Here is a 70,194-nt window from a genome sequence, read left to right on the forward strand (position 1 = left end):
AGAGGAAGGGGGAGATGGGGCAGGGGGGAGAGGACCTGAAGCGGTGACTGCAGGGCAGGCCCCTCTTCCTGCCCCGGAAGCAGGCCCTCCTGGCCTAGTGGGGAGAGGGGGGAGAGCCTGTCACTCAAAGGGCCTGAGGTGGGGGCTGAGCAGCAAGTCTCTCCCCACCCCCAGGTCCTCACGCAGGAGGCAGCTGGGAACCACCCACACATGTCTGGCGTCTCTCACGCCTCCACCAGGGGGTCCCAACACCGGTGCCAAGGCACACAGAGGAGCCGGTGTTCCGAGGGCCCAGCTGCCCTCCCGGTCTTCCGAAGCCTGGCTCCCAGCTCAGGGAGAGGCTGGGACCACCTAAGCAGCGTGGCCTGGGAACCTGGAGCTTTGGTCCGAGCCCTGGGAGCCAGGACGGCCCAGGCAGCGCCACGGAATTGGGAGGAGTTGTCCAGTCAGATGCCGTGGGCCTGCCTTCTCAGTACCCCCGGGAACCAGCCCCTCTGTGCCACCCTGCTCATCTTTTACCCTGAGTTCGCCCCTTGCTGCCACCGTGGCTCCCAATCCTCAAAGTCTGTTCTTGACAGAAGACCTGCTTAGGCTTGACCTGGACGTCAGACCCTCTCACAGCTCAAAGCCCAGAGAGGTTCCCATCTCGTCCAGAATAAAACCTGAAGCCCTTGGCATGGTCCGGAGCACTGCCAGCTCCCAGCCTCTGCACACAGACCTCCCCTTGTCCCCAAACACGTCCCTAATGCACTGTAAGCTTGACTTGTACACTGTGTTCATTGTTTTCTTTACATATGTTTTTATTGATTTCAGAGAGGAAGGGAGAGGGAGAGATAGAAACATCAGCGATGAGAGAGAATCATTCATTGATCTGCTGCCTCCTACACACCCTGCACTGGGAATCGAGCCCGCAACCCAGGCATGTATGTGCCCTGACTAGGAATCGAACCGTGACCTCCTGGTTCTTAGGTTGATGTTCAACCACTGAGCCACACAGGCCGGGCTGTTGTGTCCATTGTTTACTGTCCAGTCCTGTAACCCCACTGCCTAGAACAGTGCTGGGCACAGACTTAGTGCTTGATAAGTATGTGCAGCGAGTGGCTGAGGGCACGTGGATCCAAGTCCAAACCTTCCATCACTAGTGTCAGACACTGGAAAAATCATGGAACCCCTTTGAACCTCAGTTTCCTCATCTGTGAAGTGGGGGACACGAAGGACCACCTCCTAGAGATGGAGAAAGGACAAAATTTGAGCTCAGGATACAGGGATTGTTGCTGAGCTGAGCCTATGCACCTCAGAACCCGGCAGGCTGGAGATGGATGGTCCCCAGCCCCCACGGCAGAGGCTGGGAGGGAGGCAGGCGGCTTCCTTGATGGGGGAGGTGAGGGGGAGGAGCACGTTAGATCAATGTTGGAAGGTGGGATTAATTCTGAGGAGATCTGGAGTGTCAGGCGGGATATGGGGGTGCACTCTGTTCTCTAAGGCGGAGGTGGGGTAAGGGCAGGACTGGAGGAGTGGGCGCTGCCCCTCCCGGAAGAACCCTCAGCTCAGTTCCGGAGTGGAGGCGCGGGGGCAGCAGGGCAATTAGCGCCCCACTAGGATCCGGATTCGACGTGCGGCTCCGCGCCCAGGTAGGGATGGGGGAGACTGGCAGGGAAGGGGTGGGGTGGTGGGGGTGCTTGGGGGGCTAGGAAAGAGGTGTCTGGGCCCTGACCTCTGGCCACCCAGTCAGATTGCTTGAATCGAGATGCTCAAGAGATGGGACCTCGGTCCTCCTCCCCGGGAGTGTGCTCCCGCGCGCGGGGGTCGGGGAAGTGAGGGGGTCCCCTTCCCTCTCGGGGCAGGGGAGGGGGTTGGGGCTCGTCCATCGCCCCCCTAATCCCCAGGGCTGGAGGGGAAAGGGAGAAGCCGGGACCCCCACCCCAGGGGAGGGCCCGGGCCAACGCTGCGGGGCGTCTCCCTAGCAGTCCCTCCTCCCGCCCCCCGCCCGCCCTCCGGCCGCCTCTGTCGCCGCGCGCCGCAGCAGCGCCGCCTTCCCTGCGCAGTCGGTGTCTCCGCGTCGCCGGTGAGTGGGGGCCGCTCCGGTCGGGGCTGGGGGATGCGGGGAGGGGGCCGGCCGGAGGGAGGGGGCCACGTCCAGGGCTCCCAACCCCGCCGCTGCCGCGCCCCCGGGAACCCTCCCTCCGGGCGCGCGGGGAGTGGGGGCCGCCGGGCACAGCGCGCGGAGCTCTCCAGGGTGCTGACCTCGGAGTGGCCCGCGCGGCGGGCTCGGCTTCGGCCGCCGCAGCGCGCCCCCTCCAGGAGGGGCCGCTCGGCCGGCGCTGCAGGATGGAGGCGGGGGCTCGGGGCGAGAGCTGCGGAGGGGTCCAGGCAGGGTCCCCAGGCAGGTTCCCCAGGTCGAGCTGTGAGTCCGCCCCATTGTGGGGACTGGGGTCTTTGCGAGACAACAGAATCTTCTACCACCGTCATTTCCACGTCTTCCACCCGGGAGGGGCAACTACGAGGGTGGCGGGGAAGAGGGGGCCCGGGAAGCTCTCTCCTGCCCAGCGCACCTCTCCGCCCCCACCCCATGACCCAGTTCCTTGGACCTTGAGGAGGGACTAGGAGACACACTCGGCCACCCGGGCCACAGGCCCGTCCTCAGTCCCTCCCACACACTTGTTCACCCTCGGCTTGGGCCAGGAGAGGCTGGTTTAGAAGGGAGGGCGGCCAACTTACAGAAACATGCATGTGAGACTCTGCTGGGGGCACACACGGGCACATCTCCCTCACTGTGAGGGGTGCATACCTGGTCACATGCATGCACAGATAGGGATTGAGGCACATGGGGAGACACATGCAGTGCAGAAGCCAGGGACACACGTGCACACATGAGCACATGCACTCACACACACGCTCACCCACATGTGCCCAGAGCTGCGTGCAAATTCACACACAAGGAACCCCCTCACCCTGTCGCACAGCCCTGAGCCGGGGAGATTCACCTGCACGTACTCCCGCATCTTTGCCCAGAACTGCCTGGCTGTCTCTCTCCGTTGCTGTCCCCTCAGCCCTCCACGCTCTAAGCTCCTGCACGCGGGGGACCTTTCTGGACTAGAGGCCAGGTGAGTGCTGGGGAGGGTTGGCTGGCTGGCTGCAGGTCTCCCTGGAGGAGGGACCCACCGAGGTCTGAGAAGGGCTGCAGCTCCCTGTCCTGGGACCCGGCAGCGCCCCTGGGGAGAGAAAGATGGCAAGGGAGCCTGAGGGTCCCATGTGCAGCTGGCCACATGCGAGGTGTCGCAGGCATGGGAGTTGGCTTGTGATGACATGTGGGATCGTGGGCTGGCATGTTGTGATGGGAAGGGTAGGAGAGTTGTGCATGCGTGATCCCCTGTGTCCTCCCATGTGAGTTGGAGAGCAGAGGGCATGTTGTCATGTGTGGAGGCATGGTGACCCATGGGTGGGTGTGGGATGGTCTGTGGCATGGGACCCAGCATATGGATTTGGTGAGCCGTGTGTCATGTGTCAGTATGCATTCATGTGTGTGTGGTGCATGCGTCTTGCGGCATCTAGTACATGGAAATCATTTTTACTTATTTAACACTTATCTAGCACTTACATGTGCAGACATTCTAAATGCTTCCCATGTGTTAACTAATTTGATTCCACAACCCTCATGAGGTAGGTACTGTTACCCCACTTTACAGACGGGCCAGAGAGAGTTTAAGGAAATTGCCCAAGGTCACATTGCTGGGAAGAGGCAGAGCTGGGACTTAAACCCAGGTGGTCTGGCTCTAGAGCCCACGCCAACACCTATCTTATGCCACCCCTGTGGGGCACAAGTTGTGGGAGAACAGGCCAGTGGGTGGGCTGCAGGTGTATTTCGTGGTCATCAGGCGTATGTGAGACAATGAGGGGGCCGTGGGGAGGAGGGAGGCGGACCAGAAGGCCGCTCTGCACCTCCCTGGGAAACGCTGGGAGTCAGTCTTGTGACTCCATGGCTGTGACACTTGAACCAGGTCATCTCACTCCCTTGATCCTGTCTTCTCATCTGTAGAATGGGACTAACCCCCAGGCTTCGCTATGGGAGGGTGAAGTGGTGTATATCTGTGAAGGCCCAGTGGCTGGCCCTGAGCAGGGCCTTAGTGAATGTAAGCCCCTTCCCTGCCTGTCTCCAGGCCTGTTCCCTGGGGAAGGGTGAGGTCTGGGGAAATGGTGTGGAGCCTGTCACGGAGGCAGGATGCCTGGGTGCAGGCTGTGTGACCTGGGCCAGCTCCTCTCTCTCGCTGAGTCAAAAGAGAGGCTGGGTGTCTGGTGTTTGGGGGCCCTCCTGGAGTGGTGTCAAGGGACCAGGAGGGCCTGACTTCCCCTCTCCATTCCTTGACTCTCTGGGGGACCTAGGTAGGACTCAGCTCAGTGGCCATGGGCAAGCAGAACAGCAAGCTTCGGCCCGAGATGCTGCAAGACCTGCGGGAGAACACGGAGTTCTCGGAGCTGGAGCTGCAGGAGTGGTACAAGGGCTTCCTCAAGGACTGCCCCACGGGCATCCTCAACGTGGATGAATTCAAGAAGATCTACGCCAACTTCTTCCCTTATGGTGACGCCTCCAAGTTCGCTGAGCACGTCTTCCGCACCTTCGACACCAACAGCGATGGCACCATTGACTTCCGGGAGTTCATCATCGCGCTGAGCGTGACCTCGCGTGGCCGCCTGGAGCAGAAGCTCATGTGGGCCTTCAGCATGTATGACCTGGACGGCAACGGCTACATCAGCCGAGAGGAGATGCTCGAGATTGTGCAGGTGGGCCCCTGGGCCCCTCAGAATGCCAGGTGCAGGGCCCAGCACCCCTTATCCTCTTGACAGCCCTGTGGGTGGGAGGCAGCAGGTGCTATTCTTACAGCCCATTTAAAAAACTCTTTAATTAGGAAATCTTTTCTCATTTACAGAAAAGTTGAGTAAACTCCCATAAACCCTTTAGCCAGAGTCACCAATTAATATTGACCACCACTGCTTTATCATTGTGTGTGCGCACATGTGTGTAATGTTTTGTTGTTCCGGACAGGACCCTTTACCCCCAAATACATCGGGATATAGTCCCTAAGAACAGGGACATCCTCTTACATAGCCCGCAATATGATCATCAAAGTCAGGGCATTTAACACAGAAACAATGCTGTCATCTAACCTACAGACCACATTCCAATTTTGCCAAATGTGTTCATAATACTCTCCTTTGCCCTGATCTAGGATCACACACTGCATTTTGTTTTCGTGTCTCTTTGGTCCCTGTTAGTCTGTAACAGTTCCTCAGCCTTTCTTTGTCTTTCAAGATTTGACATTCCTGCAGAGGACAGGCCAGTTACGTTGAATCGATCCTCATTTACTCAAGAGAAAACAGATGCTCAGAGAGGTAAAGACATTTGCTCGAGGCCACACAGCCTGTGAGTGGGCCACCTGGATCCACAGTCCACATTCCATCTGGACACCCAGCCACAATCCAACTAATTAATTCAGGGCTCTCTAATAGCCTCGTGCTCACAGCCACGAGCTCAGTGCATCTTTACAGCAGCCTCATGAGGCTCAGAGAGGTGAAGTGACTTGTCTAAGGTCACACAGCATATAGGAGGGGTCAAGCTCAAGCTGGCTACCACTCAGAGCTACCTCTTGAAAAGGGTCTGGCTTCCCATTCTGGAGTTGGACTCAACTCTTAGATAGCTCATCTGAAAAATTCCGATCTTACAGGGAGAATTTAGGACCTGTTAGGAATGCCATTTTAATACAAATTTAAGTGTGACATGTTAGCTTTATCTCAAAAAGCTTCGGTCCGGTCCATCCCCTCAGTGCAGCACTAAAGACCATCAAGGCTCTGGTTCTCTTTTTACCCGTCCAGTTCCTTGTACCCGAGCTTCTGTTTCTTCACCTGTAAAGTGAGGATGTTAGCCCTCAAGGCTACGATAGGTGTAAAGTGGGAAGGGACTCTGGTAGAGGCCCCGCAGACAGTTGGTTCTTGGTTAAACGTTCTAATTCTCTTCCTGCGCATTCTCTGCTCCAGCCGGAATGGCCTTGGAATGTGCCCTGAGTGATCCTGCTGCACAGCTTTGCTCAAGCCCTTGCTCCCTTTCCTTCCGCCTTTCTTTTCGTCCCTCAGCTCTGCCGACTGCTCCCCACTTCTAACTCACCTCGCCCTACTGGACTCGTCGGCTTCTCTGTCACTAGGGCCTGGGTCTGCTCTCTCCAGCTAGAGTAGAATGGGCTGCCTTGGGATGTGGTGCCTCCCTTTGCCTGTCAAGAGGGGAAAGCCTTTACGTTTGTCAGTGACTCCCGCGGGCCAGGCATTAAATCTCTAGTTGATGGGTAGTGGGGAGTTCTGGGGGTTCTGGTGGAAAGGGTGAGGTAGCCAGAGTGGTGGAGGATTACTGAGGGGTTGGGCAGCAGCTGGATACCAACCAATGTGGCGGGGTGTTCATGTTTTACCGCTTAGCGTGGTTGCACTGGTATGTACTCATAAATCTCAGCCCTGCTGGGGGCGCCAGCCAGTCCCATTCCCTGGGCATCCTCGGGACGGCCTGGCTGGCCTCTGCTGGCTGGGCCCTCGTTTCCCTCCCTACAGCCCATCAGTCAGCCCCAGAGGCCAGTGCAGAGTCAGGCAAGCCCCAGTGCCTGGTTAATTACAAGTCAGCTCCAGGGAAACAATGAGTGAGCAGCAATTCCAGACAATTAATTAGGAGGCCCGCAAGGGGGCGTTCACTAAGTCACTTGCTCAGTCCTTCTCAGACCCTGCCCTGTGGTCAGGTGAGTACACTAGAAGGGAAGAAACTGCATCTTGGCTGCTTGGGGCTCCCACCCTGGTGGGCAGGCCACACTGCCCAGCTTGGTGACAGGGTTGTAAATGTGGCATCTGGGAGCTCAGGGCACTGAAGGTCAGGGAAGAACTGAGGATGTGGTGGATGAGTAACAATTAGTATACAAGCTGCTGTTTACTGACTACTACTTACTCTAGCCAGTCACTGTTCTATGCACATGATCTCATTTAATCCGTTAGACAATCCCCACGAGGGAGATATGATTACCCCATTTTACAGATGAGGAAACTGAGGCTCACAGAGGTTAAGTACTTGTCTAGGGCTACATAGCAAGTGATTAATGGAAACAGGATGCCACTCCAGGTCCACCTTACCTCATAGCCCACCCTGATCATCACCACCCCACAAGCATCTCTCCAGCAACTAAGAGGAAGTGGGTTCTAATCTGGTCTCTGCCATGAATTCCCTTCCTGAGCCTTTATTTCTTATCTGGAAAATAGGGATAAAGTACCTGACACATAAATGGTAGCTGGTATGATCGTTCCAGGCAGAGGCTGTCAGTGCTGGGGAACTGGAAAGGTGCAGGAGTGTTTAGTTGTGGCAGAATCACCTACCAGTGGAGCCCTGATAGTGGAGGGGTCAGAGGGACCAGATTGTAAAAACTCTGAACGCCAAGGGCCAAATGGCTTGGACTTGGTACAGAGGGCAGCAGGAGGTGCCAGTGGCTTTCGAAAGGGAAGTTCCTGCCAGAAGCCGGGCACGGTGCTCAGCTCTGGGGATATGGGCACTAGCTAGATGTCCACCGTCCTTATTGGTATGTTGGGGACTAGGAACAATCCAACAAAGGCGTCCCCTGCGGTGTCCCCTAAGGAGAAGCCCAGGAGGCTCCGGGCGGGCATATGGGCCCTGACCAGCATGGATCAGAGGAGGGCTCCCTAGGCAAGCGCCATGGAAGCTGAGCCGCAAGGAGTGGGAGGCAGCAGAAGAAGCGTGGGGCAGCATCCAGAAGGAGCTGAGTGCACGGCAGGTCTGGAGGGAGGCCTGCGGATGACTGGAAAGAGGGGGCGGCCCGCTGGGCTGGGGACGTGGTGGTGGAGATCTGTGTTTAGAAAGAGCTCTCGGAGGCAGCGTGGGGGCACAGACCCAGGGAATGAGGCTGGAAGAGACCAGGTGGAGGCTAAAGCCGGATCTGAGGCAGGGTACATTTGTGGTATGGGCGAAGGGAAGCAGGTTTCTTGGAGGTGGTTTCAGTAGCAAAAAGCTGGAAGATGGAGACGATCGGCCCGGTCCTTGAGCCTATCCCACCCGCCAAGCCCCACGTGCTCTGTGTACTTTTAGCGCAACCCCCCCTTGGTGTGCCTCGGAGCTCCTGCACGTGGGCGACTACTGCCTAGGGTCCCGCGGAGTCCAGGTTGTCCCCGCCCCCGGCAGATGCTCATTTGCGTTTATTTGCATAACATTCCCCGCCCCCCTGTGGGTCCTGCAGCCTCCGGCCTTCCAGCCCTCAAGGCGGCCCAGCGCCCCCTGCCGGCCACAGCGGTACCGCAGCCCAGTGCCACCTGCCGCAGCCCCATTTACTTCTGTCCGTGCCCAACGCGGGGCACCCGGAGTTTCCGAGAAACAGCGCTAAAACCGTGCTTACCCGGGAACCTGCAGCCCCATGTCTTCCCACATCTCTGCTCACCCCCTGCACTCAGCTACCCCCAAACTGTCGGCGCCCGCTCGGAGCTTCCCCCTGCGCTCTTTGGATATGCATATCCCTCGGTCAGCAACTCCTCTCCCACCTAGCGCGCCACGGAACTTGGTTTGGGCCCTCGCCTATAGACCCCCCTCCTGGGGAACCTTTCCAGACACTCCTTCCCGGGCCCCCGGGCCCCCACGCCTCCGTGACCCCCTCTCCACTCGTCAGTGTACCTGGGGGCGCTTCTGAAGGTTGGGGTGGGGGAGCTTCTGAAGGTTGGGGTGGGGGGTGCTCGGCAGCCTTCTCTCACTCCCCGCCTTCCCCTCCCGACCCCCAGGCCATTTACAAGATGGTTTCGTCGGTGATGAAGATGCCGGAGGACGAGTCGACCCCGGAGAAGAGGACGGAGAAAATCTTCCGCCAAATGGACACGAATAACGACGGTGAGGGGCAGGGGCGGGCGCCACCTCCTCCCCCTCCGCGGCTCAGCCCCCTGCCTCCCCTCGCGCGGGGGCCGCCTTCCCCCGACACCGTTCCCTCCCGCTGCAGGAAAGCTGTCCCTGGAGGAGTTCATCCGCGGGGCCAAGAGCGACCCGTCCATCGTGCGCCTGCTGCAGTGCGACCCCAGCAGCGCCTCCCAGTTCTGAGCGAGGAGCCTCCTCCCCGCCTCCACCGGCCGCTCCCGGCTCTCGCTTCCCCTCCCTTGTGTCTCTCCAGGCTGGGGGTCAGACTGGGCCTTCCCCCCCAGGGTCTGCACTCTGGGGGGAGCCTATGGAAAAGGGAACCCTGCCGTCCTCCCAAGGCCCAAGCAAGCGGTTAGCACCCCCAATCCAAGGCCATATCTCCCTTCGGCAAAGATAGGGAGACAGGCTCTGGCGTGGTCCTCTCCTCCGAGTCAGCCTTCCCCTACCTCGATCTCAGAATTTCAACCAGCCCCCCTCCCAAGCCACACGCACAGCCCCGAGGCCCCGAGGCCAGACGTCCCTCCCCCAATCACCGGGCAGTGCCCCCTCCCCCACCCCAGCCTGGTAGGTCTCAGCCTGGGTGGGGAGCGGTGGAAACCGAGCCCAGGTGAGGAGCCAGTCTTTTTATTTGGAGGGGAGAGAAGGATGGGGGAGGGGGGGCATGGAGGCATAAGGATAAAGCTTTCTGGAGCCATCCTTCCCTTCCTGCTGCAGCTTTTGCTGGCTGGAGGCCATGCTGCAAAAGGAAAACCTCCCGATTGCAGTGTGAGCCCCATGAACCCCCGCCCGCCTTTCAGCACGTGGATGAACACAGGCCCACAGACACACCTAACCGCCCCGCCCCCTGCATCCCGCGTGGGAAAGCACAGGCCCTGGCCGAGCCCTCCCCTGCTGCATGCCTCCCGGCCGAGTGTCTCTGTTCTTTTTAATAACTTCAGAATAAAGTCTCACTTCAGCGCAGAGCGTGGGTGGCCGGGGGAGGGTTTAAAATCCCCACCCAGGTCCGGGAATGGCCACCGAGCCCTCATGGGTCAGCTTCAGGGATCCTGGCCTGGTCACAGTGCAGACTTGGTTGCAGGTCCCCGTGCTCATGGGGTGTGGGTGAGGCAGCAGCTGTCAGAGGGTCAGCGGGCCAGAGCTGGGGCAGCTCATCAGGTCGTGGCCTTCCGCAGGCTCCAGGCTCTCCTGCATCTGCGGAGACAGGAGAGGCTGCCAGGCTGTGGACCTGGGTCTGGGTCTCCTCCAGGCCCCCCGGGGAGACGAGGCTCCCTGAAGCAGAGCGGCATCACTGCATCCCAGGCCACACCCTTGGAGTGCCCCCAGTTCCAGTCCAGATGACCCCCACCTCAAGTCCTGGGCCCTGGGACCCAGGAGCCAACTGTGTGTCTTAGCTGGGAGATCTGACCCCTCTGAGCCTCCAGGCCTCTCCCTTTGGTCCTGGGGAGAACACTGTCGCCCCAGTTCTCAAGTGGGAGCCCCATGCAGAGGGATGGGGGCTGCCCAGCAGGGGCTCCCAGAAAATGAGGGGAGTCACGGCTGTGGAGGGGATGGCAGGCCTTACCATGTGGTGGCTGCTTTTCCCCCACCAGGGCCTCAGTTCCAGCAGCTGGTGGGCGAGCTGGGCGCATCGCACAGCGAACACACTCTCTGCCACGCAGAACACAAGGGAGATACCCCAGAGGCACAGGCTGGAGCTCTGCAGGGACACAGGGGGCAGAGATGGCACAAGGGTTGGGGGTGGGTGGGCAAGGCTCCAAGAACCCTTCCCACCTCTGAGGAGCACTTGATTGACCGCCCCCCTCCCCACCCCATCCCAGCCTAAGCACTCACATAAATTCGTGTGGGGTCGAAGGGACAGTCGGGTGCCAGGGCCAGTAGTTCGGGGCTCTCAAAAGTGCAGGCGGCCAGCAGTGCCCGGCCCTGGGTGGCAAAGGTCACAGCAATCGAGGCCAAGAGTCCGAGAGCACAGGTCAGAGAGAGAAGGGCACAGGCCACACTTGAACTAAATACTGCCCAGCGCTGGAGAGGAGAGACCACGGGTCAATGGCTATCAGGCTCCACCCCACATGGGCAGTTCTGGCCCCCCATGGGGTCAGCTCACCCCCTTCCAGCAGGCCAGGCCCTTCTTTCCCCAAAGCCCCATTCCAGGAGGTGCCACATACCAGAGGGATGCTGGGGAGGTAGCGTGACAACACAATGGCTGCGATGCCCGAGGTGATGACCTGTGGGGAGACTCAAGTCAGCCCTGACCCTCCTGCTGGAGGAGAGCGGGCAGTGAGGTCAGGGCCCCTCTCAGATAAGGATTCCGCCAATGCCAACAGGAGCCCCCAAGCCGCCTCCTCCCCTGCTGCTTAGCCTTAGCTTCATTACTTTGATCTGCATGGAGGCACTGCCCCCTCATGGTCCAGCCCCCAAGTGATGTTTCTAAAGCACAGTCACTTCCTGCCTACAACCTTCCATGGCTCCCCACTGCCCATAGCTGTGTAGCTCCAACAGGGACCTGTGTATCCCAGGGCCGCAGCGGCACGTACCAGGATATGTATGACTTGCCTCCCTGGAGTGGAAGAGATTTGGGAAGAAACTAAGTAACTCGCTGTCAAGGAACTAAACACAAAATAAACAAATCAGGACACTTTATGGAGAATTCAAAATCTTAGGAGTACATTATCTCAAACTCTCAGCGACCTGGCCTCAGTCCCAGCAGCATCTCAGCCCCACCCTGCCAAGCCTCTTCCTCATTGCCCTGGATGTAGACACCCACACCCAGCCTGCTCATGATGCTGTCCGCACAGCGCCCTCTCAGCCCCAAGATTTGGCTGTTTAACCCACCGGCTGCCCCCTGGCTCTTCGGGGCTACATTCAGCCAGGCTTCCTTCCTGAGTTCCCTCACTGGGTCAGGCATGGGCCGCACCCATGGGAGGCAGGTGGTATAACAGGAGTCCAGCAATGTCTGTAACTCACTGTGCAGCCATGAGTAGGTGCCTCAACCTCTCTGGGCTAAGTCCTGCTCTGCAGGATGAGCTTATGGAAAAGACACTGGCTTTGGTGTCAGACACATCCTGTCAAATCCAGCTTGGCCTCTTTGCTTCAGCAGGAGGCTGGGTGAGTCCCTGAGAGGTTTCCCCCTGTCGGGATATTAATAGCCCCATGTTGCTGAGAACAGTGAGAATTAAATGAGGAAATGAGGGTAAAGCGGAAGTGGTCCATCCTGGAGCCCACAACCCTGAGCTCACGGCCTCCCTTGCCTTCTATCCAGGCTGGTGAGAGGAAAACACAACAGTAATAGTAACGCCAAAGCATCGCACACATCGCCATGGCTCAGCCTGTCCCACTGACGAGCTTCGTTATGCAGGGGAGGGAACAGGCTGACAGGGAAAAATAAGTCCCTTAGCCAGGAGGTGGCAGGGAAGGACCTGGCGCTGACATGTGGACGTTGCCCACAGGGCTGTGGCCACCTCTGTGGCTACGTGGGAAAGAACTTCATGCACTTGAGAATACCGGGCTCCTTCATTCATGTATTCATCAAGCCGGTCTCGACATCCAGGCATAACGGTGGCGACCATTTATTCAGTACTTATGTAGACCAGGCCTCATGCTAAGCTTCTGAAACATTGTTTTTTCAGTGTCTCCAGAACAGACCTGAGCTATTCCCACTTCCATACCTTTGCATCTGCCATTCTCTGTGCTTGGGACGCTATCCCAGCTTCCTCCGCTACCTGTTGGCCACACACCGGGGCTATGGTAATTGCACCCTATCCTGGAATTCCTACTCAGCCACCAGTGCCCAGCTCAGGGGCGTCTACCTCGGTGAACCCTCCTGAACCCTCTCAAGCTGAGCGGCTGCTCCTTCCTTCTGTCCGGTGGCGTCTTGCCTATTTCCCACTATACTCCTCATCCCAGCTCACAGTAGGGAGGCTGAGCATGCGGCAGACACTGTGCCAAGCACTTTAGTGGATGGTCCCGTCCAGTGCTCACCAGGACCCTCTGTGGTGGCCACTGTTACGATCCCCACTTTATAGATGAGGAAGCTGAGGGAAAGGGAGCTTGGGTGGCTCGTGCCGTTGTAAGTGGAGCAGGGGTTAGGCGTGGGCTCTCTACTGGCCCATCCCAGGCTCTGCATGGAGACTCATCGAGAACCTTTCAGGCCCCTCCAGCCCCGCCAGCCCCTCCCGGCCTGGGCCTACCAGGATGGCAGACGTGACCGAGAGGATGTTGACCACGCAGTACTGCAGAGCCGAGGCATCGTGGGGGGCAGCCACGTAGCGCAGCACGGTGCCGTGGAGCAAGGCTGCCGCGATGAAGCTCATGTGGCCCAGCACCACCAGCACCAGCCCCGTCTTCATCAGCACCTTCCGGAAGTCATCCACACTCAGGCCACCTGTGGGGGACAGCTGTGTCAGGGCCATGGGCGGGGCTCATCCTGCCATGTTCTTGGGGACCCTGTGCCAGGAGGTAGTCCCCAGGAATCAGGGAGGGATGGGGCCATCCAGTCACAGACACTCCGTGTGACCCTGTGCCAGCCCCTCTCTGAGGCCCAGATGATGCCTGTGTCAAAGGGGAAGGCTTGGTCTGGCTGATCTGAGAACCCAGAGCCTGCAGGACCCTCTGCAGCTGCAGATGGAGGAGAGTCAGAGGGCAGGTGACAGGCTGGACAGGCATGTGGAACCGGAATGGCATCGTGTAGATTAACTGCTGGCCAAACAGGAAGGGGCACAGCAGCTTTGTCCCAGGGCCCTGACCCACCTCGCCCCATCCACCCACCCACCTGGCAACCCAGATACCACCCGGCAGCATCCCAGGCCCGAGACTTTGTTCCCACCGGAGGCACCGTGCCACCGCCGCGGGCTATGCCCGGAGCGCTGGGCAGAGAGTCTGAGGGGAGGCCCTGGCTTGTTTCTAAGTCACCATTCTTGGAGCACTTAGCCGTGTGGCCGCATCCTGGTAAGCACTCCACTCTTAGAGCTCCTTTATTCTCAGGGTAGTCCTAAGGAGGAGGGGCTACCACCCCATTTCACAGCAGAGGAAACCGAGGCTCACAAGGTCTCTTGGACTCCCCAGGTGTGTCTGATGCCAAGAGCAGCACCACCGAGCCCAGGGAGTGAGGGAGGGGACATCCACCCCTCTCCCCTCCGGATCCTGTTCGCCAACGGTCCCTCCCTCCCAGCGGGGTGCGGAGCCCCGAATGGCAGTGGGAACCCTGGGCAAGGCGAGGAAGCGGAAGGCAGGCCGCCTCTGGCTCAGAGCTCCCTGGGCCGGGCTTCCTCCTGCGTCTTCCTTCTGGGCGAGGTGGGGGCTGCTCTCTCCAGCGTTTCTTCCCCGGCCTGGGGGTGTGGAGGTGTGGGGGGTCCCGCCTCCGCAAGAGAGGAAAGTGGGGAGGAGGCCGGAGGGCACCGCATCCCTCCACATCCCCGCGGGCACAACTCCGGCCAGAGCCCAGTGCCCTGCGGAGAAGGCGGCCTGGACTCCGGTCCCGGCTCCCCAACAGTGCTCCGCCCCGGCCGCAGCCTCGGGTGGTGCGGGCCTCCCGGGGTCCCCCCGCGGCTCACCAAGGCGCAGGCACATCTCGGCTCCCGCGCGGGGTCCCCGCGGCCGGCTCAGCGGGGCTCCAGAGGCTGCGGGCGGCCCGGGGGCTCCGCTCCCATCCCGGTCGGCGGCCGCCGCGCTCCCGCATCCGCGCCGCGCCCACTTCCCGCCGGGAGCCCGGGCTCGCCGGCACCGCCGGCCCCCCTTCCCGTCACCCCCCGGGCGGCCCTGCCTCGGGAGGGCCCTGGCGGCCGGCTCGCATCCGGGCCGGTCAGACCGGCTGGGCAGCCCTTCCTGGCCCGCCCGGCTGAGTCACAGCGCTGGCCCCACCCCCCGCCCGCCCGCCTGGCACAATGAAGGGGCTCCGTAAACTACAGCCAGGACTGGTAAAGTCCCTACTATGTGCTCCTGCCAGGCCTACACTTTTAAAGGGTCTCTAGAGAGTTTTCAAAGCATTTTCTTATTTTATCTCACCCCGAGCGTAGGGGGCAGACATTATTATCCCCGTAGACAAAGGTAAACAGGCCGGGAACAGAGAGAAAGCAATTTGCCTGAGGTCACCCTAAGCACAGACCCTGTCCCCCGGGCAGTGCCTTCTGCCGCCCACTGCCGCGCTCCCCACCCTCTAGGAGGAGGAGGATTCCCAGCCTTCACCTGGACCACAATCACCCAGCGAATATGCCCACGACCCCCCTCTCCCGCTCCCTCGCTCCTCTGAGCTTCAGTTTCCATCTGTAAAGTGGGCATCACTGAAGTGGGGGCCTGGTGCACAGCTGTACCCGGGCCCACTGTGTGCCCTGTGTGTGGGCCCCCTGGGTCAGCACACCCAGAGCCTCTGGGGAGTGAAGGGAGCACAGTCACACCCCAGGACGGAGTGGGCCCTCTGGCCGGGCCCGGAAGCCCTGTGACATCGCAGGCACCACGGTCAGGCGGACTGCTGCCCTGTCAGGCGCTGTCTGAAGGGGGATAACGCACGACAGGTGCAGGTGGGAAGAAAAGCCTGTGAGGTGAGAGAGAGACGGGGACAGTTCCCAAGCCACCGGCTGGCGTCCGAATGCTGATGTCCCTGTGGACGGCCTCATCGGCGCTGGGGCAGGACTCATCTGTATTGTAAATGGTCAGACACTTGTTCTGGTGACCCAGCAATTCCACTTCTAGGTCTTTCCCCCTACACACCAAGAGTGCAAAGGGGCACACGCCTCTAATGATGTTTATGGACAAGCTGTTTCTAATAGCAAGTAACAGCACCAAAGTGACAACCAGGAGCTGGTATGGGCTGGAACAATCCTGAGAGGGAAAGATTATCACCCATTTCACAGATGAGAAAAGTGAGGCAGAAGGTAAAGGCTCAGTGGTAGAGCCAAGACTTGAATCAGGCCTAACTGTGAAGGCTGCCCTGACTTCTGAGTGTGGTTGGGGACCGTGGGGAGCCATAGCCCTCAGGGAGGGGGCCTGCTTTCTAGGGCCCTGAGGAGGGAGGACTGTACACCTGTTTCTCCCCAGACACAAGTTCCTGGTTAGGGCCCAGCCTTAGCTGCCTGAAGTTTTTGCCGTTTCTCTTCCTTATTGCCAATTGGTCAAAGTCCATTAGTCCGAGCCACCCAGTGCCCCTTGCCTCTGCCCAACCCTCTGCACACCGGCTTTAGGTTCCAGGAAGAACCCCGGCCACAGCTCTAGTCACTTGTCCTCTACCAACTCCCCGTGATGCGCTGGCAGCTCACTGTCATTCCCTGGGCCTCAGTTTCCCCATCTGTCAAATAGAGATAAGGACTGCCTTTCCTGCCTCCCAGATTTTGGAGGCATAACGCTTTGAGGGATATGAGAATGGATTGGAACCCAGCCAGAGAAATATAAGTAGTAATTCTCTCTCTTCCTGGAACATTTAACAACCAGGTGTGGCATAGACGGGAGGCTGGGTCTTCCCAGGGCTGCTCAGCTGGGGGTGTTGGTTCAGGCTTCTGTCCCTGTGCACCCGCTCCTCACCTGAAAAAAGGCCTCCCCCCCATTACAATAACAGTTCCTCCATGTAACTAAAACAGTCACACACAAACCCTACCATATTCCAATTTAGTATATATATACATACACACAAAGCTGAAAGCCAACTCATCATGCCTGTCTGAGAAGAGGAGGCAGTTAAGGGGACTTTTATGTGTTTACAATTACAAATTCTAGGTGGTGTGAATAAGGGTATTTGTTATTTTTTGTAAGTTTTACATTTCAAAAAAACCCCACACAACTCGTTGTAGAAAAGTTGAGGGGCAAACAGAAAAGTATAAAGAAGAAATCAGAACTACCCACAATCCTCTCTGCCCTCACAGAAAACCACCGTTCACATGGGGAAGGTTTCCCTATGTGTGTCTATCATTTTTTTCTTGAGACTCCTGCCACCCGGCTTTACTCTGCCAGTCCTTCTCAGCACCTTACGTGTCTCCCTCCCTGTCACCCACCTCCATCCACCAAAGACTTGGGTTTCCAGATTTCCATCAGGCAATCTGTGCTCAGGTCCTGCTCATCCATGAGAACGACCCTCCTCAGGGACCTTCATCATGACCCCAGCCATCCTCTCTGGGTCATGCCTTGAACAACCCCCTCTGACATCCCAACCTCAAGCTTCCCTAAAGGCACAGCATGCCCATCTCCTGACGCCCACTGCCTCATTCCCTGACTTCACAGAGGCCACTGGCCCATTCTCTTTTCTGCTGTTCAGTTAGCACCCTGCTGGCCTCTTCATCACCAAACCTACACCACAAGGTTGAGCACCTGAAGGCCAGTTCAGTTGTTCAGGTGAGAGATGAGAAGTGTAGGGGACTTGGACTTGGACCAGGATAGTGGCTGTGGAGATGGGGAGCAGAGGAGAGATTTGAGAGATGTGATTCTAATACACATTACAATTTGGAAAGCACTATTTTAAACCCATTTACCTCCTTACCTTATTCTCCCAGTTGCTCCTCCAGCCCCACATGGACACTACTCCATCCCACATCCTTCCTCTTTCTGCTGTCCTTCCCATTGGCCTATAAACATGCCCAAGTCTCTTCATCCTACAAGAACACACCCTTTCGACTCCTTTTGCATTTTTAGTTACTTCCTTTGCATTTCCTTTCCATTCCCTTCCAAACCTCCAGAGTGGATTAGCTTACATGCTGCCCCCATCCTCTCCACACCCACCTCCTCCTCAGTCCACAGCAGTGTGGTTCAGCCCTCTGCTGGAAGAGCCCTTGTCTAGGTCACCAGGATGTCACTCCCCTGAATCCAATGGAAGCACCTCTTTTCTGGCTTTCCTCCTACCTCTCTGGTTGTTCCTTCTCACTATCCTCTGTGGGCTTTTTGTCATCAGCTCGACCTTTAAGCATTGGTATTCCTTTGCATCCTTTCTGCTTCCTTTCTTGTTTGCATTGGTTGGTTCATGCCTTGTTGTGGTTCCCTTTTTATATGGTGATTCTCAAATCACTGTCCCTCACCTAGACAGCTCCCCTGAGCATCAGACTCAAGTATCCAATTACCTTATCTCTCCACCTGTGTGTCCCTCAGTCACCTCAAGCTCAACATGTACCAATTGATGGCTTCATCTTCTCCTAAACTGCTTCTCGTGTATTTTCTGTCTCGGTTGGTGGCATCATTGTGTACTTAAGCCAAAGCCTGGGACCCATTCTTTACTCCGTCTCTTTCTGTATGAAGTCAGTTATCGGGCCCTGCTGATTCACATCATGAATGTTTCTATAACAAGTGCCTTGCTCTTTGTCCCCGCTGTTCCTGCCCTTGCCCTTGTTCATGGAGCATCTCTTGCCCCCAATTGTTTTTTTACACGACGAAGTGATCTTCCTAACGTATAAATCAGATCACATTACTCTTCTGCTTAACATCAGAAGTAACACAAAAGAAAGTAAAGAAGACAAATAAATGGAAAGGTATCTGGGGCTCTTGGATTGTAAGGTTTAATGTTGTTAGGATGACAATTCTTCCCAAACTGATCTACAAATTGAATGCAAACCCTATCAAATGCTTTTTTTAAAAATAGAAATTCACAAGTTGATCCTAAAATCATATGGAAATGCAAAAGATCCAGGATAGCCAAAATAACCGTAAAAAGAAACAATCACACTTCCCAATTTCAAAATGTACTACAAATCTACAGTAATCAATACAATGTGGTACTGGCATAAGAATAGACATACAGATGAGAGGAATGAAATGGTGAGTCCAATAAAGAAACCAGAAATAAAAATACACATATGATCAACTGATTTTTGACAAGGGTACCAAGATGATTTAAGGGAGAAAAACAGTTACCAACAAATGTAGCTGGGACAACTGGGTATCCACATGCCAAAGAATGAGATTGGACCCTGGCTGATGTCACTTAGTGGTTAGAGCATTGGCCTGAGCACTGAAGGGTCGTAGGTTCAATTCCCGGTCAAGGGCACATACCTGGGTTGCAGGTTCAATCCCTGGCTCCAGTAGGAGTATATAGGGGAGGCAACCAATCAATGTGTCTTTCACATTAATGTTTCTCTCTCTCTTTTCCTCTCTTTTTCTCTCTCTCCCCTCCACCATTTCCTTCCTCTCTTCTACGCTCTCTAAAAATCAGTGGAAAAAATATCTTCAGTTGAAGATTAACAACAAAAACAAAAACAACAACAACAAAAAAGAATGAGGTTGGACCCCTACCTCATACCATATACAAAAATTAACTCAAAGTGTAAGAACTAAAACTATAAAACTCTTAGAAGAAAACGTAGGCATAAACCCTTGTGACCTTGGATTAAGCAATGCTTTCTTAGGTATGACACCAAAAGCACAAACAACCACAGATAAATCTGACTTCATCAAAATGAAAAACTTTTTTGCTTCAAAGGACATAACAAGACCATTAAGAACAGAGGCCCTAAGTATCTCATATATAGCTCACCACTCAATATTCAGCGCCTAGAACAGTCACACGATAGGCATTAACTGAAGAATAGAGCATTAAATCCGTGGTTCTCAAAGTATGGTCTGGGAACCCATGAGGGTCCTCAAAGACCTTTTCAGAGGATCTGTGAAGTCAAAATTATTTTCTTAATCTACTTTGATGTTCTTTTGCTTTTTTGATGGTGGAAAGGCAATGATGAGTAAAACAGCTGGCCCCTTAGCACAAAGGAAGGCAGCGACTCTGAGCTATAGATGTAGTCATTGTATTGTCACTGCCATGTGCACACAGTATGAGAAATAAATATGCCAGTTTCACTTGAGAATGACGTGATGAAACAGTAAAAATCATTAACTCTATTACATTTCTACCCCTGGGTATACTTCTTTTAAATATTTTGACAGAACGGAAGCATTCTGCTGGCTGCCTAAGTACCATGGTTGTCTCCAGGAGAAGCACCTGTGCCATTGTTTGAGTTGCAAGCTGAACTAGCTGCTTCTTTTCATGAACACCATTTCTCCTGATTGAAAGATACACTAAGCTTATGCAAATGTGGGTTTCTGCAGACATTTTCTCTAAAATGAAGGAAGTGAGCCTGTCAATTCAAGGAGAAATATTGAAAATATTTGCTGCCAATGATAAAATTTGAGCTTTTGAATGAAAAAAAGACTTTTGGAAAATTCAACATTTGGAAGATCTGTACCACTCAGTGAATCAATGTTTTCCAAGAGACCAATACAAGATGTTACAAAATCATGAATGAATAATGGATGCATTCAAAGTGCAAAATAGCCTGACCGGTGTGGCTCACAAAGGCAGGCCACAAAGGTCAAGTGAAGCAGCATCTCCAATGCAGGTTAAGAGGAGGGACAGTGACCCTGCCCTTGCTGGATCCTTCTGATGACAGCCCAGGCCTCAGAATCCAAGCACACAGTGCCAGCAGTCTTCGCGCACTGTCGCCCTCCGTGCATGAAGCCCTCTCTCTCATATCTGCATGTGAGACAGCCATGTCAGAGTGGAGGGAGCATGATATCTGGAGTTCCAGATCTGGGTTGTGGTTTCCTCCCCCTCCTTTTTTTTTTTTTAGTATAGCAGTAATGGATTTTATTTTAATTTTATTAGCTTGCTTCTTTTTTGATCTGGCTGTGATCTCCAGGAAACCAGTGGCCATGTTTGGGTAAGTTCATGAGCTTCTTACGTGTACAAGAAAGAGCCATGTTCAGATAACTTTTGGTAATGGGGGCGATGGCAGGGACACAGAGGAAGTGAGGTATCAGGGAAGCCATCACTGATTTTAAATTCCTGGAAAGTCAGATTTGGAAGCACCTTTGAAGACTAACAGGTCCCTGGAGAACAGGGACAATGGTCTGGCGACGTCAGGTGACATGCTCTGGGTATGCTCCTAGCACTTATGTCTCCCGTACCAGACAGTCCCACACAGGGGGCTGGCCTCCATCACATCTAGGTTGCTCACGGCAGCATTTGGCTGGGGCCCAAATTCTGTGTCCAGTCAGCTGCAGTAAGGCTGGCAGGGCTGGCTGCACTGGATCTCCATGACCTAGATCACAGTGATTCGTGAAGACAGTCAGGTCCGCCGGCCTCGGGAGGAGGCTGAGGGAGTTGCAGGCACTCAGCATCAGGATGTTTTTTTTGTCTTCTGACTTGTGTCTCAATTTTCTTCTTCCATTTTACAAAAGAAGGAGTTGGACCAGTTAGTCTTCAAAGGTGCTTCCAAATCTGACTTTCCAGGAATTTATTATTATTATAGTTTGGCTGCACATCAGCTCTAGCAAAATGACAAGTTATATCCTGGCTCAAAGGTTTCAAGTTGTGCTATTTCTCAGTCAGGGAACAGAAACCACTCTATTTTTAAGCAGAAAAGGACTTAATACAACAAATCAGGTGTTTCTCTCTCAGATGTTGATGCTTCTCTCTCATCGATATTTCTACCATCTCTCTCCCTCTCCTTTCATCTCTCTCTAAAAAATCAAATGAAAACATATTTTTAAAAAAGAAGTAAAAGATAGTAAATATAAAAAGATATTAATATTTAAAAAATAATAAACCCCCTCCTTTTAATCTCTTAAAGGAGAGATTAAAAATCCTATTAGTGATGCATCCATCTATGGGTGATGTCCATTCGGTTCAGTCACAATTCTACCTCAACAACCTGTAACCTAAGGGCTACATTATCAAGTTACCAACAATAACACACCTTACAATACTAGGGAACATGTGGGAGGTGGGGAAGAAAATGGGTGGTAGCTATAAAACATAGACACACTACAGCAAGGAAAACATGAAATACTAATGTAGTCCTCATTTCTCTCTCAAGTTCTCATGAATTATTTATATCCATAACTTTCTTTCTCCATTGCCCATTCTAAGTTCCTTGTCTCCCAGCCAGTACCTCTGTATGGTATGGTGACCCAAATCTTTATTCCTAAAAGAACTGAGCCCTTAGTGGTCTAGCCTTTAGAACTTTTTCTCCTAAATATGGTAGTAGTACTAGAAGTAGCCCCAGAGGGTCCTTCGGGTTCCAGGCATACCCCTTCCAATCCCTCAATGAGCAACAGCAACCTGTTTCCCTGGGATTCAGGGTCAATTGCTCTACCTAACACAACTGCCCCCTTTTAGGCTATTGGCTCAGTGGATGAGGAGCCCAAATTGGGCAGAAGACTTCTAGTCGATGGACTTGTTATGTGCCCTGGTGAATGTATTTCTCTTGTGGTTGTTGAGAACTGTAAACCATTTGTAAGCCATTTGACTATTCTGTAGGGCCAGCTGCTTTAGTTTGATTCCGTGGGTCTTAGCCCATTGCCTCCCTGGATGAGAGGCAGTATTGTGTGGAACACCACATGGTGAATAAGACATTCAGGAAGTTTATAGATAATAATGCTGATGATCATGATAATAAATGAAATGGATACTAGTTAATACATACAGAACTTACTACAGACCAGGCATTATATGTATTGATTTGATTCTCACAGTCCCAAATGAAGAAACTGAAATAGAGAGGTTAAATAATTTGCCCAAGGTCCAAAGACACTTAAACAGTGGAGTTAGAATTCCTACCCAGACACTCTGGTTCTGGAGTCTATCCTCTGGGCCACTATGCTTCTCAATGTGAACAGATAACCACATTTAGAATAATAGCGGGTGGAGGAAATGCCTGGTTTTATAATAATTGGGATTTTTCTGTTTAAAATTTCTTTGTGAATATATTAGGCGTGGCATGCATGGAAACAATCCATATCTTGAGTGAATGTCTTTTCCAGTGAGGAGAAATTGCTGCCTCCTCTATGATGGAAGGGATCTGATATGATCTAACTGCTACTGAGTGCCCAGCTGGTCCCCTCAGAGCATGGAGCAGGGCTCAGTAGTGAGAGAACAAGCCATTGCCAGAAATAGCATGGCTTCACTCCAAAATCATAAGGCTGTGTGCTGTGATTCACTTATGGAAGTTTGCCACAGCGTGTATCCTATGTCCTTATTTGCCAAGGACTTTGCACACCACTGGATCTGTTAGGTCATAAAACCAAACTGCTTACCTTGCAGCCTGTACTCACTGCTGGCCATTCTCTTTCTGGGGGCCCATCAAAGCTGGTGGCCTTATGGATTATTTGATAAACAGGTCAGTGCAGCATAACCAAACGTGGTATGTGAACTCTAAAATCAAAAGCGATCCATCAAATGCTCAGAAGTTTTCTTAGTGGTGGGGGGTGTGCAGTGCAACAGCTCGTCTTTCACTTTAGATTACCTGCCATGTTCCAGACTCCTCCGGATCCCTAAAAACTCCACAGAGTTGAAAGTTTCTACAGGAGTATTGCCTACCCTCTAAAACACACGTGTTTTTTTTTAAACAAGGCATTTACATACCTGCCACATCTTATTAGATCCAAAAACATGTCATCACATGTCGAGTGATGTCCTGCTGTGAAATGTGAGATGATAAAGTGCCTGCAGATGAGATTTCAACAGAGCCGAAGAGCGGACATAAGCCAGATGTACAACAGCATGATGGACTGCTGACCCTGCAGGTGAAAGTAATCTGTGTTTCATGTTTTCTGCTCTTTGGGCTGGAGGTGAAAAGCATATTCCAGGTCAATAGTCGCATGGCTGCAGGTGCCAGCGACGTACTGATTTGCTTTATAAAGAGGTCCCTGAAAGAAAAGCTACAAGCCTAGTCCTGTACAGGGCAAATGACTTAAATGTGAACAGATAGGGGTCACCACTCCTGAATTTCTCAGGCTCTGATGGTGGTGGTAATATCTACTATTCCCTCAGGGTTGCACTGTGGCTTTTGGCTTATGATTCTGGTGGGGAAGAACAGTTCTGGGGACTTCCCTTTGTTCTTCTTACACAGCTTTCACACTATGTGTCAGTGTGAAGGTTCTGCCAGTTTCCAAGTATGTCTATTGCAACTGTAACTGCAGGAACTGGAAAATAATAATGGGATGGATATGTGGGACAGACCCAGGCCAAAATTCCTTTTAAATTACTTGACCCCTGCCCACCCGCAGTGGCTCAGTAGTTGAATGTCGACCTATGAACCGGTTCACGGGCAGGGCAAATGCCCGGATTGCAGGCTTGATCCCCAGTAGGGGGCATGCAGTAGGCAGCTGATCAATGATTCTCTCTCATCATTGATGTTTCTAACTCTCTCTCCCTCTCCTTTTCTCTCTGAAATCAATAAAAATATATTTAAAAAAATAAATTACTTGACCCCTATGTATTAGTTTGCTAGGTATGCTGTAATAAAGCACTACAAATTGGGTGGCTTAAACACTACTTTATTATTTCACAGTTCTGGAGGTTAAAAGTCCAAGATTAAGGTGTCTGCATGGTTGGTTCCTTCTGAGAACTATATAGGAGAATCTGTTCCATACCTCTCTCCTAGCTTCTGGACGTTTCGCTGGCAATCTTTGGCACGCCTTGGCTTCTGCTGTTATCATCCCGATCTCTGCCTTCATCTTCACATGGTGTTCTCTCTGTGAGTGTTTCTGTGTCCAAATTTCCCTTTTTTATATGGCACCAATCATATTGGATTAGGGGCCCATCCTACTCCAGTATGACCTCATCTTAATTACATCTGCAACAACCCTATTTCCAAATAAGGTTAAATTCTGAGGTATTGGGGTTAGAACTCCAACATATTTTGGGGGACACAATTCAACCCATTCATAACCCATAAGCCTCTATTCTAACTAGTAGATCACAGAGACCTTCTAGGTCCCAAAAAGTACATTAGTAAGAGGTTGGAATAAGTAAGTATCCATTTCCCATATCCAGTTTCTTCCCATTGATCCAAGTAGGACTTGTGACCAGACATGCCCTTTCAGCATTAGCCCCTTTGAAAGTTGACCACAAGAGCCCATCTGTCTGGCTTTGAAGATTATCTCTTCCTGGCCTGAGAGGAACCTAACATTTCCTTGTCTTCAGAGTTGTTTTGCTAATCTACACATCTTGTTCCCAGCCAGTCAACCTAATCTACTACTCTCCTCCTTGGTCCACTTTGTTCCAGCCATACAGGCCTGTATGTTGTGTGTGTGTGTAAGTAAACAGACTAAGGATGCTCTACCAAAGGGCCTTTGTACTTTATTCCTCATGCTTGGTATCACATGGTTCTCACTCCACTCAGGACTCTAATAAAATGTTACCTTGTTGAAGAGGCCTATACTATCCATCTAAAGTAGCACCACCTGCAACTCTCTTCACTTTCCCTGCTTTGTTTTCTTTAGTGCATTTACCCTCATCCAGATAATGAATCTGATCACCTTTCCCCACTATGTTAGTTCCATGGGGACAGACCTTTGTTGTCCTCATTAATGCATAGTATACCTGAAACATAGCAGATATGAATGAAAGCTCTACTTAAAACAGTCCCTACGTACTAAACTGACCCACTTTTAGGTCCTGGGTGGGTAGCTCAGTTGGGTAGAGCATCATCCTGGTATGCCAAAGTTGTGGGTTTGGTCCCCAGTCAGGGCAACAACAAGTCAATGTTTGTCTCTCTCCCTCCCTCAAGTCAATAAAAATAAATAGATAACTGGACCAACTTTCCCGATGCATTACTCCTGGTCTCCGAGTGGTGGCGAAGGGTCTTTCATCTGCTAACGTCTAGAAGACACAACAGAAGTGTTGCAAAGGATTAGAATAAATTTAGTTTTCCGTGGCCTCTGGTCTAGAGTTTTGGGCTTTTCTTAGAAGACAACCTTATTTCTTATTCCTGCAAGAGGAAAAAGCATGAGGTCTTACCAAAAGCATTTTCAGTACACCATCTCAATCTTTACAACCCCATAATTAGAATTATTATCCCCATTTCGGCGAAGAGAAAACAGACTCAGAGTAAGTTGCAAAAGTTTCACAGCTATAAGAAGTGGGGCCCAGGTAAGAATACAGGTTTGGCTGCAAACTCCTGCCCCTCCAACAGACTTCCTTGATTTCATCCAAGTTAATTGCTCTCCTGAGGCTTCAAGAGAATTGCAAGTGGAGAGTTAGTAATTTGCATTTCAGATTGTCTCCCTTTTTTCCCAACAGGCTTCCTTTTTCACACGTGGACACCTTGTAGGGTGCCTTTTTCCAAAGACCCAAAGTCCACTGACAGCATTTCCAGTTCCAGGTGCAGGGAAATGTGCTAAGTCTGGCTGCAATGCCCAAGAGAAAAGAGTCTTCCAGGTTGGCTGTTGTCCAGACTCATCATCCTCATTGTAGAAAAGCACAGGCCAGGAAGACAAAGAGCAGGTGCATCTGCGAAAGGAAACAGAAAGCTATCTGGTCCTCAGGGAAAGGATGTTTGCAATTCTTCCTCTGGGCCCAGGGCTAAAGTGCTAGAGGAGTTTGGCACTGGAAATTTCTTAAATACCGTCTGAGCCGGAGAAATTAAGGGCAAGAAATCTCTGCCATCTCACACAATCACAAAGTAAGTTACTGCCAAATTTGGAATCTTATACCATGTCTCATGAATCTTTAACTTTCTCTGCTATACTTGTGCATGAGTGTTCATTTCTTAGACCATTATCCTAGACAGAGCCAAAATCCGAAGTAGTACCAATTTAGCTCAATTCTGACAAATTTTTAAGATCAGATAAAATTAAGTATGTTGAGATTTTGATGGCATTTCTTCTCTGTCCTTTCACGACAAATTTTAGTCAGATTCCTTAGTCCCTCTTAAACTAACTTTGTGAAACTCCAGAAAGCTTTTGAAACATGGAATGTGTACCTGATAGCTAACAAACACCGAGGTTACTGCTTAGTGATTAGATTATGCAGAATCAGTACATTTCTTCCTCCAGTAAGAATACTGTTTCCCAATTTATAATCCTGCAATATTCACTGGGATCGCTCTGAAGAGCCACTAAATTGCCACTCCATCCTTCCCTCGTCTGGAAACACATTTCTAGTAGTGACTACAATACAGAAAAGGGTAAATAAAATTCTAACAGGAAGACTGCTCAGCTGCCTCTAGAGGGCAAACAAGGTTCATTTCAATCTACAGCTTCTTTATTTGGCTGACTCAGCTAATTCTTCAGTCTGACTACACAGTTCAAAAGAAGCCTGGCTTGCTTCCTATAATGCTAGGAATCCCTAGTTATAGATGACTCCACTGCAGTCTGATTAGAATATAATCCTTTTTTCCTGAGATTAGGAACAGTCAGATCTAGAGACTGTTAAAGAAGTAGTGGTCTGTTTCAAACCCTTGGCTCTGCAGGACTACCCAAGCCAAGGAACGAGATGAGCTGAATTACAACAGAAATCTTTATTAAAACGTGTCCTTCAGTAAAGTTAGCATACATACAATATACACACATACATCTGTACACTCTTTGACACACCTCACGGATTGCCACCATTAGTTTAACCAATAAATTAAAACTTAAAAAAGGGGGAGGGTGGGCTGTGGGACTAAGGGCAAAATTTCCCATGTTTTATCTGTAAGAAACTGCAAATTTCTCAGAATTTCCCTGGGTAAAACCTGTGACCAGAGAATCTTTGAAATAAAATACATAAATCTCCATCCCCACCCCCCCAAAAAAAGATTTCAAAAGATGCAGTTACAACAAGTGTGCTTCTCGGAACAGGAGCATTCATTCCACTTCATACTCTGGCTTCTGCACCTTCTGGCTTCAACACAGTCTTCCCCTCAGCTGGGGCAGAGAGGTTCATATGGGCACTTGGGCTCGGCGCACCTTGGGCTCTGGGAGTCGAGGGGCAGGCTGCAGTATGGGAGCGAGGGGAGCCGCACTCATCTGAAGTGAGATCTGGCACATCATCTGATTGCGTATCTGAGCTCTCCAGGTCACTGCGGATGCTCTCGGGCTGGGCCAGGCTGATGTCCCAAGGTTTGCTGGCCAGGCAGTCTTTCTGTTCACAGCTTTGGTGTTTGCAGGGGAGATCCTCTTCATTGCTGCCACCACCACTTTCTTCTTCATTCTCCGCCATCTGAGCATGAACATGGAGCGAGTCCTCTGTGCTGCTTCCACTCACCAGCTGATAGTGGCTTGGTTTGGCTTCAATGTCCACTTGTATTTCCATATTGTTGCATTCTCTGTGGAAACAAAACCCACTATGCTGAGTCATGCATGGGTCATGCTATACCTGTTGGTAAAAGCAGTTTGTGGGTTCAGGATTAGGAAGTCCAAAAACATAGGTAAATAGACTAGAGCTCACTTTTAGCGAAAATAAAAATTTAACCTAACACTCAAGATGAAGAACAATTAGATCCTTTTTGTTGATTTAAAACACACACACACATACACCTCTGCCAATTTCTTTTAAAAAAAAATAAGTATGTCATCACCCAGTTTTCTTTTTCTTATTGATTTTAGAGAGGAGGGAGGAATGGAGAGAGCGGGGGGAGAGAAACATCGACGTGAGAGAGATACATCGATTGGTTGCCTCCTGTACACACCCTAACCAGTGATCAGACCACAACCTAGGTATGTGCCCTGACCGGAAATCGAACCCATGGCCTTCCAGTGCATGGGACAACGCTCCAACCAACCGAGCCACACACCTGCCAGGGATCTGCCAATTTTTTTAAACTAAAAAAGTAATTCTAAAATTAACTAAGTGTCAGAGCCTCATACTATCTTACCCAAATGTGAAAGTGAAAGATGCATAGCTTTTTACTACTGCGCCACAATTAGAAGAAACCAGAAACTCCTCAGAAGGGAGTGCTGCAACCATACCATACCAGATACACCAGCTTCTCCAAAATAGAGAGAAATAGGCTACAGGAGCCACATCAAGCGAAGGGCAACAGGAGAGCAGAAACCCATAGACCTACAAACATCAATGAACACCAATCTAACTCTCAAAAGTTCCACGTGAATAGTTATACTATTGCAAAATCCAAGAGAAGGGGGGAAAAAAGGAAAGAAAAAACCTCTAAAAAGTAAGTGCTAACAAAAAGAATCAGTCAAGAGCTGCCAAGAACTTGCTCAACGAAGTCACCAGGTACACACACTATATATCCCACTAGATGGTGCACAGAGCTCTAACATAAGGCATTGAGCTTCTAAAGGCCTAGTACCTGACCCAAAAATGCAACTTCTCTTGGGCATCTGACTGGTCACATACCTGTCCTGTGGGTTGTAGGAACTGATTATGGAACCGGCCATAGCACGAGTACTTGCGTTGTCACTAATTGCACCAAGACTGGCTGTGTCTTTGGGGAAAATTTCCTTTTGGACATCGGCTTGGACTTCTAACCTGTGTAAAGAGGGGACGTTCAAGTTAATATGAGACCTGGGTATTCCAAGACAGTCTGCTTCCTGGCACACAGCTCTTCCATTATTCTCTTGTAAATTGAGTTGATCTGATCTTCTCCAATTGTCAAACAGCTCAAGGTAGATGCCCACACACTTTCTCTCTTAAATATCTATTGAAATCGTCCCCTCCTTTCTGTCCCCACTGCTACTGCTTAACTTCAGGCCTTCAATATCTTTTGGATAACTGAAATTGGGCACCCTCTGCAGTAGCCCTAAGTCCACGTTAAAGTACTTCCAGATCAGTGCCATTGTGGACAAAGATCTGATCACTCGAACAAGTCCTCTTTTGGTTCCCTATTGACAACAGGCATTTAAGGTCTTCCTGATCTGCCTCCAAGCTCTTTCTCCAGCTCCTCTCTCATCACAGGTCTCAAGTCATAATCACTCGGGATTTATTTTCCTTACACACCTATACATATTTAAAAAAATCAATTTCAGAAAAGAGAGAGGGAGAGACTGATAGAGATATCAATGATGAGAATCACTGTTTGGCTGCCTCCTGCACACCACATACTGATGACCGAGCCCACAATCTGGGCATGTGCCCTGACTGGGAATCAAACCGTAACCTCCTGGTTCACAGGTCAACATTCAACCACTAAGCCACACTGGCCAGACCCCTACACACATTTTATATCTCCATAACTTTGCACATGCTATTCCCACTCTCTGGAAATTTCCTTTCTCAAGATGACAAACTCATACTCCGTCCTTAACAAAGAAAGTACCATCTTCCCTCACTCTCCCAGTCACTTCCTGCTAAGTGCTCCTACAACACCTATTTATTAATCAATTTACACATTTCTCTCCCAGTCATCTGAGGCTCCAAAAAGGAAAGACTACATCTCATTCACTTTACCCTCATGTTTTACACATACTAGGAACTCAAACATTTAGCAAATTACCCCCAAGCTATGAAATTAAAGGACATACAGGAGCCAACCTCCTACAAGAGCAGCAAACCTTCCCAATGGTGTCTCAGAGCTAAGAACCCATACCTACTTCCTTTCTTGGCTCCAATACCATTTTGTTGTACACTTAAGTATTTCCTCATAATAGGTTTCACAGTCAAACCCTCTGACTCATTCACTTCCTATAGAAAGCTTTCACAGAACTGGAACAGCTGGACTGGCTAAGCTGCAGTTTCAGCAAGTCAGTCTCCAATGATGACTGTCTGCTTATTTATAGGGGTGTAGGTTTTAAGAAAGCACAGCAGTGAATTCTCCAGAATGTGGGGGCGGGATCCCCTAACAAAGTGACAACCAGTCATGAGACGCAGATGGGTCAGCAGCAGCCTGCAGCTGCACATTCAAACAACCTCCAGCCTGCCGCCTGCTCCTTCCTTGTGCTGCTCCAGCTGCAGGTGCCCCTCAACACTCCACAGCCCAGGAAAACGAGGCCGTGCAATGGGGAAGCCTCAGCTCTGCCACACACTCCCTCTCGGCTGGAGGAGGCCTTTCACGAAGACCATCGATCTAGTGGTGCTCAGGTGCTTGTTCGTGCAATGACTATGATAGAAGACAACCTTCTCCCCTACCTACTGAACTTGTTTTGCTTCACCCCCACCCCTCCCAGGCCTTTTCAAAATACAGCCCCTAAGTCCCATTCTAGGACTGTGGTCGGCAAACTGCGGCTCGAGAGCCACATGCGGCTCTTTGGCCCCTTGAGTGTGGCTCTTCCTAAGCCTTAGGAGTACCCTAATTAAGTTAATAACAATGTACCTACCTATATAGTTTAAGTTTAAAAAATTTGGCTCTCAAAAGAAATTTCAATCGTTGTACTGTTGATATTTGGCTCTGTTGACTAATGAGTTTGCCGACCACTGCTCTAGGAGATTCTAATTTACTAATTCTGGGACAGGGCCCTGAAATCTATTTTTAACAGGCTCCCAGGTGACTGACAAGCACTCAGGTGTGGGATCCAGACCATCTGCCATCTGTTGCTTAACTCCTAATAGCCAAATGGCCATCTGGTCTCACTTTAAACACTTCCAAGGATAGGTAGCTAAGTATTTATTAAGGTAATCCATTCCTTCTTTGGACTCTTACAGAGATGTTCCCTATATTCTCTATACCAGTGGTTCTCAACCTTGGCTGCACATTAGAATCACCTGGGAATCTTTTTAAAATCCTGATTTCTCCAGGTGATTCTAATGTGCAGCCAAGGTTGAGAACCACTGCTCCATACTGAAACAAAATCGGTTTCCCTCTAGCCATGTCATCCTAACCTACCTCTTGGATGAGTCAGAAGTTTAATTCTTTTTTCCAGCTCAAGGCCCTTCAGGTATCAGAAGGCAACCATCTCCCCTGCCTCCCTAACTTATTTTGCCTTGCCCCAGCCCCTCCCAGGCCTCCCTGGGCCTCCGTCTCCAGTGCATTCAACTAATTGCTTCTCATGTAACAGTTGTTAAGTTCCTCTAAATATGTTCTCATTTGTCTAACTGGTGAAATAACCAAGCAAGTCGCAACTTTTTTTAGTCATAAAGTTTTACATATTCTCAACACAAGTTCACAGAATTGATTTTATCTACCCAATGGGAATAGCAAGGTAATGAAGATGACAGCACCTATAAGGCAACAAATACAGCATAAATGCTGCTCAACTGAAGGCCAGTGACAATACTGTTCAGCCTAATGGAGAACAAAGTCTTGGAAATTCTACAAAAAATGCGCACTTTCCCTTTATGAAGCAGGCAGCCTAATATAGTAGAGGGAGGATCTAACTATTATTCTTTACATGGAATAAGTGGAAAGAACACTGAACTTTTATAAGTCACTTAACCTTTCTGAGTCTGTTTTCTAATTGTTAAAAAAAACAAAACACAAAAAAACCCCCACCGATGATTAAATCAAAATAAGATGATACATGGGACATGCCTGGCACAGAAAAATGGCTCATACAGGTAATGCTGTGTTGTAATTCCAACTGGTTCTGTCAGAAATCACCTATTGCTTACCTGCTGTATTTTCCCTTGCCAGTGGAAAGGATGCCACCACTCAGGGTGCCCCCTGAGAGCGCTGCAAAGCTGGCTGTCTCGCTGTATGGGCCCTGCATAACACTGAGTCCATCTGTAGGGCTTCCACTGGTGCTCAAAACACTGGTCAGACCTTCAATGCTACTTTCTCCAATGCTGGGATTCTTAAGGGCTCGCCACGCATCTGCCACTGGGAATGGAAACCAAGATCTCAATTCAAGATAGCACAGCATCAACAGTCTGGCATTTTTCTGCAATGACTCTTCAGACTAGAAAATATTCACATAGAAAAATACTTATCTATTTAGTTAATGAGCAGCTACTATGTGCAGCCACCAAACACCAGGGGTTTTACTACATATCCTATATAATAAAAAGCTAATATGCAAATTATCCCCTTGTCTGGGAGTTCCACCAGGAGTTCAACCAGGGGGTGGGGCCAGCTGGCCAACTGCTGTGGCCCCTCCCCCCAGCCAGCCCTGCCCCCAATCAGGGTGGGCTGCTGGACCCCACCCGTGCATGAATTCGTGCACAGGGCCTCTAGTTTGTATATAATTTCTCCAATAACTAGGTACTAATAGCCCCAATTTTAGGGGAACAAAAGCTTAGAACTAAATAACTTGTCCACATCATGGCTAGTCACACAAAACAAAAATTTTGATTCCACGTCTATTATTCATTCCAATACACCATAGATGCCAGCTAATCAAACGTGAAGATTTCAAAATACAATTTAGGTCATGTGCTGATTCTAGTAGGAAGCTTGAAAAACCTGTGGAGAACTCTGTGATAAAGTGGAAACATTAAAGTAGAAGTCAGAAGACTTGCTCTGATCCCAGCTCTGAAGAAGCTCTTAAACCCATTTAATAGATGTTGAGACAAAAGCTTAAAGAAGTTCCCATTAAATGGGGAATAAGAACTCCCACCTTTTCTCTTTTGAAAGCTGTTGTAAGAAACCAAGTGAGATAATAACTGTGTAAGGTCCTCTGAAAATTATAAAGTACTGTGCAGATTTAAGACTTTATTATAATCACTACTATTACCAGGGTACTTGGAATCCTACAAGTTTGTACCTGCCACACAGAAGCAAGTATCAGAGGAATTAACCTAATAACTCTGGAACAAAGAAATGAAAAGCTAAAAATACTTTACCCCCTAAAAAGCTCATTATCTGAAGTAATCCAATAGCAATCTCTCTGTGAGTGTGCTGAATTTTACTGATTTTTATCTTGTGTTCCATAAATTCCAAAGGGAATGAAAATCTTCCTTTTACCTGTGATTGGGCCATCATCTTCATCAAACTCAATTTTCACTCCCTTTCCATTGGCCGTGCTAACTCCACAACCACCTCCTCGACAGAGAGAAATGGGCACCACCCCATAGACGTAAGCCAGCATAATGGGGACACCAATACCTGGAGGAAGAGAAGGAAACATGTCAGCAGGCCATCAGGTTGCAAATGTCCTAAATCCTCCTTCCCAGTCTGAGCACAGACAAGCCACTTTAGAAAGGGCCAAGGAAAGGCAGAAGATGGCTATCCCAAAGAGGCAGACTGGTCCTAACAGAATGACAACTGGCCTTAGAATCAGAAAGGCTTGGATTAAAATCTTGGCTACAATTTACTAACCATATGACCTTGGACATACATACCTTCCCAGGGCTGTCAACGATCAAAAGGGGATGTATGTACAGTGCCCAGCACAATAAGTGTATGTTGCTTTAACTTTCCCCCTGCTGAAGTGCTAATCCAAAAACAAATCAATAACCAAACCCTAAACAAGTGACTCTTGGGGTTAGGATCACCCCAGTGTTAATTCCAAAATCTTACTGCTATGTGAGGCAGGATGGCTTGGTTAAGAGCATAGGCTCAGAAGTCAGAGTGCCTTCACTATGTCTCTGTTAAGTTGGCTTGGGCAAACTACTGCCCCTTCCTGTTACAATTATGCTGCTGTAAGGATTAAATGAATTAATACATACGAAACTCAGAACTGCTTCTGGTACATGGAGAGACTCAATAAATGTTAGTTAGATTACTATTATTCTGAAACAAACCCTCATGCTTCCCCAAAATAGTGTGAGGCCCTAAGCAAATCAAAATAAAAGTAATTTGTTTTGTGGGTTCCATTGCAAGTGGAGAAAAAAAGAAGCTAAAAGTGAAACACTAGGCCTTAAAGTAATATTCTTTAATTCAACCTTCTCTGAAAGATTTCCTAACTCTGATAATTTAGTGTGGTTGATAATCATAATAATAGTACCTAATAGAATTAACTCCCAAGGTAGGATTGGTATAAAATACAGGGGCCTCCAGGGTGAAACATCTGGCCAGTTGGTTGCATTGCTATAGTTAGAGAGGTGATGGGGAGGAAGAGAGGAGAAGAGAGGGAAGAGTGGACTCATGGTCCTGGCCAGCTTCTTACCAACACTAACTGCAGCAATAACTGGGGATGCAATGACCGACAAAGTCACTCCTCCTGTGATAGCCAAATTCCTCTTATGTTTGGAGGTTTTCCTTCCCTCATACCTGCTATGAATCTAAGAATAAGAAAAAAATCCAGGTCAAAAGGTTAGGACATCAATCTTTTTGCCAAGGAAGTATAAGAACAAGTGAATATCCTCCATATAAGTTATTTATATTAAAACATATCCTCCACCCCAAAGAAGCGTCTTTATCACTTTTAACCTAATAAGACGAGGATGATATAAATGAATATAGAGAAAGTTAAACCAAGAAGAGAAAAATAACTCAGGAGGATGAAGTAAGCATTTCACCTTTAAGTCACAGACTGGGACAAACCAGGCCCAGGATATTAATAAGAACTTTCAGATCTCTTGGGGGTTTATGAAAATCCATTTAAGAAATTAAGTTTATTTTTATCCAAGAACCAGCTGGTTTTCAGGCAGCTCTGAAACATAAGTCCCCCCACCCCCATTTCCTTCAAACCTTTACCAACAAACCTGAAAATGGAACAGGCACAGAACTCAATGTCTTACCTTCCTGCCAACATAAACAGGAATGCCGATGACCATGGCAGGAATGGCAATGCCAGCAATGAGGGAAATTCCCACTGGAGCACCAATCAATGTGCCCAGCTGCCAAAGAATTTTTTTCTTACGGCTCCATGGCTTCTTGCCCCAAAATGTGCAGCCAGAGGGGCTGCAGAGGAAACATTGAAGTTAATGTCAATATTACAAATAAATGCAGCTGTTGTCACCAGGGGGCTTGATAAGAGCAAGAACCTTCTTTTCAATAGGAGTGGTTAACAGTTACAAGAAGTTACGGGAAATGAATATATTACACGAGGGAACAAAGCATAAGGCCAGACTACTGCAGCTCTGGGCACTTCATTATTTTTTGCAAAGGCAGACCTCCAGACTGGAAATCTCTTTTCTTTTCTGAATTCTGTCCTCCCTAACCCACCAACACTGACCCAGCTTTCTTGACTGATACTACTTGGGATCTTGCATAACCTACACACTTGACACCTCGTTCAAACTGCATTGTGCCTCACAGCTACTGAACACTCTAATTTGCAAAGTTTTCTTGGCATATGTCCTATTACATCCCACAGATATTGCAAACCATATTTCTAGGAATGGACATAAAAATACAGTGTCACAGCCTTTTTGTCAGTTTCATACTCTGAGATGGCTACTTTTACACTCACCCCTTTTGAGTCCAACCATTTTTCCTAAATCCTCACCGAGGATATTTTTCCATTGATTTTTGGAGAGAGTGGAAGAGAGATGGAAAGACACAAAGAAATATCGATATGAGAGCAACACATCAATTGGTTGCCTCCTGTACGCATCCTGACCAGGGCCTGGGTTGAGGAGGAGCCTGCAACCGAGGTTATGTGCCCTGACTGAAATCGAATCTGGGACCTTTCAGTCTGCAGGCCGAGGCTCTATCCACTGAGCCAAACTGGCTAGGGCAAGTTCAACCATTTTTGCTTTCTTCCTTTGTCCTGTCTTCTCTACCAGATGGGATAAGCAATTTTGAAAGTAGGGATCATATCTTATCCACCCTTGTATCCCTATTAATTGGTAGACTATAAGTACTCAAATGTTTGCTAAACTAGAAATTAAAGTGTTTCATCCACACAAGTATTAAATTGGTAAATATTAACTCCAGGACAATATTTTAATATTCACTCAATAAATTCTTTGAAAACTTATACATTCAATGAACTAGAAAAAGGTAACTGTAGCCTTAAGAATTAATATAGTTTAGCAAAAGCAGACATGTACATGAAGTGAAAGTAATGATGATATTCATAAAGAAACATTTAAGGACTATCAATGAAAAATGAGGCAGAAAAGGCCGGGGAAGGCATCACAGATGAAATACCATTTAAGTGGCCCTTGAAGAGTGGGTAAGAACTGAACAGGTTGAGATAACATAGGGTTGCTCGTGCCCTGGCCAGTGTGGCTCAGTTGGTTGAGCGTCGTCCTGCGCACCAAAGGATTGTGGGTTTGATTCCTGATCAGGACACATGCCCAGGTTGCGGGTTTGATCCCTGATTGGGGTGTGTGCAGGAAGCAACTGATCACTGTTTCTCTCTCACATCGAAGTTTCTCTCTCCCCCCTCACCCTTCTCCTTTCTCTAAAAAATAAATAAATAAAAATAAACAAAAACATATTTTTAAAAAATAGGGTTTCTGGGAGAGGTGATCAGAAAGCATTCCAGGCAAAGTAAAGAACTTTGTGAAGAAGTATGGAGAGGAAAGGTAGCACAGAAAGAGACAGGGAACACAAGCCTAGATTATGTATCTGGAATATAGCATGTATGAAAGCAAAATGGAAAAAGCAAAAAAGTAGATTAGGGCCAAACTTGGAAAGCCTTAAAAGCCAAGCTAGGAAAATTTGAACTCTATCTTGAAGGTAATGGAAACAGTCCCTGGAAGTTTGCTGAGTTGGAAAAAATATGATTGGAAAGGCGCTTCAGAGGAACTTTATTACAGTCTCCTTACGCGTAATGACACGACAGACAACAATATATATATCTTTTTGACATCCTTTTCCCTCAGTCAGTAAGAGAACAAGACTATAAAAGCAATGAACACATTTTTCAACTCACCTGAGGTAATGTAAGTCTGAGATCTCTTTCATACAAAGCCAACAGAATTCACAGCCACATACTGCACAGGTCATATGATTACAGCTTCCATCATTCATTTTGATAATGTAAGCACTACATCGTGGGCATGGCTTGATGTCATCTGCTAAGGGGCGGCGGGCAGGGGGGCGGGGGTAGGAATAAGCAGAAAAACAGCTCCAGTTAAACCTTGTTAGATTCTATTAATCATAGGAGTATATATAAAAAAAGGAGGCAGTGAAGAACTCTCGACTGAGAATTCCAAATTGTGCAACCCACTTCACTGGAAGGCTGGCTATGTCTAGACCTCAGGAAATTTCATTAAATGAATCCTGTCTTGTATCAAGCTGCCTATCCCAAAAACTGGCATTTTACACACCACTTGAGCCATAATCTCAGCAAGGAGACTTCCCTAGAGAAAGATGGTTTCAAGAAAAATGGAATTTCATCAGCCAAAAGGCTGGCAGAATTAAAAGTAGAGTCGAGCAGGAAGAATAGTTTGCAGACTGGAATTGGCCTTTACGTTTTGAAAAACTTTAGTTCAGGAAACTCATTTCTTGGACTCAGCAAGTTTCATTGTGATTTGCTCTTACCGCAACCACAGTCCCTTCCCAAGATTCTTTCAAATTAAAAACCTAAAAACAATGGGGTATGCTATGTAGCATACACCTGGCAATCTTCACAGCAAGCTAGGAACTACCCTATAAAATGACAATTTGAGGAGATTATGCTGTGCCAGGAAAAAGTGAATGATAAAATCTTTCCTACTAGCCTCTCCCAAATGACGTCAGTGAAGTAAGTACATTTATAAAAGGCAATAAACCCACTGACATTTTAAAATGTTTTCTCTGACTTGTAAAGGTTGGAACTGAATGTGTGATATTCCTACTTTTAAGGTTAATCATTAATCCATACTAATATTTCCTGTCTTTCAATCTGCACCCTACTTCCAAAAGTGTGATGCACTTAAAGCTAGCAGGAAAACGTTACAGATTAAAATACTAATTAAATATCTCTTTGCTCACAATTAAAGTTTTGAAAAAGCTTCCAGTCAAAGGACCTAATTGCTCTCCAACCTGGACATATTACTAAGAAGGCAGAAACCAGAGAATTTAATTTTGTTGTATTCCGATTTTATCCGAGTTGGATAACCTATTATGGTCATTGAGGGAAGCTACATATCAATTATAATATTGAAAAGTATTGCCAAATATCTTCTGATCTCTGATCCCAGGAAATATTTCATTACACAGTAATGTAATTTCTCCCAGCTTTGGGCTCACATTCTGAACTATAAAATAAAGAGACAAATGAGAAAATGTCAATTTATACCTGGTCCCGATTCTTGTCCGTAACTGAGACCCGAAGTGTGCTTGGTCCGTACTCGAAAAGTCTGTGCCCTCTGCTGACGGGCCATATCGCATGTCTGATTTGGATGCCATATTTGCTTGCAGTGGTAGCAGAACTCAGTCTGGCAGCCTTCCCTCCCACAGGTCAGTTTTGGGCAGCTGGCACAGCCATAGGCAATAACAGCATAACTGGGTAAGGAAATAGAAAATAGGAAGAGATATCAGTAAGGTAAGAATGCTCTAACCAAGACAGACAGACATTCATCAGTTCAGTGGAGTAACACTGGCACTCCCACCACCACCTGTGATGTAAAGAAAAACACACCATGCACAGTGTGCCTAACAAACTGTAAAACATATGCTGTGTGAGAAAGTAAATTTCTTCTTGAAATTCTAAAAACACAAATCATTTATTTCCTGAAAAATATAGGGGGAGGGGGTCATATTTCACCTGAATTTCTAGCATATATCCAGTCACAGTTTAAGCTGCTTTAGGAGCAGTTTGCCTCGGCAAGTTTCATAAATAACAAGGTACAAAACGATTTCCTTCCGATGGTTTGCTATATTTAAAGAGGTTAGAATTTGTTTACACAAGGGACAGAACACTTGTAAAATAAAAAGCCATAGCAAAAACTAAAGCAAGTATACGTTTTCATTTTTAAGTTCCAAAGTGAAGCTGGTCTGACCACAGCCTGAGACAATAGCTATAGATGGATTCAAGGTTAACTTCTGATGAAAGCTCATATTATCTTTCTATACATTTTTTTCTCCTCTCCCTCTCATTTTCTCTCTCTCTACTCTCTCTCTCATCTCTCCTTCTCAAATATTTACTTTGAAATATCTTCTTTCTTGACAGGCTCTATAATCCAAGAATATCACTCATCTATGTCATTAATTAATACAGAAATAAGGCCATATCTCCTCCCCTCTCTTCTGACCCATATTCTCAATAAAGATGGGCAATTCAAGAATGTATCAGCACCAGCATCAAACTGTTTCTTATAACTCATGTTTATTTACCAAGACTTACTCTCCCATAAACAATACAATATATTTACAACTATTAGTCTTTCTAATTCTAAATATGTCAACTAAATGCTCAGGTTACACTAACAAGTGGACACTTGTTTACAAAAATTAAAGTAATTTAAAGAAACAAATAAAAACAGCAGTTGTTAAATTTCACACAATTTTTTGACAGGTCAATGACTGCAGGATTAGGTATTACCATTTGAGTTTTGTTGTCCCCTATTCCATGCTCTCCTGCAAAAACCAAAAACCTCAAACACTTAGACAAAAGGCTAATCATGTTTTCTTGAATTTATCCTATGGTTTATTTATTTGAATGTACGTTAGATAAGAGAAACTCAAATTCTCAGGTTTATCATAGATTCTGAAGTTGATTTGAGGATGATACTGAAACTATCAATAACAAGATATCATCTATGTTATATAATATATGCTCTATGAAAACCCTTCTCAGAAAGAGCAAATGATTGCAAATGATTCATATCCTGTAGGAGTTCTGAGCAAATCTACCTGCAAAATAACTACTAAAGATAAACAATGTTTTTACTGAAGAAAGTGACTTGCTTGCTATTGTGTGTTAAATGGGAAAGGTACTGGATGATCTCAGAAAAATATTAAGCCAACTTCTGATGATACAGATTAGACAGACTACCAGTCAGGAAGCCTTGAATATTTCATAATCCATTCCTACCTTACATGGTGGGAGTAAATATTTATTAACAGATTCCCCAACCTCTTCTTGAAAAATAAGAACATTTGATAGGACTTACAAAATCAATTTTGGGTGTAGAATTTGGTTCTAAGCAAGTAAAATAAACCCAAATACTCATGAACCCAACGCAATCTATTACCATGCCACAGAATTACTCAGGGCACAAGATTTGGCATTCCTGTTTTTGGGTGCCTGGTCTGAGCTCCTTGCTCCTTATAACTGTATGACATTGTGCTAATTAAAATCTACAAACATTAGCTTCTATCCCCAAAATGGAGGTATAGGTGCTTGCCACCTTCAAGTGTTACTAAACATGTTCTGAAACTGCATTTGAGATCTTGCCCTGACAGGAATGGCATAAAATCATAGCACTTTTGTTGTTGTTATTGTTCTACTTCCTTGCCTTTGTACACTCTATTCCTTCTGTCTAGAAATGACCCCTTTTTACTTCTTGCCCTGGAAAATACTTATCCATGTAAAAACCAGCTCAAATGTCATCATCTCTGTAAAATCTACTTAACATCTCCAGGTGTCTGGTTACCTACTTCATGCCTGTGCACAATTACACTCCCCCACACACACATACACACTGTACAACGCCTTCAGTGCTCACAGGTCAGGAAGCTGGACAATGGTTCGAGGCTGCAATTGACTCTGACATGGGTATACCTTGAGAGGCCCCTAGAGAAACACAATTACTTCATAATATTTATCACATTATATTGTAATCATCTGTTTACATGCATACTTCCCCAGACTACACTCAAGGAAAAGTACCATCCATTTTTTAATTTCCAGGGTCTAGCACTCTAATTTATGTCTAAAATACCTATGTTGAATGAATGATAGAGACCTTTTCCTGCTTAGGTTTTATTACTTTTCCCCAGGGCATTCTAGCTCTTCTCCTGGGCCATTTCTCTGCCCTAAAGCAATCTTTTAAACTTATCCATGTACCTATTTGGCTTACAATATATGTCAGGTACTATCGCTTAATCCTAAAATTTTGTATAAAACCACTTTAGGGGTAAACTTCTAAGTTCTAAATAGGGCAATCTTCTTCCCCAGGTAGTTGAAAAAACCCTTATCCTTGAGAGGCCAAATCTGCCTTGACCATCTTGTTTCTTTTCTCCCAGGTCTCACACTGGAACCTCTCCCCTACCCTGCTCTCAGCTTAATCAAGCATTCAGGTTTGCTTAATTAGAAGCTAAATAGAAGATGCAGGAAATTATGTACATTTTGCGAAGAATACAGGTGCATACCTTTTCCCCCTTAAGTTCATACCATTTTTACTAATTTTGTTAATTTCCTAAGTCTTCAGAAACATCATAATGTGTGAAAGGCTAGACCACAACATTACCTAACTTCAGCCCTGGTGGGGAACATCTCATTAGTATGAATTTGATTATGTTCCAACAGACCCTGGTAGTTAAAAGTGTTCCTACAGACTGACGAATCTCAGAGGGAAGGTGTGTGTGTGGGAGAGAGATTAACCAAAGAACTTATATGCATATATGCATAACCCATCGACACAAACAATAGTGTGGCTGAAGGCCTAGGAGCGAGCGGGGTCAATGGGGAAAAAAGGGGGAATATCTGTAATAGTTTCAACAATAAAGGTAAACTTTAAAAAATAAAGAAATGTGTTTCTGTACTTCCAAGCTTCAGGCCAGGTAACTTCATTTACAAATTAACCCTGAGCACGTGTAAGGGTGGGAGATATGGGTCAAGTTGTCACAATAAACTGTACCCTTACTATCTTCTTTTCCCTGGCCTAATTCAAACCCATGTCACTTCTTGGCCAGACAACTGCAAGGAACTACTATCTGGTCTTCTTATTCCCCACTCCAATCCAAATTCCAGTTCTAAAGGTTATCTATCATGTTACTCTTTTGCTTAAAATCCTTCAACAAAAAGGAAGAAAATCCTTCAAACCTAAAGATCTTTGCATGGCATAAGTCTGGCCTATCAACTGGAATCCAGTCTGCCTTTTCAGATTGCTCTCTAGTCACTTCCCAAATCATGCTCCCATATTGCACATTCAGAAGATAACCAAACTAGACTTAAGGCTTAGTCTTGTATTTTTATACCTCCATACATTTGCTCATAACATTCTAATTTAGGATTTTTTTTCTCTGCCCACTTCTTTGTTTGCTTGATATTAATTCCTACGCATATTTTTCAAGGCCCAGATCAAATATTACCTCCTTTGTGAAGTCTTTCTTGGTTTATTTTATTTTAATATTTTTAATCCTCACCTGAGGATATTTTTCCATTGATTTTTTAAAATATATATTTTTTAGAATATACTTTTATTGATTTCAAAGAGGAAGGGAAAGGGAGAGAGAGATAGAAACATCAATGATGAGAATCATTGATTGGCTGCCTCCTGCACAGCCCCTCCTGGGGATCAAGCCCACAACCAACCCAGGCATGTGCCCTTGACCAGAATTGAACATGGGATTCTTCAGTCTGCAGGCCAAACTGGCTGGGGCTGTGAAGTCTTTACTGACATCATCATGCAAAACCTTTCATGTATCCAATAAGAGGATTTGTATTTGTTACAATTATCTATCATCTATCTATCTATCTATCTATCTATCTATCATCTATCTATCTCTTCTACCAGGTCAAACTCCCTGTCAAGAGGACCACTTTTAAGTCCTTTTTGTAATATCTAGTACTCACCTAAGGTTCAAACACTTTATAATCCTCCAAAGTGTCTGTTGAATGATCACCTGTCTGTCCTCTTCTCAGCCACCCTCCAGTTATGTTTCTCTTCCAAAAACCATGCTGTTTGTATGCCTTATCTTTTTTCTCAAAATTCAACTATTCATTCTATTCTTCTGGGAGCTAACTGAGAGATTCTGTTCGCAGTGTTGTAGAAAAAGTTGGAATATAGACATCCTAGTCTAGAGGAGCTCCGTATCTACTCAGAGATCAAGATTCATTGTTAAATAAGGACACTAACAGAAGGCAGGCCAGAATAACTGTTAAAGGAATTTACCAAACTGCAAATAGTCAGGGAAAGTTTCACTTTCGCCTTAAAGATGCCATAGAAAAACAAAAGCATTTCCTGGTAATTAGGTTTGGCACAATTATACCAGATTGAAGACTTACACTGCATTAGTATTAACAAGATTTACAGTGTATATTAGCATTCTTAAAGGAACTAAGAAGCTCAGAAAGCTCAGAAATAAATTTGCTTTATTTTGTTCAATCCAGTATTTCACAAGCTTATCTGGTAACAAAACACTTCTCTTTCTAGTAATGCCTATAACGTATCTTGGGAAATATTGATATATGTGAAAAATAGAAAATAAGATAAAAAGATGGTTGTAAGCTTGTAAAGGGCTTAAATTATAAGGATAGATCATATAAATAATGAGTTATCCTATATAATAAAGAGCTAATATGCTAATTACACTGGATGGCAGAACGACCTTCTGGAACGACCAGTAGGCCGGGCTGCAGGGCTTCGAGGCAGCCGGGGCCGAAGGCAGCAGAGCTGCAATGGGCCGAGGCAGCCGGGGCTATGAGGGCTGAGCCCCTTGCACAAATTTTGTGCATTGGGCCTCTAGTTAAAGATATAAGAAGTTATCTTATAGGTCAGGTATGAGCAGTTTTAAGCAGGGGCATGATATAAAATGTTCCACTATAGAATGAGTACCTTGGCAAATATGAGAAAGATTTATTGGGATGAGAAGGATGATGGAGGTGGTGGGTAAGGGAGATAGAGTGAAGAGTTGTGATATAGAAGTATGGAGTAAATGAAGAGAAGAGAGTCCAGGAAGGCTTCAGAGAGGAAAACTCCTCCTTCACTGACTGAGAAATCCACCTTACTCAGGGAGCTTGGTCTTCCCTCATAAATATGCTAGAGGCAAACAGAAGCTTCCTGTTTATGGGATGGTCCAGTCCAGTTGTCTAGGAAGGCCAATAGCTGATACTACCTGCTGCAGTCAGGTGGGAGGGGGTCCTGTACAGGGGAGGATTCTGCAATGAGAGGCTAGAAGTGGTGGACCTGCACAAAGAATTTAGGTCAACAGTCTTATCTCCTATTCATTTGGAGGGAAGATCTGCCCTGTTGCATCCTTTGCTCACCTCCCAATCTTCTAGAGATTCTGCAAGGGTTTAATGAATGACAACAGGGCATATGAATCATGTACATGATTTATGGGTTTCTGAAAACACCTCATATTTAAGCAGAGACTCTAAGGGGTAACAAGATCAACTGCACCATTTATTAGCTACTAGAGGCCCGATGCACAATTTGTGCACTCGGGGGGGTCCCTCAACCCGGCCTGTGCCCTCTCTCAGTCTGGGACCCCTCGGGGGATGTCCACCTGCTGGCTTAGGCTCACTCCCCGGGAGATCGGGTCTAAGCTGGCAGTCAGACATCCCTCTGGCAGCCCGGGAGCCCTTGGGAGATGTCCACTTGCCAGCAGGGAGCAGGCCTAAGCTGCAGTCGGACATCCTTAGTGCTGCTGAGGAGGCTGGAGAGGCTCCCGCCACCACCGCTGTGCTGGCAGCCGTCAGCCTGGCTTGTGGCTGAGCAGAGCTCCCCCTGTGGGAGCGCACTGACCACCAGGGGGCAGGTCCTGCATTGAGCATCTGCCCCCTGGTAGTCAGTGTTTGTCACAGTGACCAGTCATTCCCAGTGGTTCTGCTGTTAGGGTCAATTTGCATATTACCCTTTTATTATATAGGATGAGACACTGGGTCCCATACAAGCTTCTCTGCACTGGTTTCTCCCTTATAAAATGAGTTTACTACCATGTACCTGTATGAAACTAAAATGAAATTATTTCTGAGCCTAACTGGTTTGGCTCAGTGGATAGAGTGTTAGCCTGCGGACTGAAGGATCATGGGTTAGATTCCGATCAAGAGCACGCACCTTAGTTGCAGGCTCAATACCCGGTCGGCCCTGGTGGGGGTGTGCGGAAGGCAACCAATCAATGTATCTCTCTCACACTGATGTTTCTCTCTGTCTTTCCCTCACCCTTGCACTCTCTCTAAAAATCAATGGGAAAATATCCTAAGGTACAGATTAACAAAATAGAATAAAACAAAACAAAACTAAATTAAATTAAATTAAAAAATAAAATTAAATGAAATTATTTCTGAATGAGGTCTGAGTCTGAAAATTATAAAGAACTATACAAATTTTCATTTAAAAGTATGTTTTAAAGATTATACTTGGTAGTATTGTACTTAATGATATTAAATAACAATGTGAATGTTTCCCCACTAAAATTAGTTCCCTTATTTACAACTAAAATAAGATTGTTTCAAGTATGAGAAAAGAAAAACTTGAAACTCTTTGCTCAGTTCTACAAATATTTTGCAAACAAATCATGAAATCTTTTAATATATAGTGTTCTCATTATCGTGAGTAATCACAGTGAAACTATTGATCAGAACTCGGTAGGGTCACTTACATACTCCCCTCACCCTGCCAAACACACACCTTGAGAATGTGATAAATTTGGCTGGTAAGAACTTGATCTGTGAACAGTAAAGATGGTCAGGTATCAGGAGAGATAATTGGGGCTTAGGCTATGTCCTCGTGCTCATCCATGATTTTCACCAGACCCAGAAAAGTCGACCAGTTTGCTTAAAACAAAACAAGCTAATTTTCTCCCAGCATTAAAAAGAAGCAAAACCACTGGCCACATCCCCAGGGAACCGAGACACCTGTTTGGGAAGTAACAGAATTTTAAAGTTACTCCCTGTTTATCTAACACCTTCAACTGAAGATCTCAAAACACTGTGCAACATTAAGCATCTCAAGTCAGGAAAGGATCAGGCTTATTTCAGGTAAGAAAAATAAAATAGGCAAGAGCTGTTAACAATAGGTATCAGGAAAGGAAATCGATTCTAGCATCCTTGGCTCTCTCAATGTTGTCCTTAGAGCACACTTGTTGAAATGACCCAAACATTAGCATCCCCAATAATGCTGACAAACCATGCTTTTAAAACAGAGGTTGCGAGGAAAGAATATTGAACGTGGTTGGAGTTAAGACCAGTGTTTACACTAGTTACATGACTCTGAACAAGTCACTCGCTTTATTTAAACTTCGGTTTCCTCACCTATAAAACTAGATCAAATTTATGTTATCATGTTGCAAGGATCAAATTAAATTATGTATGCCTGGCACATGTTGCCAGCTTGCTTTCTTTCCCCAGACTTCACCTTCTTTAAATACACAGATAACACATTTTTTAAAAATTATACATAAAAATGTTATAATTCCTTTAACTAATTAAAAAATAAACTCTGATGACAACTGATGCAATACTTGGCTCAAATAGAAAATGGCCTAATTTTTTTAATAACTTCAAAATCAGGAATGGTTTGAAGTTGTCATCGAGATTATAAATTAATTCTTCTCCCTTTTTATTGATGTGAGCAAAGTCAAGAGTTTGACTTCAGAGGAGTAATAAACAAAAAGGGAGCTTTTCCAGAAAGATAATCAGTGGTGCCACATTTCTCAGTTAAACTTCAAGGAAACTCATATCTCAAAAAAGGAATTAATATACTATTCCAAAGTGAACAATGCTCATTTAAATTCCTTTGGTTCAGAAAATAGATCAATAGTGTCTGTAAAATGTGAATACCATGTAAGTTAACCTCTTAAGGCCAGTCGGATCACCAGATAGAAGCAAAAACTTCTAAGAGCCTACACAGTTCTTTCTCATCCTTAACTGAAAGTGAAAGTGATTTACCATAAACACAGGACCATTGACAACAGCTTCAGAGTAATTTAGAAACCCCATCGCAGTGAGGGTAAATAACACACCCATCTCCAAACAAGTCTGGCGGCAGATAAATAGAAGCAGCTAACTTTTTTTTACTCCCCTAACCAGTCTGTGCCGGCTTCTTTTGAAGGAGACCAACAGCAGCCGCATGGAAATCTTAAAACAGCCTTGACATGCAGGCTACAGTTAAAAGTCCTTCTTAACTCCCTTGAGGCAAAGACTGTGAAGCTTTTTACTAGCATTACGTTTACCCACTGCGAGGAGTCCTTAGCATCTGTCTGTCCCCAAAACATGACACACAGGAATGAAATGGTCTTCCCAAGGTCAAAGAACAGGTAGTGGCACGCCTGACTCCCGGCCACTTAGAGGAGCCCCTCTTCGCTGCATGCAGCCGTTCCTGGGATGTACGGACACCAGCAGACTTTTCTCCGTGGGCGGGGGAGGGCCTCCACTACAGCTAAATCTGTTGGTACGAGGTTTCTGCAGTGGAGGCATATTTTCTCACTGACCTTAAAGATTCAACATACCCGGCGCATTAAAAACACTATCAAGAACCCAAGATCAGAGGGGCTGGGGACACATTTTCTCCTCCCACATCAACCTCTCCGCATCCTTCTTCTGAGTGCCCCGTGGCTTCCTGGACAAAGGAAGGGTCCGCTCCTCGCCCTGCCCGAGGCACCAGCGTGGACACCACAGGGGGCCTCCCAACAGCGTGGCACCGATGATACACATGCCCGGGCGCCCCAGCCTCTCCCCGCACCCCCATCCCCGCTTCCAGCAGGGGTGCCCAGAAGCACACACCCTCCGCGGCAATGCCAGGCCTGCCTCTGGCCCGGCGGACACGCCCCTCCGGAGTGCTGCCCCTCAGAATGGCACTCTCACTCCGCCTTTGGCCATACATCCCCTCCTGAAGAGGCACCCCGACCTCTGGACACGGGGGCATTTACCCGACAAAAAGACGCCCTGCCCCTGACCTGATGGATACCTCCCTCCCTCCCCGACCGCTCAGCCTCCAGCTCACGCTCCTGGTCAGGGGTGGGCTGCTGGGTGCCGCCACCGCACTCGTCTGGGCTGAGGGATGGTGCCAGCTTAACCCACCGCGGCCGCCGCCTCCCTCCCCCGTGGGTCATCCTCAGCTCTCCCTCCACACTGGGACGGACACACGGGTCCGGTCCCCGGCACCGGCGGGTCCCGGCGGCCGCAGCCCACCGCCCCGGCGGCCACGCCCCCGCGCTCACCCGCAGTCCGGCGCCGGGCACCAGCGGCAGTCGGGGTCCGCCGCCAGGTAGCGGCGCAGCATGAACTCCTCGTACTTGTGCATGAGCGGCGGGTCGGCGAGCAGCAGGCGGATGTCGTGCGGGTTGAGCCGCTCGTTGCACTCGGGGCAGCTGATGGGCACCCGGCTCTCGCTGATCTCCAGGCGCAGGTAGTGGCGGAGGCAGTCCCGGCACGAGCGGTGCGGGCAGCTGAGCAGGCGCGGGGCCCGCTCGGGCGGCAGCCGCACCAGGCACAGCGGGCACTCCACCTCCTCCGGGCCCGGGCCGCCGCCCTCCGCCGCCTCCTCATCGTCGAACCCGGGGCCCGCCGCCGCCGCCGCCTCGGCCTCCTCCTCGGCCTCGGCGACCGGATCGGCGGGCAGCGCCTCGGGCAGCGGGGCCTGGGCCGCGGCCGGGGCCGGGGCGGGAGCCGGGGTGGGCGGCGGCGGCGCGGCCGGGGGCGGCGGCTCGGCCTGCGGCTTGGCTCGGGCGCGGCGGCCGCGGGCCGAGGCGGAGAAGACGCTGTGGAAGGGGAGGCGCCGGCGCCGGCCGCCGCTGCGGCACTTGGGGTCCGGCGCTGCCGCGTGGAGGGACGTGGAGCGCGGCGACTCGGAGTCCTTCTCAGAGCCCATGGCCCCCGGAGGCCGAGGGGCGAGCGGCGCCCAGCGCCGCCACCGCTCCCGCCGCAGCTCCCTCAGCCGCCGCCCTCCCCGAGACAGAAACCGTGCAGCTTCCACGAAGTGGTTATAAAGCCTCCGCCCCTCGCGCCGCGGCCCACTGCGCAGGCGCGGTGCTGAGACACCTCACAAGCCGCACCGCCGGGGCGCAGGGGCGCGGGGCGGGGCCCGGCGGCGAGGGGCGCCGAGCGGGGGCGGGGCTTCGCCGCCGGGTCAGGTGGTTCCAGCACAGCCATCTTAAGGAGACACGAACCCCAGGGCTCTTCTTGACCTCGTTCCCCAATTCTAACGCCGCCTCATCTCCGAGATGGGGTTTTCAGGTTGCCTTTCCTTGTGGATGGCCTGAGAGCCACCTCCAGCAACGGAGGCTTTAGTTACTTCATGTGTGAAAAGCAGACAAGGCTGGATTAGGCGGTGATTCTCAACTGGTCTGCCTCCCAACATTTCCTTTGTTGTTGCTTATTAAGCCAACACCATGACTTAATAAAGAATATACCCGTTCACTGAGCATCGACAAAGCGGAGGCATTACTGGATAAGACAGGCAGGCTCTCCCTGTCTGCAGGGGACTTACACATGCCTTACTCTAGCATTCGATGCTCTCTGTGAGCGAATTAACTTTATTCCTAGGTCCACCTCCCAGTCTCTCCTCCTGGTAGCTTGGTTACTTACAATTTGTGGGAGGGGGCCCAGCATTTTTATTTATTTTGTGGCCAGGAAGTGCATTTCTTTTGCTGGTTCCCCACTCCTCTGACTGGGGGAGGATCCGGACCCAGGCTTCCAAATGGGAGGCAAGCAAGCAACTTCAACAGCATGAGAATGTATCAGGGTTAGGTTCCGTTGCAAATGATAATAGAAAAAAAATGGCTTATGATAGAAATGTATATCCCTCTTCAGAAAAATAAGTCCAAAGGCAGGCAGTTCAGGGCTGCTCCAGCATCCTCAGCACTTGGTTTCCAATCTTAAGGTTCCCTCATCTAGTTCACATTCCCGCCAGTGAGGAGAAAAAGGAAAGAAAGGCCCACCTTTTTCCTTTTAAGGAGGATGCCTTGGAGGTTCTATACATTTTTCTTACATCTCATTGGCCCAAACAGTCACATGGCCATGCTAGGAAATGTAGTCTTTTAACTGGGCACAGTGTGCCCCTAAAACTAGGGGTTTTGTTATTAATAAGGAATGGTAGAATGAATATTGGAAGGCAACCTGCTGTCTTTTTCATGGATGGTATTTAAAACCATGAAAAAGGACTCTAGGAATAAGCCCTGAAAAACTTCAAACTTTTAAGGTGAAACAGTAGAAGAGCCAACAAAGGAAACTAAGAAGCAGGGGCTGTGAAATAGGAGAAAAACCAGCCAGGTATGATGTCATAGACACCAGGATAAAATGTTTCCAGGGGGAGAGTGGTCAATTGTGACAAATGCTGCTGAGAAATCAAGAAAGATAAAAAACAAAGAAGTGGTCGCTGGATCTGGCAATACCAAAGAGACATAAAGAGGAGCAATGTTTCTCCTCAAGGAGAAAGGAGGTCTGATGCTGGATGGCTAAAACAGTTAATTTCCATATATTGGTCAAAATAGGCTAGGCGCCCTAACCGGTTTGGCTCTGTGGATAGAGCGTCAGCCTGCAGACTCAAGGGTCCTAGGTTCGATTCCTGTCAAGGGCATGTACCTTGGTTGCGGGCACATCCCCAGTAGGGAGTGTGCAGGAGGCAGCTGATCGATGTTTCTAACTCTCTATCCCTCTCCCTTCCTCTCTGTAAAAAAATCAATAAAATATATTTTTTAAAAAAGAATAGGCTAGGCTCTGCTGTAGTAACAAGTGCTGAGAATGCTGGAGCAACCCTGTAGTAACTATCTCAATGGCTTAATACAACAATGGTATATTTTCCCCACTCATGCAAAATCTGCTATGGATCAAGGCATCTTGCAGGGTAGCTAGCTCTCCTCCACTCTATTGGATAACTCAGAGGTCCAGACCACTTCCATCCTGGGCTCTACCACCTCGGTATGGGGCTTTCAGGATTGCCTCAATAGTGGAAAGAGAGCTGGAGAGTTGTGCACCAGCGATTAAGTATTTCAGCGTGGAAAAGACACGTTACTTCTACTCACAGACTATTGGTCAGAACTTGTCCTACAGGCCAAGTTCCCTATAGCCGTTTTTGACTGTTGTCAGTGCCCCATGTCCTGATCAATTAAAGAGCTCCCTTTGAGGAGGCGTGTGCCTACAGTGGGGGAGAGGGCTGCCTCGTTATTTGGGTCAGATTGAGGCAAAAGAGATGGGGACCCCTGATTCTAGGCAGACCCAGATGGCTTGTAGATGCTTTTCCCTGAGGAGCTGACAGAAACAGCTGTCAGAATCCTAGCGTGCGGAAAAGCTCAACACACTGAATGTTAGTTTTGGCTCTGGCTCCCAAGCAAAGTGCTCAGCTCAAAGCTGTCACCATCGGTGCTTTGGCAGAAAACTGACCTCATATAAATGCCACTGGGCTTTGCAATGGCCTATTTCTACTGGGGTTTCTTCTCTTCTGAATACGTCACTCTTGAATCAAGTGACTAAAGCAGTTCCTCCTGGTTTTTCTTCTGTGTCTCCACTTGATAGAAACCAAGTAGTGACTCAGGGAGATGGCATGAGGGAGAGAGAGAGAGAGAGAGAGAGATTCTTACTCATGTATTCACTTATTCAGTAAACATTTATTATACTCTGTGCTAGGCGCTTTGCCAGGCACTGGGGTTATGGAGATGAAAAACATAGCTAAGGTGGGGGGGGGGAGGATGGTTTACAGACAAGAAAACAGGTCATTGGGATACTAGGTGATGAGGACATGTACAAAAAGCTGTGACAGGCAAAGGGGGGCATGGCAAGCCTTGCTCAGGGTGGTCAGGGATGGCTTTCCTGAGGAAGAGCCCTTTGAGTTGGGTCTCGAAGGATGAGTAGGAGTTGACAAGTTATAAGACATTCCCAGCTGAGGGAGTCTGGAGGGAAGGTGTAGGGGTACAAACATAGGATCAGTCCGAAGAAATGTGAACAGCAGGGTATGAGAGGAGGAGAGAATGTCTGGAAGCATGCGCAAGAGAAGAGAGAATGGAATGGTTCTCTATTATAACTCCATTGGACTCAAAGAAAAGAAGCCCAGACATGGACTAGTGAAGGGGACCAAAGTTTTGTCACTCCAACATATGCCTTTTGGGATATTGATTTTAAGCTGGTTATTAAGAAACAAAAGACCCAGCCATAGCTGGTATGGCTCAGTGGATAGAGTGTCGGCCTGCAGACTGAAGGGTCCCGGGTTCAATTCCAGTTAAGAGCATATGCCCAGGTTGCGGGCTCTATCCCCAGTAAGGGGTGTGCAAGAGACAGCCAATCAATGATTCTCTCTCATCATTGATGTTTCTATCTCTCTCTTTTCTTCCTTCCTTTCTGAAATAAATTTATCTCAGAACGAACCTTGGGCTCTCCCCCTTACCTGCTTAAAGAAATTCAGATAGAAAAAACTTGCTCAAAGGAAGCATCACCTTAGCAACACAGTATAAGCTGAATATGTCAGACAGGGGGAAACCTAGCAATGCCTGTTTCTTTCTGTGTCCCGTTGTTTTTGGGTGGGCCGCCAAGAATTTATCACGTTTGCTCTTTCTCATCTATGCGTAAACTGCCTGCTTTATCATGGAAATCTCAGATCCCTGTCTTTCTTTCCTTTGTCCAGAAAAGCACATAAACTTAACTGCCCAATGACTCCTTAGGTCTCATATTCTTTAAAAATATATTTTTTATTTAAAAATGTTTATTTATTGATTTTTAGAGATCAAGAGAGAGAGAGAGAAATATTGATGTGAGAATGAAACATATATCCACTGCCTCCTGCACGGCCCCTAACAAAGATTGAACCCACAACCTGTGCATGTGCCCTGAGCAGGAATTGAACCAGCAATCTTTTGGTTCATAGGATGATGCCCAACCAAGCCACACCAGCAAGGGCCATTGGTTGATTCTTGTATGTGCTCTGACTGGAGATCAAACATGAAACTTTGATGTATCAGGATGATACTCTAACCAACTGAGCTACCTGGCCAGGGATTGGGTCTCATATTCTTATGGCATATATATATATATATCTGTAATAAGTTTTGGACATTTTCCCCCTGTTAATCTGTCTTATATTAATTTGATTATTAGCCCAGCTACAAGAACTTAGAAGGCGGGAGGAAGGTAATTTTTTTATTTTACCCCACTACACCAGCCTAAGACAAAAGAGTGATCTTTAGCTCATGTAATCCTTGAGAAAGTACTATGGCAACTAGGCCCTTAGTCATGGGGATGGGACACCATGATTGATAGTCCCTACCTGGACCATATGGTTGAAGCAGGGGCAGGAGAAATTCTTGTGTTTTCACAGGTAGGAAGGGGCCAAAGATGAGTAGGTGAAATATGAAATGTTCACCAGGGATAGGTTGAGACCAGATCACCAGGAGCTTTGAACACCAGTCTTTATTGTTAGATAGTTGGACATTGTGGGAACATTTTGCTCAAGGAGAGCCATATGAATAATGAAATTGGCCTATCTTCACTTGAGTTTTCTCTTGCCTTTCAAGGTTGCTCTGAAAGTGAATTTTAATCACATGGTAACTACCTGAATAGTGACTGGGCTCCAGCTCCCACCACTGGCCTTAGAAGTGACCTCTACCTGTTGTGACCCCTACTTTTCCCTCCGGATCGGGAGTGGAGAATGCCACTGAGCCTAGTCAGTCTGATCTGAGTTGTCTCCTGTCTCCTGGGTCTCCAGGCACTTCCTCCTTGCCACGTGCTCAGCGAATGACCTCCCATCCACCTGGAAGTCCTCCTGCCTCTGACCCCCAAATCCAAGTTCTATTTCTCTCCAAAGTACTTACAGAACCTCTTCCTGGTTCAGGCCTCTTTATCTCTTTTGACTGGACTTGGCCCCAGCTCCTCAATTAGCCTGTTTGTGAAGTCATCAGCTCATGTCAATCCTTACTCAAAAAATGTCTGCAGTTCCCACAGTCAGCCTCATCTCCTTCTTTGCATCTTGGAATTGAGTCATTTGAGTTTTTTTAAAATATATATATTTTTTTATTGATTTCAGAGAGGAAGGGAGAGGAAGAGAGAGATAGAAACATCAACGATGAGAGAGAATCATTGATTGGCTGCCTCCCACATGCCCCCCGCTGGGGATCGAAACCACAACCCCAGCATGTGACCTCCTGGTTCATAGTTCGATGCTCAACCACTGAGCCACGCTGGCCCGGCCATTTGAGCTTCTTGATGTTATCTAAACATCTCACAATGATCAAACCCGACTCTTTGCAAATGCTGGTTTCTTTGCCTGTTATGCCCTTTCTATCCTGCTCTATTTGTTGTAATTCTATACATACTTGCAAGCTCATTTCCATGGCCACCCTCCCCCCACCTTTTACAGTCAGACTCATCTTTCTCCCTCTTTTGTGCTCCCAGGGCACCGTGTAGATAACTCTAGTGTTACATCTATTACAAGGATGACCACACAATTTACTGTCCAAACCCGGACACTTGAGAATGAAAGGGAATGCTATTATCAATTGTTCTAGTTCAAAAGGTATCATTTGATCTGTTCAGGCAAACTCGAAGGTACTGTTACCCACCTCCATCCAACATTGTCATAAAACCTGGCACTTGGTACTTTCTTTATCTCATTCATATCTTTCAGCCCTTTGAGACAGTATTGTTATTCCTGTTTTTAAAAATATATTTTTATTGATTTCAGAGAGGAAGGAGGAGGGAAAGAGAGATAGAAACATTGATGATGAGAGAGAATCATTGATAGGCTGCCTCCTGCACGCCTCCTTCTGGGGATCGAGCCTGGACATGTTCCCTCGACTGGAATCGAACCTCGGACCCTTCAGTCCGCAGGCCGACACTCTATCCACTGAGCCCAACCAGCTAGGACTGTTACTCCTATATTTAAGATGAGAAGGTGGAGCCTCAAAAGAGGGGAAACTTGTGGTCACAAAGCCAGAAGGCAGCAAAGCTAGCCTGGGAAGCCAGATCATTGGGTTCCAAATCTTGGACTCTGTTGACTCTATAAGTTAGTACTAGTATGTGCCACTACACCTGACCTGTCCAATACTAGAGTCTTATTGTCTAGGTTAGTCACTTGTAGTCCCTCCCAGATGAATGGGGAAATTAGAAATGGAGACCTAATTATTCTGTACACTGCCCCTCCCAGGGGTTGGATAGATGACTTCTTGAGGACAGAACTGTTTTTCAACTTAAAATCTATGTCCCTCTCCTGCACCTAATACCTAGCACAGGACTTGCTATGCATCTATTTATTATTAACATTTACCTACTATGTGCCTGGTAGTGTGTTGGTGATACAGCGATGAACAAAATAGACAAGGTACTTACAGTCCAGGTGTGGGGTAACTATACAAAACACAATCACAAACAAACAGTTACAAATCAGGATAAATGCCAAAGAAAAAAACTGGGTACTGAGGTTTAAGAAATATTTTGGAGGTAAATTTAGTACGTTGTGGTCATAAATTTGATGGCGGACAACGAGACGGTGATGACTGGGGTTTCTACTTAAAACAGAGATGGGGACACAAAGAAAGAGCAGTTTGGGGATTAATAAGGTCGGTTTGGAATGAGTGGGGCTTGAGGTATCTGTGGGATTTCTGCTTTAATCTTTTCCACCGCCGGCCAGGTTAATTGATTTTGTTCAAAACGGCAAGTTTGCGCGTGTAATAGAAACCTGCTTCAGCCAGACCGAACAAGGCTGGTGTGCCGGTAGCATGGTAGGAAAGGGACCGGTGGGGGAAGGCAGAGGAGGACGAGGAAGGGATGTGTTCGCGGGGACAATCAGACCTCCCGAGCTGCAGCGAGGACCGCCACGGGCGGCCAGGGACAGAGGTACAGGTTGCAGAGAGAGCCAGACTCCCGCCCTACCCGGCTCTGCGCTGCGCCCGCGCACTCCGCTGCGGCGCCAGAATGACGGGAGGGGGCTGCTCGGTGCCGGGAAACCCGAGCGGCCTCGGCTGCGGGACTCGTTGATTGGGCTGCGCCGGGTGGCACCACGTGACCGGCCTCCCCCTCCTCTTCTTCGTTGGCCTTCTAGGGAAGACCCGTGTCTCCGGCATCCCCGCCATCCCGCCTCCGCCCCTTGCGCACCGCTGCCACTCGGGAAGGCGCTTCGTGAGTGGCGGGGATTCCGCCGCAGTCTGCCGCAGCGCGGGGGGATGGAAGGGGGGCGAAGGGGAGGCAAGCGAGTTGCAGCTGCAGCGCCCACAATATGTTGCGTCAAAGTCAAGCACAGCCACTCACCGGCGAGGCTGCTTCCGAATCCCTTGCTGTGGTCCCATCCATTCCCACGGTCGATGCCACGCGTCCGGCTGAGCATGCCTGGCCCTCCTGGACCACTGCCCTAGCCTCTCGTTGGGCTCCCTGCGGGGACGGCGGGGGGTGGGAAGGTCCAATCTATCCGGCCCCAGGGGCTTCCCAGCTACTTTTCTCATATGCACAGCTCATGCTGTGTTGCCGTGCTTTAAACCGCACACTGGCTCCCACTGCCCTATAAGAGAGCGTCGATATGTTTCATAATCAAACCCCAGTTTCACCCTTTCCAGCCCACCGCCCTTTGCACCAGAGACCCAGTCCTTCTGGATCCCTTACCCTTTCAAGAAAAACCGTCACTTGCATACTTAAGTGACTTGCTGTACCTTCCGCCTAGGGTGACCTCTGTGAACCTAGCAAATTCGTAGACCCAACTTTACTATAATAATGCAATGGAAGGTGGAAACTGGCACTGAAGTGCCTCTTAGCAAAGGTCACAAAGCTGAAAGCCTACAGGGCTCAAGCAGGAGAAATAAATAAGGTCGGGGGCAGGGGCATAAAGGACAGGGACACTATCTGCCTTCAGGCCAGCGTGCTCCTTGGGGGCACTGTGGGTCCTATGATGCCAGATATTTGAGTTTACAAGAAAAGGCACACATCCAGATTTTTATGTGCAATCTCTTAATGTTTAAATGTTGATTTGATTTTTGAAACATCCCTGTGGGCCAGATGCAGGCCAGAGATCCACAGAGCATGACCTCCTCTCTTAGGTAAAAGGATGACTGTTAGGGCCACGGAAGGAGGAACGTATGAGGCCACAGTGGTGAGGGATTGTAGATGTATTAGGTCATCTGAATACCAGAAGGGCTGAGCCCCAAAATGGCACAAGCCCCCAGAGACAGGGAGTCAGAGATTTTGAAGGACTCTAGGTGGGTTTTTTCTGGGCGGAGAATTCTCTGGGTGGGTCCTGAGGGGAAAGATAATGGTCTTAGCAAGTGGAATGTGGTCTTAGCAAGTGGAATGTGGTCTTAGCAAGTGGAATGTGGTCTAAGCGAAAGGAAATGTTGGTTGTGAAGTGGTCTAAAGGTCAGTTCCCAGAGGAAGGGGTATGGGTTCCATTATTTGATCAGACCTACCAATGACTTTCATTGAAAAATAACTAAAAAACTCTTTAAGGTGAAGGTGCATCTTGAAGCTCTGAGAGACAGCTGTTGTGGAGACAACAAGGAAGAGGACTCTGATTTGGATGTTTTAAACCACCAAGGACTGGAGAATCTACCAGAAACTAGAGGACTGGGTTTGGAAAATGAGCAGGGACAGAAGTGTGGAGAGCGAGGGGTCAGGGGAGGGAGCGGGGAGATGTGGGAGGCTTCAGGAAGCCAGCCAGTGTGGCACACCCACCAGCATCGATTGCCTTAAATGACAGCAAACATCTCCCCATCCTTGTGGGGGTTTCATGAAGGCCTGAGAGGGGACCTGTAGTGCCTGGCCGTGCTGGGGGGAAAAGGGAGGGTGAGACAGGAAGGGAAGAGAACACCAAAACTGGGAGGGGAGTGAAAATTGGAAAGCTCCTTAGGAAGCGATTGTGGAGACAATAGCCAAACACAGGTAGATGAGGTAGAGGTCCATTATCAGGAGACAGGAGCTGGCCCAGGGCTGAGGGACTGGGGACAGTGTAGAGAAACAGAAGAGCCAGCTGAGGCTGTAAGGGGAACCAGGGTATTTTTAGTTCACTCTGAGGTTTTTTTGTAGCTATGATGTTATCTCCTTCTGTCTCTCATCTCTGGAAATCTTCAAAAAAGTCTGCTATACATACTGAGGCTGCCCTGACTGGGGTGTTTGTGAAAATAATGAAGGGGCCAAATTTTACATTTGTGTTGGTGTAGTGCTAGCTAAAGACGTACAGGCTGAAGCAGGAGCTGAACCAGGAGGAATAAAACCTTCCAGGAATATGTAGCAATCTTGGAGAGGGTTTTGGAATGGGTGCTTGGGCTCATCCCATGAGCTCAAGGGGTCAGAGGGCCCCTGATTTACCTCTGGGTTACAGAAATCATTGACTAAGTGCTTGCTTGTGCCAGTCACTGTGCTACATGTATACACCATCTCTGTTATCCCTGCAGTGGTGATATGAGAGAGGTAGTATTATAACACCCATTTTACAGATGAAGAAATTAATGCCCAGAGAGGTGAAGTGACTTGCCCAAGCCACAGAGATAGAAAACAGTGGAATTTACCGGCTCTCCAGCAGAAGAAATTGCCATCTTGTCTGGGGTTTATAGACGGCACTCACCATGCAGAGTTACAGGTATTGTTTCTGACGTGCTTGTCTTCCTCCACACTCACCTCTAAGGGGATAGGAGCCATGCTGCTCGCAAGGAGAAAATTCTAAGCCATCCTAAATTAAATTACAACGGGCTGGAGGGTGGAAGGGAGAGACAAGAAGGGGTTAATGGCTTAACAACTGCAGTGTAAAACCAACAAAAGACTGCGGTGCTCCTTGGTGTATGTTGGAATTAACTGAACTTCCAGGTGGCTATTTCCCAGATTATCTAAAAAGAATGGCCAGGAGCCCCTGCTTTTTATTTACCCGAGAGCTGTACAAACTCAGCTGTGGACTCTGTGGGGCCTATCCCAGACCTACCCCACCTCACCTTCAGCCAGCCCCCTTGTATGTAGCTAACACAAATTCTTTTTTTAAAAAATATGTCTTTATTGCTTTTCAGAGAGAGAGGAAGGGAGAGGGATAGAGAGAAACATCATCAATCGGCTGCCTCCTGTAAGGCCCCCACTGGGAATTGGCCCCAAACCTGTGCCCTGACCTGACCAGGAATCGAACCATGACCTCCTGGTTCATAGGTAGATGCTTAACCACTGAGCCATGCCAGCTGGACAATGCAAATTCTTTCAGAATGGCTTACATCCTTCTCTGCTCCCTGATCTATAAAAACACTTGCAGCACTCCAGGATCCTGACGTGTTTTCTTTCCTGCCTGGTAGTTTGAACTTCATGCTTCAAGACCAGTCTTCTTTTTTGCTAGCAGTGGCTTAATAAACCTTTTCCTTTAAAAAAACTTTCAACCGTGGAATTTAAGATTTTTTAACACCACAAATTTTAAGTGCCTGGCACAGAGTGGGTGCTGAGTTCATGTTAAATCAATTCCTTTAAGGAAGGCCAAGAGCAGTGCCCTCAAGTCTCAGATCTTTGTGCCCTCGGGCGAGTCATTCACCATCTGCGGGCCTCAATGTCCTCATCTGTGAAATGGTGATTATAACCTAGATCTCACATGATTATTGTGAGATTTCAATGAGATCAGGCCATGGATTTTCTATAAATTGCCATACAACTGGCAGCTGTTGTTGCTGCTATAGAGATGAGATGGTGTTGGTGGTGATGGGGACTGGAGAAGGATCAGAGAGGAAAGCCAGGATCTGGAAATTCCAGAAATATATCAGTTCAGACAGGAAATTCTCAGGAGGCCCAGCCAGTTTGCAGAGTTTTCAAGACTACTGTCTTCATTTGTGATCGCTGGAACACCTACTATGTGCCATTTCATTCAAAACTCTGTAGAACAGACACCCAAGTTATCTTCACTTTCCAAGTGAGAAGAATGAGGTTAGAGAGGTGACATGACTTGCCCAAGGGGAACACAGGCAGAAAGTGGCAAGGGCAGGATTTGAACTTAGATCTGTGTGGTTCTAAAATCCTGTGAAGGGGACCAAAGTTTTATCACCTCAAAATATGCCTTTTGGGATAGATACTGATTTAAAGCCAGTTATTAAGAAACAAAAGACTCAGAAAGAACCTTGGGAACACCCCCCCCCCCCCCCCCCTTAAAGTAATTCAGGTGGAAAGACCTGCTTAAAGAAAGGGAGCACCACCTTAGCATCATAAAATAAACTGGACGTGGCAGACAAGGAGAAATCTAGCAAAACCTATTTCCTTCTGTGTCCCATTGTTTCTGGGTGGCCCAGCAAGAATTTGTTTATCGGACAGAACCTAGAGACAGAACCTAGCAAGAAAACATGGCAAGAGAACCTGACTAGAACCTGGCGACAGAACCTGACTGGAGATCCGGGCTAGAACATGGCTGGAGAACCTAGCGAGAGAACATGGACATAGAACCTGGCTGAAGAACCTGGAGAACCTGGCTGGAGAACCTAGTGAGAGAACATGGCAACAGAACCTGGCTGGAGATCCTAACCAGAACTTGGCCAGAGATTGTGGCTAGAGATCCTGGCTAGGCTGCTGATCAACTGAATGCTGCCTCCATGTCATTCCTTCTTCACTGACTCCGTCCACACCTTTGGGGATCCCTGGACCTGCTGGGGTTGGACCCCAGCAGACTCCTACTATACAAGATGAAGAACTGACCAACTTGGGCCAATTTGTAATCAACCACGCTGAACACCTGGGGACCCCTGTAATCTACCACACTGAACACCTGAGGCCTCCCCTGTAATCCACCACAGTGTACACCTGGAGCCCCCTGTAATCCTCCATGTTGAACACCTGGGGACTCCCATGTAATCTACCACGCTGAACACCTGGGACCTGTAATCCACCCTGCTGAACATCTGGAGCCCCCCTGTAATCCCTGCTGAACATGTTGGGTCTCCCCTCTAATCCACCACCATGACCACCTGGGACCCACCTGCAATCAACCACACTGAACACTGGGGACCCTTCTAATCCACCACCCTGAACAATTGGGGACACCTGTAATTCACCACCTTGAACATCTGGGGCCTTCCCTGTAATCCACAGCACTGAACACCTAGGGCCTCCCCTCTAATCCACCCCTCTGAATACCTGGAGCCCCCCTGTAATCCACCACACCGAACCCCTGGGCATCCCTGTAATCCACCACCCTGATCACAGGGGGGCCCCCAGGTAATAAACCATGCTGCACAAAAAAAAAAAAAAAAAAAAAAAAAAAGAATTTGTTTATCACATGTTTGCTCTTTCCGTCTCTCTGTAAACTGCCTGCTTTCCCTTTGAAATCCCAGACTCCTGCCTCCCTCAGCTTGTCCAGATTGGCATATACTAGTAAACCTCAACTGCCAAAGCCTCCTGGGATCTCATTCTTATGCCCCCGCCCCCACCCCGCATGTACATCCATAATAAAATTTGGACATTTTTTCCTGCTAATCTGTCTCATGTTAATTTAATAGTTCAGCTAGAAGAATTTAAGACATATGTAGTACTTCAAATAATAATAAAAAGGAAAAAAAGAATTTAGAAGAATTTTAGCCCCCACACTTGTTATTTCTGTTTTCCATTCCACAGCTTTATTAGTCTTTCCTTCATTCACCAGAACATTTACCAAGCATTGAGTAAGTGCTAGGCCTTCTGCAGGGGCAGGGAATACAAGACCCAGACTCTGAAAGATTGTGAAGGTCAGCTGGGGAGGCAGACAACTCAATGGACATTTACGATTCAGTATGATCAGCTCTTTGCTGGGGAAAGTGTGAGTGACAGAAAAGTGGGTCATTGCCTTAGACTTCCTTTTTCCCTTGGTCCAGAGCCCTGAGGCACATCTCAGAGTCAAGTGATTCCCTTAAAGTCCCCTACCCTAAAATGAGGAAGAGGTACATCCTCACCCCTCCTCTCTGGGGTGTTGCAGTGGGGGATTCTTTTGGATCTTCAAAAGGATCCCTTCCAACCAACCTCTCCTCTCTCTGTCTCTGACACACACACACACACACACACACACACACACACACGCACACTCCATGATAACCAGAGGTAGGTTAATGCTGGTCCAACCGGTTTCTCCATCCTTCAGCAGGCCCTGCCTGGGTGGTCCTTGGCATTCATTGCCTCCACCCCAAACCCAAAACCAAAGGAAACTTGCATTTAACATCCTGTTACACATGCAATAAAGAGAAATCAGGAAAGAAAGTCACCCAACTGTCAACAGTGATTATCTCTGGGTAGTGAGTGAAGTAATGTTGCATCTCTCTTTTTATCTTTTTACTTTTGTGTTTAATTTTTTTCTTACCATGAACACATTACTTTTACAACGAGTAAAAGATATAAATAAAATTATTCTCTATTTTAACAATTATTTGTGGCCTCACAGATGTGGGAGGTCTATTTAGAAGCAGTCTCAGAGGGGCTTTGTCCTGAGCACGGCTGGGTCTGGACAAGACAGCACATGGGAGAGGTGAGGAAGTGAGAGGTCATTGAGGGTTAGAAACAAGAGCCACCACCATTCCTGAGAACTTGCTCTGAGCCTAGGTTCTTCCTAGCCCTTGATGTGCATATTTCAGTTAACAACTGGAACCAGTTTAGGAGATAAGGTATGATTCCACAGCTGAGGAAACCAAGAACCCCTTTTATAGGAAAAGAAATCAAGGCTCGGAGAGGTTCCATTACTTGCCCAGAGACACACACTAGAAAGATGGGGGCAGGATTTAAATCCAGAGCTCTGTCTGTTTAACTTCCGGGCCATTCCAAGCCCTCCCAGTTACACGTGCTTACATAGTCCCAGCTCTTCAACACACAGGCACTCATCGACACGAGTACTATGCAGAGGATCAGTGTCCCATTTTCCAAATGAAAAATGTAAGGCCAGAGAGGGGACTTGTTCAAAGCAGTCAGCTGAGAAGTGGTATTGTTACTGACGAGGTGACGAGACCTCGGCTCTTGTCTTCTTGAAGGAAAGATTTCCATCAAGAGACAAAGTGCAGCAGAGCAAGCAGAGTTTGTTGGCGGTCTGGAAATATACTCAGTCGGGACTGAGTGGTACCTCGGAGTGAGAGCGCCCTGGTCAGTTACAGAACTCAGTATTTGTGGGCTTTGTCTTCCTGGACTTCTCTGCTCCTGTCCCTTCAGCTCACCCCTCTTGCTTAACCACCCGTGCCCCTGCTAGGTGACTGGAACTGGTGACCTGTGAGGCTGAACAATGTCCTGAGAGTGAATCAGAGATCTAATGACCTTAAGTCTGGGTAAGGGGAAGTCTGTTTTGGCTTAAACATTTTACCTTAGGCCCTATAGACGTACAGGAATGCACAAGGATAATCTACGCCCTTTCTCTCCCTTCGCCTGCCCCAGCTCATGTCTAACTAGTTACCTATTCTAATATCCCCCCTCAAGACACTGGGACCCAAAAGTTTTTGGGAAGTTGAAGGGCGACTGTCTGGCTTCTGTAACTTCTTCCTGCTGCCAGTGGGCGTAGACCGATGGGTCTCAATCTCTTGTTGACTGTCTGGGACAGGTTTAGGTAGGACAAAACCAAATTCCCCTGCACGACCAGCAGACTGCTGGAGTCGTCTGCCAAGGGAAGGGGTCGGCATTCTTGCATGGCCACCTGAAGTTGCGTTGCCTGAATTCTGACAGAGACAAGGCGAACAAGAGAGTTAAGTATGTGTGGGCCAAAAAGCAGTAGGAGGAGGATTGCTGTTAAGAGACCTAGTAGCAGAAGGAACCAGGTCAGTTTGGGAAGCATATTTTGAATCGAGTCCCAAATGGTGTTCTCCATGCCCTGTTGGCTGAAGGTCTGTAACCAGTTAGAATGTTCCATCATTTTTTGAGTGCTCTCTTTAATTTGGCCAGTGGTATTTGTATAAAAGCAGCAAGAGGTGTCTGCCATAGCACAAACTCCTCCTTGTGATGCGAGTAAGTAGTCTAGCGCAATGCCAGTTTGGGTAGTGAGTCTAAAGATTTTGTAAGTAGTTGGAAATCCTTCCATGTTTCATGTGCAAGGACAGTCATGGATGCAGTTATTTTCTTTGCAGTTAGGGCATTATAAGTTACCCCACCTTCCAGTTCTATGACTTGACTAAGGTCTCATACCAATGAGTGGCTGAGCCAGGATTGAGGCCAAGGTGTGACTCCAAATTGCTCTCTTAAGGTGCCTCTCAGTGGTAACTAAAAGGCCCAGGCATGCCCTAACCGGTTTGGCTCAGTGGATAGAGCGTCGGCCTGCGGACTGAAGGGTCCCAGGTTCGATTCTGGTCAAGGGCATGTACCTTGGTTGTGGGCACATCCCCAGTAGGGAGTGTGCAGGAGGCAGCTGATTGATGTTTCTCTCTCATCGATGTTTCTAACTCTCTATCCCTCTCCCTTCCTCCCTGTAAAAAAATCAATAAAATATATTTAAAAAAATAATAAAATAAAAGACCCAGGCAGGATTTTCTCCTCCAGCTCTTCTTGTTGTCTATGATGCCGGCCCACAGCTTAGCGCCGCCTGGAGAGGGAATCATGTGAGTCTGTCCCTAACCAGAAAGATTGATGAGTCTGGGCAGCCTGGGAGGAACTCTGAGACCCAGAGGGGAACTGACTGTGCCTTGTCTGGGTCAGGCTTTGCCTGGGTCAGTGCTTCTACAGGAGAACTCCTCCTCCCTACAGCCCCTAAGCCAGGGACATTTTCTCTCTGAGGTCTGAGGTCTGCGGCCAACTGTCACTGGGTGGCCTGATTCCCATGAAAATGTGGAGATAGAAAACACCGGGGGCTGCTGTGGTTGCCAGGCAACAGCTACTGATGTCAGAAATTCTTGGATCTGAGGTCTGGAGACCCCCAATTCTGGTTCTGATTTGTTGAGTGACCTTGGGCAAGTCCCTGTCCTTTCTGGGACTCATTTCCCATCCCTTGTATAAAAAGCAGCCAGACTTCTAAGCTGCAAAATGAGTAGATACCAACCAGATGGTCAGAATCATAGTGATGGTGGGGCAGGGCCAGAAGCCCAGGGCCCAGTCATGGGTGAGGAAAGACTCATTTGTCCTCCTCCCGATCCCGCCCCAGCTCTTCCTGGCCCTGCTTACCAGCAGAGGGCAGGGACATGTTCTTTCCCACCCTGAGCTAATTCAGATCACCCAGACTATCCCAGGCCCACGCTTGCAGCTCAGTTTAATCCACTAGCCCACAAGTTAGTGCAGCCATGGCCTTCCCAGCAGTCTCTTCCCTATGGGGAATTTCCTCAGTTCCTGCCAAAATGAAGCTACGCAGCTCTGGGTGTTTCCCTGAACACATCAGAGGACCTTCTGAGGCTGTTTGTAGAGACTGCACTAATGCTAAACCCTGAGGGTATGCGTTTCACAGCAATCAGCAGAGATAACTCATTCCATTTCCCATTTATTACAAAAAGTTACTTGGTAGTTGCCATTTGCAGGGCTTGGCACAGCAACAAATGCTCGGTCTGTGATCTCATTGAATCCTCATACAATCCAGAGGGTGTTTTTTTTTTTAAAATATATTTTATTGACCTTTTACAGAGAGGAAGGGAGAGAGATAGAGAGTCAGAAACATCGATGAGAGAGAAACATCGATCAGCTGCCTCCTGCACATCTCCCACTGGATATGTGCCCGCAACCCAGGTACATGCCCTTGACCGGAATCGAACCTGGGACCTCTCAGTCCGCAGGCAGACGCTCCATCCACTGAGCCAAACCGGTTTCGGCAGAGGGTGTTTTATAAATGAGGGAATGGAACCTCAGAGAGGTGAAATGAGTAACTGGTGGAGTCAGGACTCAAATTTAGTGCCACAGCCTGGGGTTTCAAACCACTACGGGGGCTATTTCCCCAAGTCCCAGGGCTGTGTCAGAGCTGGGAAGGACTCCACCTCCGCCCAACCACCACTTTACAGGTGGATAAATCAAGGCCCAGAGAGAAGTGAGTGGCCTGAAGTCACACAGCAAGGCATTGTTAGACACTAGGACCACTCCCCCCAAACCCACCACGCCATTCCAGGAAACAAAAGTGTCCTGTGCATAAACAAGAAATGGTCGTGAGAAATCCCCAGCATTTACTAGGAAGTGGAACAGAGTTCACAAACAGGGCTCTCCTGCAGGCCTCAGGGTCAAGACAGAGAGCCTCAGAGTTCCTCAGGGCAGCAGGGGGCTGTGAGTGCCACTCATTTGGGCCTACAGAGGAGGCCCCAACTCCAGGTACTCGCTGAGGTGGTTTGTGTGCCCAGCGTATCCTACCCTGTAGTCGCCTTGCCTGGTTCATGCCCACCTGTGCCTCCGTATCAGTTCACCATCACTTCCTCTGGGCAGGCCTCCAGCCATAGAGCCTCATGGGTTCAGCCCTTTTCCGTAGCAGCCCTGACCCCAGTTTGCCCTGTGGACTTGCATCACAGGAGCACTTAACTCACACCGACTTTAGAACTTATCCTCCAACCACTGACCTCCAACGATGTGACCCCAGAATTCGGCGTTGCCCTCAAAAAACCAAACTAACCTTTTAACGGTGCTAAGATGATAGAGGCTTCGTGTAAAAGCAGATTGGAGTCAGCCCTGCAACACCAGGAGCATCCCCGAATTCTCTGCCCAACCTCAGCTCATCCCTAGAGATGTGGTCTTTCCCTTAAAGGCAGAGCAGCTTCAATGTCCAGGTACCTGAACACAGCCTTTCTTTAGTTAGTTCCTTTAGCCTCGTTGTCAGACCTAAGCACGCAACAGGATTGTTTGTGCGTTACAGGTAACTTCAGGACTTTCAAATGTACTTTTGAATGATAGGCCCTTTCCACCTGAATGCTGGCTTTAGAACTGAACCCCCTTCAGAGACACCCTCACTATAACCGTAAACGTGAAAGAGTATGGAACCACTGGCCCCCCTTCCCCAGAAGCCTCATGAGGATCTGTTGGGCTCCAGGGTGTGTACCCACACCCAGCACCATGCTGGGCATGCTCAGAGCAGGTACTCAGCCAATGCTAAATATGGAAATCAATCGCATTTGCTTACGTGTGGAAATAAGGCCAGAAGTGGTCTCTGTGGGTGCAGGTGGCTACAGGTGCGCTCCCTCTTCAAGGCCGGAAGCCACCTGTGGGTCTGTGTGCATCTGCTCCCCTGCAGGCACAAGCCCAGGCAGTGTGAATGTGGATGTGAGTATTTTATTTGCTCACACAGGAATGTGATGACCAGAGGCAGTTTTCTAGTTTCCGCAGTTACATTCCTACCCTAAACGTAGTGGCTGAAGCAAGACAACTTCATTATCTTCCAGTGGGAAGTCAGAAGTCCCAAATGCATCTTAAGGGGATGAAATCAAGGTGTTGACAGGGCTTGCTTGCATTTCTTCTGGAAGTTTTAGGGAAGAATTGGTTTCCTTGTCTTTTCAGCTTCTGCAGCTTATTCTTTGCCATGTGGCCCTTCCTTTATGCCCAAAGCCAGCAGCATAGCCTCTTCACATTTCTCTCTCTGTGTTTCTGTCTTCACACGCTGCCTTCTCTCTTATAAGGACCCTAGTGATTACGTCGAGCCCACTCGGATAATCCAGGATGATCTTTCCATTTTAAGTACTTAATGTAATCACGTTTGTGAAATCTCTTTTGCCACATAAGACAGCATCCATGGGTTCTGGGGATTAGGACCTGATATCTTTGGGTGGCCATTATTCAGCCTATCTTGCTCTCTTTAGCAAGATATTCGAAACACGTTTGCTGAATTGTATCATAAGAAAGGGAAGCACTACTGCCCAGCAGAGAGCCCGCAGCCCAGAATCCTGAAGCTGCAAGAGCTGAGAAATATTGGGCATGATGTAACTCAAAGCGCCTCACAACACGGGGGGGAGGGGGGCACACTGAATATTCCCCCCACTCCCCCAGGGCATTGCTGTTTCTCTGCCCTGGAATCATTCCTGCCCCAGCCTCTTCCAGGGACCATTTTTTTTGTTCTTATTTTATATCTTGAAACAGTTTGCAAGTTTGTTACCAGATATAAAAACCTTAATTTCTATTTATCAATTGATTGAAAATAAAACCTGATTGTTTTGGTTATGCATGAACTTTGGAGTCAGAAAGACCTGGATTCACACCTAGGCTCTGCCGTGTACTAGCTGTAAGCAGCCGTTTTACCTCTGTGAGGAGCCCCCGATGATGTGTTTGGTTTTTTTGTTGTTTTTGTTTTTAATGTGTAACATGGGGATAATGACAGAATCTCTATCTTAAGGTGGTTGTGACCAATACATAAGACTATGTACACTGTGGTTCTCAAAGTGTGATTCCCAGACCAGCTGCATTGACATCACCCGTGAATTAGCCTGACCCCTGACCCCCTGAATCAGAGACTCCTTGGGTGGGGCTCAGCGATCTGTCTTGCAAGGAGCCCTCCAGAGTAGCTCAAGTTTGAAAGCCACTGATACATATTCAGGTTCCTTATGCCTTGCACCACATATATAACCAAACTGTGAGAACCACAATGTGCATTATTTATCACAACCACCATAAGCTAGACACACACACACACACACAAACACACGATGTATAACATACCATACTTATATTGTATAACATACCACATATTATGTAAAGTATTTAACCTAATCAATATAATTATATAACACATAATATGCTAGGCTTTAAGAATCTGGCACACAATAAGCACTCAACGAATGTCTCTCATTGTTATTGCCATTGTTTACTACTGATACTTCTAGCACATTCCCTTTGAGATGTTGAGTTGGGTATGTATCTCTCCCCCCATCATATCCTACAAACACTGTCCATATTAGGGAGGTCTCCTGATGCAATCTATTACCCACACAACTGTCCTTTCATGAGTTGGTCTTTCAGCCTCTCTTGCTCACTATTTCTCCAGGCAGGTCACGCCCCCTGGTCAAACCCTGCCCATACCTGCATGCCAACTGTGCATGCACTGGGACACACACACACACACACACACACACACACACACACACACCCCAGCCCCAAGATATCTCTTCTGCAAGGTCCCTCAGCTGTGCTTAGGTCTCCCCACAGCCGCAGGGCAGCTCGCCAGTAGGCCTGAGCTTCACATGAGATCTGACCAGCCCTGAGGTACAGGGAAGACTTCCTTCTCTAATCTGGGACTCTGGTCTCTACTTGTCTGCTTCTTGGCAGCTACTTCACCCAGCTGACTCACTCTGGTCTGAAGTCAACCAAAACCCCCAGGCCTTTTTCTTGGGAACTGCCTGAGCTCTGGTTGATCGGTCATCCAGTCCTTGATGTGTGTAATTCAGTTCTTAAAAATAACATTTACATTCACATTACAAAGGTTATACATGAAGTGAGTTAGGAAAACACAACGGGAAAAATCGCTAGTAACAGTCATTTTTAAATGGGTTGATTTTCAAAAAATGATCCCATATTTTGGTAATCAGGAAAAAACACACACCTCCCACTCAAGCAATTTCCATTTCTGGGGAAAGAAAAAGAGTTGGAGAAAGCAAAGTTAATGTACCATAGGGATAATTGTGAATTCTAACATATGTAGATATATCTTGTTTCATACGGAATTCAAACGTATATCAGTATATAACAATGTAAAGTCATCTCCCAGAGGCTGCTATTGCTAACATTTTGGGTATAGCCTCCAGGCCTTCACAGTTAACATTCTGTACTTTTAAATTTCAATCTAGGTCTAAATTTAGCACTAAATTTGGAGGTAGACAGAACAAGTTCAAATTCCAGCTTCCTTGTTTATTGGTTGTATCACTCTGGACAATTTATTTAACCTCTTAGAGCCTCAGTTTCCTCGTCTGTAAAATGGGGGTGATAATATCCTTCCATCCAAATCCATCTCAGGATTGTGGTCAAGATGAAAATTAAGGGACATAAGGCACACAGGTAGAGCCTGCAAAGAACTCCTATTGGGGTTGTTACTATAATTAACTCGTCACCTGGCCAAACTGGTGCTCCCTTACTGACCCAGTCAGATGCCACTCCCTCTAGTCTATAGCCTTCCCTGGCTGCTCCCCCCACTCAAGCTCTGGCTGTCTTGCTGCTGTCTCAAGTCCATGCCTCTGTTACAGCATCAGACACACACTGCTGTGCCCCCTACACTCTTCAAGGCCTTCAGAGCAGAGACCATGTCCACCTTGTTCATATCTGTGTCCCAGGGTCCAGCAGTAGGGGGGACCCACTGTGGTTGTCAGGAAGTGTTGAGTGAGAGCATTATAAGGTGCTGG

The 70,194-nt window shown here is 48.1% G+C and overlaps 3 protein-coding genes across 10 annotated transcripts; 1 reads left to right on the top strand and 2 right to left on the bottom strand.

Annotated features, from left to right (window-relative positions):
• The first annotated feature begins 1,966 nt into the window (after window positions 1-1,966).
• HPCA (hippocalcin) lies at window positions 1,967-9,886 on the top strand. 5 transcript variants are annotated; one of them, XM_070404661.1, is made up of 5 exons: window positions 1,967-2,065; window positions 3,013-3,104; window positions 4,381-4,779; window positions 8,800-8,905; window positions 9,012-9,886. In XM_070404661.1, exons 3-5 carry the CDS (start codon window positions 4,402-4,404, stop codon window positions 9,107-9,109), a joined length of 582 nt encoding a protein of 193 aa, XP_070260762.1. In that variant the 5' UTR covers window positions 1,967-2,065; window positions 3,013-3,104; window positions 4,381-4,401; the 3' UTR covers window positions 9,110-9,886. The 5 variants fall into 5 exon arrangements, with proteins under 5 accessions (XP_070260762.1, XP_070260763.1, XP_070260760.1 ...); XM_070404662.1 differs by having other exon boundaries at window positions 1,981-2,065; window positions 2,964-3,104; window positions 4,385-4,779; XM_070404659.1 differs by having other exon boundaries at window positions 1,982-2,065; window positions 2,964-3,104.
• TMEM54 (transmembrane protein 54) lies at window positions 9,535-14,739 on the bottom strand. Its single transcript, XM_070404658.1, has 6 exons — window positions 14,473-14,739; window positions 13,111-13,304; window positions 11,089-11,148; window positions 10,757-10,945; window positions 10,488-10,622; window positions 9,535-10,117 (listed from the first exon to the last, which is right to left on the bottom strand). Exons 1-6 carry the CDS (start codon window positions 14,486-14,488, stop codon window positions 10,043-10,045), a joined length of 669 nt encoding a protein of 222 aa, XP_070260759.1. The 5' UTR covers window positions 14,489-14,739; the 3' UTR covers window positions 9,535-10,042.
• Window positions 14,740-24,127: 9,388 nt separating this feature from the next.
• Window positions 24,128-49,026, bottom strand: RNF19B (ring finger protein 19B). 4 transcript variants are annotated; one of them, XM_070404665.1, is made up of 10 exons: window positions 48,292-49,026; window positions 38,540-38,745; window positions 37,190-37,334; window positions 35,103-35,265; window positions 34,529-34,643; window positions 33,385-33,525; window positions 32,094-32,301; window positions 28,947-29,078; window positions 27,423-27,912; window positions 24,128-26,114 (listed from the first exon to the last, which is right to left on the bottom strand). In XM_070404665.1, exons 1-9 carry the CDS (start codon window positions 48,939-48,941, stop codon window positions 27,462-27,464), a joined length of 2,211 nt encoding a protein of 736 aa, XP_070260766.1. In that variant the 5' UTR covers window positions 48,942-49,026; the 3' UTR covers window positions 24,128-26,114; window positions 27,423-27,461. The 4 variants fall into 4 exon arrangements, with proteins under 4 accessions (XP_070260766.1, XP_070260767.1, XP_070260765.1 ...); XM_070404666.1 differs by lacking the exon at window positions 24,128-26,114 and having other exon boundaries at window positions 27,105-27,912; window positions 37,190-37,331; XM_070404664.1 differs by lacking the exon at window positions 24,128-26,114 and having other exon boundaries at window positions 27,105-27,912.
• Between the last annotated feature and the right edge of the window lie 21,168 nt (window positions 49,027-70,194).

This window comes from Myotis yumanensis, unplaced genomic scaffold, assembly GCF_028538775.1.
Source record: "Myotis yumanensis isolate MYYU_CA2020_CCGP unplaced genomic scaffold, mMyoYum1.0.hap1 SCAF_2, whole genome shotgun sequence".
Taxonomy (NCBI): domain Eukaryota; kingdom Metazoa; phylum Chordata; class Mammalia; order Chiroptera; family Vespertilionidae; genus Myotis; species Myotis yumanensis.

Excerpts from the sequence above, each read along its gene's own strand:
- RNF19B (XM_070404665.1), bottom strand. The coding sequence starts at position 48,941 with ATGGGCTCTGAGAAGGACTCCGAGTCGCCGCGCTCCACGTCCCTCCAC. Across the intron at positions 38,746-48,291 it reads TGCCCGGCGCCGGACTGCGG|TTATGCTGTTATTGCCTATG; the intron begins GTGAGCGCGGGG and ends TTCCTTACCCAG. Across the intron at positions 29,079-32,093 it reads GGCAAGGGAAAATACAGCAG|GTTAGAAGTCCAAGCCGATG; the intron begins GTAAGCAATAGG and ends CTCTTTACACAG.
- TMEM54 (XM_070404658.1), bottom strand. Across the intron at positions 11,149-13,110 it reads CGGTCACGTCTGCCATCCTG|GTCATCACCTCGGGCATCGC; the intron begins GTAGGCCCAGGC and ends GTCTCCCCACAG. Across the intron at positions 10,118-10,487 it reads GGAAAAGCAGCCACCACATG|ATGCAGGAGAGCCTGGAGCC; the intron begins GTAAGGCCTGCC and ends CTGTCTCCGCAG.
- HPCA (XM_070404661.1), top strand. The coding sequence starts at position 4,402 with ATGGGCAAGCAGAACAGCAAGCTTCGGCCCGAGATGCTGCAAGACCTG. Across the intron at positions 4,780-8,799 it reads AGATGCTCGAGATTGTGCAG|GCCATTTACAAGATGGTTTC; the intron begins GTGGGCCCCTGG and ends CCCGACCCCCAG. Across the intron at positions 8,906-9,011 it reads AATGGACACGAATAACGACG|GAAAGCTGTCCCTGGAGGAG; the intron begins GTGAGGGGCAGG and ends CTCCCGCTGCAG.